Consider the following 72,089-nt stretch of genomic DNA (forward strand, 5'->3'; position numbering starts at 1 on the left):
TGAATTTAATTTAAAAGTAGTACTAGGGAAAGAAAGTTTAGAAGAACCAATATGACGAATTGGCAAACCTGTTCCATCCTCAACTTGGATGGTGTCAGTCCCTAGGAAAGGTTCTGCACCAAGATTCAGGTTTTGGAACTCATTGGTGAGATGATTTCTTGAACATGTGTCAGTGTACCAAGTGAGATCATTTGATGGCTGAGGTTGTGTATGAGCCATATAGGCCTGCATGGTTGGCTGCGTACGCCGATAAGAAAGGTCGAGCCTATGGTAATACTGCACTGCATTGTGGCCATTCTTGCCACATACTTGACAAACCATTCGTGATCCTCCATAATGATGTCCTTGGGAGCCCCTTCCACGAACATGATTGCCTCGGCCTCAATTGTTGGAAAATGAGCGTTGGGCATTTCTACCTCCACAACCACGAGTTTGAGTATGGCGAGTTGCCATATTGGCTGATCCAATAAAAATATCAAGAGCAATATTTTTCTACTCAAGTCGCAATTCAAAACTCATTAAATTAGCAAATGCATCTTCAAGAGAGACTTGATCAACCCGAGTTGAGAGAGAGGTGACTATGGAGTTGTATGTAGAATCTAGGCCTGCAAGTAGATACGTCAAAAATTCTGAGTCCCGAAGGGGCTCTCCCACTAAAGCCAATGTATCGGCAGACGATTTCACTTTCTGATAATACTCAGAAATGGACATATTACCTTTTTTGAGGGTTGATAGTTCAATGCGAATTCCAACCACGCGTGTTCGGAGATGGTTAGAGAACATTCGCTTAAGAGCATTCCACACATCCTTGGAAGTTTCAATTCCCACCATGTGGGTGATAACCGATTCAGAGAGAGAGGACATTAGAGCACCTAGTATGACTTGATCCTGATTGTACCAATGAGAGTACTCATGATTTGGAGCAGTTTGAATTTTTTCATCCTCTTTGGATGTGATATGAAGAATTCGAGGGGGACATGGGATTGTGCCATCCACATATCCAATCAATTGTTGGCCTTGAAGGTACGGTAGGATTTGGGCTCGCCAAAGGAGATAATTATCCTTTGTCAGATTTATAGTGATAAGATTTTGTAGGCTAAGTGTGCTTGAGAAGGAAACTGATTGGGAAGCAATGGTGGACTTTGAGTTTGAAGAAGAAACAGCAGGGTTATGGGAAGCCATTGAAAAAAAAAAAGAAAGAAAGAATCTTTAGACGTTTGTCTTTTCATTAGCTCTTGATACCATAAACAGTTATTGATAGAGGAGATAATTCTGTAAACTCACTCAACCGAGTCTCGTGTCATCTATTGCAATATATACATATAGAATTACATTTGTCTGGTAAAGGAATATACAGCTTTAGGAAACTAGGCTTACATGGAAAGAATACAATCCGAGAATGGTCTGTTGCGTGAATCGATCACGTGGCCTTGTCTTGTGCATATTCGGTTGTAGCATTGATTTCCTTATTAGGCTGATCATCTTGATAGGCCGATCGAGGCAACGTACGTACGCAGAAGATCATAAGATCGATCATGAGTTCTTCAATTTATTCTATAAATAATAAAATATTACAAAAAGCTGCATATATGAGTACCAATGCAAAGCCAAATTATTAAAATCACCGTTGCCTGCGGTTGATGGAAGGAAATTAACGGACCAATCAGAATAGAGTACTGCATGGATCAATGCTGGAATTCAACTTGAATAAGCTCTGCAATGCATGGGTCGCCAGCTCAGAAGAAGCTACTGAAGTACTTATGGAGGAATATAGGAACAAGGGTTCTATATGCTGCTTCCGTGGGATGATAACTATCCCAAAAAATATATTTAGATGCATCTGTACAGGTGGGAGACGCTGGGTTACATAGTATAGCTACTTCTATTTTCCCTGTACCACAGCATCCTTTATTCGCAAACTCAAAACCTGCATAATTATATATTGAAATGGAGTAATCAATATATAATTAAATAAAAATGAGAAAAAATATGACAAAGAGGGCAGCATCATGCATGCGTGGACGTGATTAAGGAAACAAGAGCTAGCTAGGTCATGCACGAAAAATAATCTTTGTTAATTACCATATTTTTTAGGGTTTTCAATGAGATCGAGTAGAGGGCTGTAAACATCAAGATAGATCATCTTGCTGTTGGGTAGGTTTCTGTTAAGGGAATCCAGACTTGCTGACAGTTTCATGTTGAACAGTTTTGCTGCTTGGTTGTACTTTTCCGAACACTGTCTCAGTATTCCTCCGGCCAGAGTTCTTTGTGACGGCACACATCCAATCGGCGGTGCACTCAGTACTCCAATCCTTCGTGCCCCTTGCCCATATATTTCCTTCAAAATATTGTATAGAATTTATCAATACTATTGATCTTAACCCATTTGATATCACATTAGAAAGAATATTTATTGCTCCTATTAATTACATGCATGCCATTCATAAAAATTAGTCTGCAGGACATGAAAGTTATAATATTTAGAGTAGTTTTATAAATACTTAATAGTTTTACTTACCAAGTTATAATATTTAGAGTAGAGAACAAAATTATCTTCATGCCACTGCAAATTAGCTCCTGCCATTAGGCCACACTTATTTTTACAACCATTCTCACATTATCTCAATTAATCATTACAATTTTTTAAAATTTTCACACAAAATAAAATAAATAATTAAATTTTTTCAAACCCAAAATAAAAAAAAATATTTTAACAATATTTTATTTAACTTTTAAGTTTTATCTCAACTCATCTCATCTGTGAAAATAAATAATATTTTCTGAAATTTTTATAGGAGGCCATTCACTCCAACTTATAATAAGAGGAATCTTTTCGTAATGTTGGATTGGTTGATCATATTCAACCGGCAAGTTTTTCTCCACTTAACATAAAACAAAATGAAATTTAATTATGCCAATCAATAAGAGAATGTTTGAAAAGATATATATGAAGCCACCTAGCTTGTAATTTAAGTGTGACAAATCTATAATTTAACCCATTAAAAATTAGACAAATAACATATATATATATACGTACACGTACAGATCTAGCTAGAAGTGAAATATAAATGATCATGGAATTATTGCTACCTTAAAGAATGTGGTAGCCTTGTCGAGCATAAGGTCCGTGTAGGAAGGGACATCGTACTCCAATTCCCGTATATGAGAAAGGAAATATGTATTGGCAATGTCATCGCTTCCCGCTACCACCAGATATAGACTTTTTGACAAGATGAAATTTGTCCTCTCTTCACCAACAATTCCTTTAAGCTTTGCTTTGTATTCTTTGAACATTTCTAATTGATCGGACATTGATAGTGCTGACTGTTTTTATTGCAATCAAAAGTTAGAAAAAAAAGAATGGTGGAAGTACGTACGTATGTACGAATCAAGCATGTGCATGCACGAATATAATGTTGTGTCTCTGGCCTATCCAAAATCATACAAGACGATATTTAATTGGTTCAGCAAATTACCTACGTCTATTGGAGCCTCTTTTACTGAGTTTGTACGAAATTACAACACTCAAAAAATTTCTCTCACGTCCACTCTTACTCTCTATTTTCCCCCACACCATTTACATATCAGAACTCTCCTATTTATAGGAGAAGTTCCCATAAACAAGTTGCTAATCAATCAGCCGTAATTGATGACTAACTACCAGCTGCAGCAGCTTTAGTTGAAAATCAACATATATGTGCAAGTTTCAACATTCGGTGCTAGGACGGTGCATGTGCAGCAGCTGTGTAATCTATGCATTCACACTTAGGGTGGTTTTCAACAATTACCCCCTCCACCCAAGTGTACAATACCAGGCTGCTTACAAACTGATTCATTCTTCAAATGAATGCACCTCACTCTTTGACATGAGAGACTTCCGCTATCGAATACGCTCCAATGCACCCGAGGGTGCTCAGCAGTGTACAATATTGATTAAGTCCAAACAGTGTTTGAACTTGATTCCTGTGACGAATTTCGTCAACATATCTGTTGGATTATCTTTAGTGCCAATCTTCTGAAGTTTGATGTCCTCTTCTTCTAATATTTCACGTACAAAGTGAAATCGGACATCTATGTGTTTTGTTTGAGAGTGATATACTTGATTCTTGGTCAAATGAATTGCACTTTGATTGTCACAGTAAATAGTAACAGATTTGGGCTTTAGTGGATGATAGTCCGGCTAACCTCTTGCTGTTTAAAGCCCAAATCTGTTACTAATCCCTGTAACCAAATGGCTTCTTTTACGGCTTCTGTTACAGCCATGTATTCAGTCTTAGTGGATGATAGTGCAATTGTCGACTGCAAAGTTGATCGCCAACTAACTGGTCCTCTAGCCATAGTGAACACATATCCAATTGTCGATCAGCGTTTGTCAAGATCACTTACATAGTCTGAGTCAACATATCTAGTTACGAGACTATCTTCACTCTTCTCGAACTTCAAACCAATATCTACGGTCCCTAAAATATATCATAGAATCCACTTAGCCGCATGCCAATAAGCCTTTCCAGGATTATGCATATAGCGACTAACTAAGCTAACAGTTTGGGAGATATCAGGTCGTGTACACACCATTACATACATTAAGCTTCCAACAATACTTGCATATGGGACATTCCTGATGTAGTGCTGCTCTTTATCATCTTTAGGAGATTGCAATGCACTGAGTTTAAAATATGGGGCCATAGGAGTACTCACCGGCTTTGTCTTCGAGTCGATGTTGAAGCGTTGCAGTATTCTCTTCAGATACTGCTTCTGAGTAAGGTGAACTGTACCTTTCACCCTATCTTTGCTGATCTCTATCTCCAATATTCTTCATGCTTATACCAGATCTTTCATTTCAAACTTATGATTTAACTGAGTTTTTAAGTAATTTATCTCTCCCTTACTTTTACATGCAATTAACATATCATCTACATATAAAAGAAAATAAATGAAAGATACATTTGCAAGTTTTCTGAAATACACACAGTGATCGAATGGCAACGAGTGTATTTCAGGTTCATCATAAAGCAGTCAAACCGCTTGTACCATTGCCGAGGTGACTGCTTCAAGCCATAGAGTGACTTCTTCAGACTGCATACCAAATTTTCTTTTCCAGCTTCTTTAAAACCTTCTGGTTGACACAGATAAATCTCCTCCTCCAGATCATCATGTAAGAAAGCTGTCTTTACATCAAGCTGTGCTAACTCAAGATCATATTGTGCAACCAAAGCTAGCAATATCCGAATGGATGAATCCTTCACAACAGGAGAGAATACTTCACTGTAGTCAATTCCCTCTATTTGAACGTAGCCCTTGGCTATCAACCTAGCTTTGTATCGCACTCCATTTTTAGCAGCTTGATCATCTTTCTGATTAAAGATACACTTACAGCCAATTGTCTTCTTTCCTTTTGGAAGCGGCACAAGCTCCCAAGTCTGGTTCTGGTGAAGAGATTGCATCTCTTCATTCATCGCCTTTGTCCATTCAACTTGTTCACTGGACTGTATGGCTTCTCTGTAAGTGGTTGGGATCTCACCCCCTTTAGCTGGTAATGCATATGCCACATAGTCTGCAAAACGTGTCAGCACACGTTTCTCTCGTCTCGGTCTGTTGGAGGTACTATGACTGGACTATCAACCTTATCTTGTCCATGCTTTCCCAAATTCTTTGAAGTAATAATCTTCACATTTTACGAATCATCTGATGTTTTGCCATCATTGCTGCCTTCATTGGTATCTTTATGCTTATGTGACTTAAGCATCTCAGATTCGTTGAATGTAACATCTCTACTGATGATTACCTTTTTAGACTCTATGCACCAGAGTCTATACCCTTTTACACCAGTACTAAAGTCTAAAAATTTTGCTTTCTTGTCTTTAGGATCAAGCTTACTTTCTTTAGCATGATAGTAAGCAGGACATCTGAAAATGTGTAAAGAGTCATAATTAGTAGCATGTGTACCTCTCCACATTTCAATGGGTGTCTTCCCGTCATTGGCAGCTGCAGGTAGTCGGTTGATGAGGTGGCAAGCATATGTCACAGCTTCAGCCCAAAATTGTTTACTGAATCCAGCATCTAGTAACATACTTCGCATTTTCTCTAGTAAAGTATGATTCATTCATTCTGCCACACTGTTCTGCTGTAGTGTACCTCGTACCATGAAGTGTCTGACAATTTTCTCTCTCCGGCATACTTCCATGAAGGGGTCTGAAGTGTACTCACCTCTATTATCAGATTTGAGTCGCTTGATCTTTCTGTCAGTCTGAGTCTTAATCATTTTCTTCCAATCAAGGAAGATTTTCAGCACTTTATCTTTATTCTTCATCGTATACACCCACACACGACGAGAATAATCATCCACAAAAGTTACAAACCAATGCTTACCTCCCAAAAATGCATTTTTGGTAGGTCCTCAAACATCGGAGTGTACATAGTCAAGTATCCCCTGTGTATTCTGTAGAGCGGTTCCAACCTTGATCCGCCTCTGCTTTCCCAATACACAGTACTCACAGAAAGACAGTTTACCAGTCTTGGCACCTTTGAGTAGGCCTTACTTCACCAGTGTTTGCAAAACTTTTTCTCCTGCATATCCCATAAGCATATGCCAAAGATTAGTAGTGTCGGCATCAGTCTCATCTAGCTTCTCACAGCATGTGGAAGCTCTTCCATCAACAATATTTCCTTACAAGAAGTACAAGTTTCCTCGCCTCAAACCCTTCATTGCCACCTGAATTCCCATTAGTACTTTGAGAGTTCCGTCTTCAATGGTGATTCTAAATCCCTTTGAATCTAGAGATCCCAGTGAGATGAGATTCTTCTGTAAGTCTGGAACGTGCCGAACTTCTGTCATAGTCTTGACGCTGCCATCGTGTAGCTTTAACCGAATGATACTTGTTCCCTGAGTCTTACAGGCACTGTCATTGCCCATAAGTACTGCTCCACCTTCAATCTTTGTGAAGTCAGTAAACCAGTCCCGATTGAGACACATGTGATAGGTACATCCGAAATCCATAATCCATTCATCGGAATGACAAATGGATGATGAACTTGTCAAGGCAAAATCTAAATCACCATCTATGTCCACGACATTGGCTGTGGTGGGTTGATTCTGCTGTTCTCCCTTCAGTTTGGGACAATCCTTCTTCCAAGTGTCCTTTGTTGCGAAAAAAGGAACACTCGTCTCTGGCGAGTTTTCTTCCTACTGATGAATCACGTGATGTGGCCTGGGCTTTCGATTAAAAACCTTTATTCTTTCCGGGATACCTTGACTATGGTCTCCCTCTTGCTGTTAATGCTTTACTTGATGTATCTAATTGCACCTGCTTATCTTTTTTGCGGTACTCATTGCTAATTAAAGAACTAGATACATTGTTAAAACTAATCTTTTCTTTCCTATATAGTAAAGTAGTAATGAAATGCTCATATGTATCAGACAAGAAATTTAACAAAAGTAAAGCTTTATCTTCATCTTGGACTTAAACATTCAAGTTTAACAAATCAGCAAGAATTTAATTATAACTATTCAGATGTTCAGACATGAAAATACCTTCACGAAATTAGAATCGGAAGAGCTTCTTCTTCAAGTGCAAACGGCTCTCAATGCTCTTCTTCATGAACTTATCATCCAATTTCTGCCAATATTCCATAGCATTTGTCTCTCTCATGACAAAATACTTGTTCTTTGGTCAGGCATAACCGGATTGTACTACAAGCCTGGGTATTAAGCTTCCTCAAATCATTTTCAATCATATCATTTGGTCTTTTGTCCAACGCAATATCCAACTCTTATTGGATCAAAACATCCATGAATTCACACTACCACATGCCGAAATTGCTTGTTCCATCGAACTTCTCAACTTCAAACTTGGCATTTGACACTGTGGACTGACGCCTAGAGCTACTGCCATTTTTAGAGCTCCTATCTGTTCCAGATCTTTCCATTTGAATTTAGAAAATTTATACAAAAAATTTCAAAATTCTAACTGTACGGATGAGTCTGGAATGATTCAAATAGTTGGAGAGCACTATTTGATCGTTGAAATCGGATTCCAAATGGCTTAGATCAAGCCCAAAATGGATCTGAAAAACGAACGGTCCTGATCGCTGGCACGTGAGATACACGCGCTGCAGCAGTGTGACTGGGGCACGTGGACGACACGTGCAGATTCCTTCTAGGGCGCGTGGGGGCGCGTGTGGAGCATGGTGGCGCGTGGGAGTGTGTGGCTTAGTCGTCTTCAACCTCCAGCTACGAGTGAGGTGCGTGGACTCACTCTCTGGCTTCTTGGGGCGCGTGTGAGCTCCTCCGACCTCCGTTTTCAATTTCATTGAGGTAACAGATTCATTTTGATGCGAGGAACACCTTGAAGTTGTCAAAAGTTGATTTTGATCAACTTGATTTCTGGACAGCGCGAGCCAAAGCTCTGATACCAATTGTTGCGCCACTGGTCTGTCCAAAATCACACAAGAAGATATTTAAGTGGTTCAGCAAATTGCCTACGTCCACTGGAGCCTCTTTTACTGAGTGTGTACGAAATTACAACACTCAAAAATTTCTCTCACGTCCACTCTTACTCTCTGTTTTTCCCCACACCATTTACATATCAGAACTCTCCTATTTATAGGAGAAGTTCCCCTAAACAAGTTGCTAATCAATCAGCCGTGGTTGATGGCTAACTACCAGCTGTAGCAGCTTTAGTTGAAAATCAACATATATGTGCAAGTTTCAACATTCGGTGCTAGGAAGGTGCATGTGCAGCAGCTATGTAATCTATGCATTCACACTTAGGGTGGTTTTCAACATATAAATGAAATTATACGGACCCAGAAAGAAAAAGGAAGTACCGCTAGTTTGGCTGTCAAGGGATCATATCCTGAGCCACCTGAAGCGAAACATACTCCTGTGATCAAGTCTTGAGGTCGAAGATGTGGATCCAGGTATGCTGGCACAAGCTCTTTTATTCTCAATTCCTCCGCTGAAATTAAAGGTGAAACAATAATTAATTTGTGAACTTTATTCAAATTTATACTAGTTGTTCGTCTGATTAAAATTTATACTTCTATTGATTGAAAACTAAATCGGTATTTTCCTTTTTTGTGTTAAATTTCAACGTCATTCTGTTGGGAGTACAATAAATTTATAAATGGGCAGAACCACCCATGATAGGTAATACGGGATGTTAATTGGTTTGTGGGGTCATGGCAACAAGGAGTATGACTCAGTTGACATGCACGTCAATTCATTTAAAATTATATGTTACCTCAAAATATATAACTAGCTAGAGAGATGATTGAAAATAATATTAATACTATAATTAATGAGTTTATTAGATCATCATATATATCATAGCTAGGTTAATTTCGTTCTGCTATGTATTTTGTTCGTTGGCCAATAATACATTTCCTTGGTGCATGGTGCATGTATTCCTGTAATCATAGATAAGTTTGAAATTGGTTTTTGCAAGGACTGGTACGTTAGCTAGACTCTAGCATTACATGATGGTACTTATAAAGGCTTACGCGGTATTAAGTAAGATCCATTTGGATATTAACCTGAGTTGAGATAGATTGAGTTCTTTATGAATAGTATTAATGAGTTGAGATGGTAGAGTAAGTTATATGAGGCTCAATTAAGATGAGTTTATATGTATTTAGATGTTAAGATAAGTTTATATATATATTTATGGAAAGTTTTCAAAAGTTGTGGTTTCACATGATAAGGAAGTGTTGAGTTAAAAAAAGTTGAGAGTCTCATATATAAAGAGGTTTTGAGTTGAATGGTATTCAGGCCCAGTTTGGATACACGGTACATATGAGATGTTTTCATCTGTACCATATATTAATTTTTCCTATTCAAATATGTTATATTTCATCTCTAAATTTTAAAAGCATCCACTTAAATAAACAGTAATAAATATTGAAAACTGACAGTGAACAGTATGTAAACATTGGACAATTCGGCTACCTTATTAAATAGTGAGACGCATACCTTTTTTAAATCACAAAAATTAAAAACTATCTCATCATCTCACTATCCAAACACATATTTTTTTACAAATTATTTTATCTCATCTCATCTGAATTGTGTATCCAAATAAGACCTTAGTGATTTGTGAATTGTATATTTAAATATTAGAATGAGTCTAAAATAGAATCCAATAGGCTCATTTAAAAATCCAAATGAAACCTAGGTCTCTTCGAACTCTTGAAATAATAATAATAATAAATAAATGTCTCTTCAAACTTTAAAAAGTGTATCAACGTTGACGCCTTTAAAGGAAGATCATGACCCGGCGCAAAACTATAGAGGAAGGTTTATTATGTAAAAGCGACAAAGCTAGAAAGTGCCCTTGGAATTAATCTCCTTGCATAAGCATCAATTCTTCTAATCATCTAAAAAAAAAGAGGACTGAGTTGCATCTAACGACTGCCATGATCGGAGGAGGAATATGTTGAGGATACTTTGCCTAAATCTAAGGCTTGACATATGTGACTTAATTCAGACCTTAATTCTAGGAGATTACTTTGTATATACTTTCCATTTACTTACCTTTCATATTAATTGTATTTGATATGTACTTATTTTATACGATATGTAAATTGCTATAAATTGAAAATTACTCACCACTTCAAGAGGTGTGGTGGTTTCATCAAACCTTCTCATGGTATCAAGAGCCCTTCAGGATTAGCATCCCTTGATCCTTCCCTTCTCCTCCCTTATGGCTGCCAAGTCTACCCTTCTCCCTTTCAACACTATGATTCACATGGTAACCATCAAGCTTTCCTCTACCAACTATCTCTTATGGAAAAGCCAACTTCTTCCCCTTCTTGAAAGCCAAGAATTACTAGGCTATGTCGATGGAACTCTTGCATTTCCTCCACGGTTTAACCCAGCCACTTCACAAATGCCTAATCCCAAATACTTGGCTTGGAAAGCCACTGACAAGAGACTACTCAGTCTTCTCCTCTCCTCCCTCACTGAAGAAGCAATGGCTGAGGTCGTCGGTCTCTCCACCTCTTGAGAGATCTAGCCTTGGAAAACACCTTCAGCCACCACTCCAAAGCTTGAGAAATTCACCTCAAAGATGATCTTCAGTTGATGAAGCGTGGTACTCAGTCTCTCACAGCGTATGCCCATGCCTTCTTTGCACTCTGCGACCAACTTCATGCGATTGGCTGCCCCGTCAATGGCACCGATAAGTACATTGGTTTCTCCGCGGTCTTGGCTCTGAGAGCTTTGAACTCTTTAATTCAAAAATCTCTTGACTCTTCGGGTCCACCCACAACAGCGTTCATAGCCACAAACCGAAGCCATGATCATGCAAACCAGAGAGGAAATTCCTCACGCATGCAACGTGGATGCAGCACCGGCCATGGTCACTCTCCTTCAAATAATCGTGGCCATGGACGCACCTCCTCTGGTCATGGGAGTCACCCCCCCCCCCCTCGTGCTGCCAAATTTGCTGAACTGAAGGACACTACATCGATTGCTGCAACCAGCAGTACGCACGCCATGAGTCTTCTGCTCACCTTGCCGAGGCCTTCAACCATTCTTGCTCTGTTTCTGAAAATGAAACTCCAGATTGGTACTTGGATACTGGGGCTTCGGCCCACATGAGTATCGACCCATCTATTTTGGCTCACTCAAATACTTACAAGGGTAAAGATTGTGTAATTATAGGGAATGATGCTTCTCTACCCATAACTCATACGGGTACCCTTTCTCCAAATCCAAATCTTCATTTACTTGATATTTTGGTTGTTCCTCGTCTCACTAAAAATCTCTCGTCAATTAGTAAATTAACATCAGATTTTCCATTATCTGTTACCTTTACTAATAATCTTTTCACCATCTAGAATTGCCAAACAGGAAGGGTGGTGGCAACCGGTAAAAGAGATGGTTGCTTATATGTGCTGGAGCACGGCTATTCAGCTTTTATTTTTGTTCTTAAAAATAAATCTCTTCATACTTCATATGATTTATGGCATGCTCATCTTAGACATGTGAATCATTCAGTTATTTCATGTTTGAATAAAAATGGTTATCTTTTTCTTACTTCTTTGTTGCCTTCTCCAACCTTGTGTGGTATATGCCAACTTGCGAAAGATCATCGATTGCCTTATTCACATTGTTATAAAAGTAACCCTCTTTTGGTTTAAAAAGGTTTAATGTTATTATGATATAGTAGTCTATAGTTTTATTTTATATAGCTATTCTGCTTTTACCGAATATAAACCTTCTGTTATATATCCAAACAGAAACATGATATTCATAATAACCACAGTTTGATGATAATCAAAACCCTAGAAACAACAGTATACCAATAGATGTCCAGATTACCAATATATATGCCACGATATTGGACAGTATTATACAGATCAACAGAATGATGAATATCTTCCAATATTATCGCAAGAAAGCATCAAGAATCAAATATGAACAATAAGAACAATAAAGAAACTAAAAGCAAGGAAAGAACACACCAATATACGTGGTTCGACCCTAATGATCTACGTCCACGGCAGGAATGGGCCTCAGAGCTTTTATTGATGAACAATACTTCACAGAGAAGCCTCAGTACACATAGAGTCACAGATCCCTCACAGAAATCCCAAGAAATCACTCTGATTTCTTCTCTCTACAAAGAAAACTCACCGAAACCCTAATCCCCCTCTCTGTTCTCTCTGTTCTCTCTCTCTCTGAAACGGCCAATATGTACAGAATGAATCAACTAGGGTTTACACCGTATAACACACACACACACACACACATATATATATATATATGTTACAAGAGATACCGACACGTGTAAGTAATCCAGCGGCTCAACTCTTAAACGTTCTGAAGGAAGCACGAGCCTCTCACGTGATTTCATCAGCTCAGTTTTAAACACATCAATGATCCAGATTTGGCCATTTGTACATCATCCTTTAATCAAATGCTTCAAGAGAGCACATTAGAAGATTAAATAAAACATAACAGATAAATGTATTGACATACATATTACACACATAATGAACATCGATCGTCTAATGTGGATTTAATTCATGTGACATATGGGGCCCTTCCCCCGTCAAATCCACCTTAGGTTTTGCCTACTATGTTCTCTTTATTGATGATTTTTCCCGCTTCACTTGGTTATATCCCTTGAATTTAAAATTTGACTTTTATGATATTTTTCGCCAATTTCAAACATTTGTGGAAAATCAACATTCTGCTTGTATAAAAATTTTTCAAAGCGATGGTGGCGCCGAATTCACTAGTCATTGTTTCAAAGATCACCTTCTCACTTCTGATATCCATCATCAACTCTCTTGCCCATACACACTTGCTTAAAATGGTCGCACTGAAAGGAAACATCATCACGTTACCGAGACAAGTTTGGCCTTTCTTTTTTACTCTCACCTTTCTCCTCGCTTCTGGGTTGATGCCTTCAGCATTGCAGCTTACATCATCAACCGGTTGCCCACACCACTTCTTGGAGTTAAGTCACCCTTTGAGCTTCTCTATGGTTCGTCTCGTAATTATGAAAATTTTCATTCCTTTGGTTGTCGTGTTTATCCATGTTTGCGTGATTATATGTCTAACAAATTTTCCCCGCGTAACATTCCCTGCATTTTTCTGGGTTATAGTCCCTCATATAAAGGTTTTCGTTGTCTTGATCCCACCACCTCTAGGCTATATATCACCCGCCATGCACAGTTTGATGAAAATCATTTTCCCTTTCTCGACAAATCTTAGGCTCAGCCGATATCCTCTCTCCACTTTTCCAATTTTCTGGAACCCAATATGCTCCATGTCGAAACCCCTCCCCCTTCTCCCGAGCACCATTCCCCACCCATTACTCCATCCGGATATAGCCCATGTGCTATTTGTATTGATCCAGTGGATAAGTCTTTGCAAGCTACTGACTCTCTTGCAGGTCCTTCTTTGCCACACTCAGCCCCGAGTCCACCTCCTGTTGAGTCTGACACTGACCCTCACATTATGGATTTCACTCCCACTCCAGCTTTCCCGTTGGGGTCTCATCCTATGCTCACTCGAGCTAAAGCTGGTATTTTTAAAACTTGTCCTCTAGCTAATATTGGTGTTTTGGGATCGTCTGGTCTTCTTTATGCTTTGCTTGTATCTATTGAACCTAAAGGATTCAAATTTACTGCTAAAAATCCTGCTTGGCTTGCAGCCATGGATGATGAAGTTCGTGCCTTGCAAAATAACCACACCTAGATTTTGGTCCTGCGACCCACTAACACTAACATTGTGGGTTCCAAATAGGTGTTCTGGACCAAATATCTGTCTGATGGATCCGTTGAGCGTCTCAAAGCTTGCCTTGTTGCCAAAGACTACACACAGGTACCTGGTTTTGACTATACTGACACTTTTAGCCTTGTTATCAATGCTACCACTGTTTGTGTTGTGCTTTCTCTTGCTGTCACCAACAGATGGCATCTTCACCAACTTGATGTCAATAATGCTTTTCTCAATGGTACTCTCACTGAAAATGTTTATATGGAGCAACCTCCGGGATACATTGATCCTCGCTTTCCTAATCATGTCTGTCAGTTGAAGAAAGGCCTCTATGGTCTCAAGCAAGCACCCCGTGCCTGGTTTTAGCGCTTTAGCTCATTTCTTGTTCAACTTGGATTTTCCTGCAGTCGTGCTGTCACTTCTCTCTTTATTTTCCATAAGCACTCTGATATAATCTATTTGCTTCTTTGTGTTGATGATATTGTTATTACCGGCAACAACTCATATCTTCCCAACAACTTCATTTGCAAGCTCAATTCTGAGTTTGCCACCAAAGATTTGGGCCCTCTCAGTTACTTTATTGGTCTTGAAGTTTCAACAACTACAGATGGTCCTTTCATCAGCCAACTTAAGTATGCACGGGATATTCTTACTCGAGCTCAGGTACTTGACAGCAAACCAGTCCCCACCCCATGGTTGTTGCATAGCACCTGTCTGTTGATGGTACACCTTTTTCAAATCCCACTCTCTACCGGTCTCTCGTCGATGCCCTCCAATATTTGACCATTACCCGGCCCGACATTGCTCATGTTGTCAATTTTGTTAGCCAGTTTCTACACTGGACAATCGAGGATCATTTTTTTGTTGTTAGGCGTATTCTTCGCTATGTTAAGGGCACCCTTCATTTTGGTCTTCATTTTCACTCCTCTGCTACTCCTGGTGTTTTAGTTGCTTACTCTGATGCAGATTGGGCAGGCTGCCCTGACACTCGTCGTTCTACCTTCGGCTACTCTATTTATCTTGGTGATAACTTGGTTTCTTGGAGTGCTAAGAAGTAGCCCACTGTATCTCGCTCCAGCTGTGAATCTGAGTATAGTGCTCTTGTGCACACTGTTGTTGAACTCCTTTGGCTTACGCATCTCCTTCATGATCTACAGGTTTCCATTCCACAGCAGCCTCTTCATTTATGCAACAACAAAAGTGCCATTTTTTTGAGTTCCAACCCCGTTTATCATAAGCAGGCCAAGCATGTTGAGTTAGACTACCATTTCCTTTGAGAACTTATTGTTCCTAGCAAACTTTGCACTTAGTATGTTCCCTCTCACTTACAGGTTGCCGACATCTTCACCAAAAGTATTCCTCGACCTCTTTTTGACTTTTTCATATACTACAAGCTTAACGTTTGTTCCAATCCGACATTCAGCTTGTGGGGGGGTGTTGAGGATACTTTGCCTTAATCTAAGGCTTGACATATGTGACTTAATTCAGACCTTAATTCTAGGAGATTACTTTGTATATACTTTCCATTTACTTACATTTCATATTAATTGTATTTGATATGTAATTATCTTATACGATATGTAAATTGCTATAAATGGAAAATTACTCACCACTTCAAGAGGTGTGGTGGTTTCATCAAACCTTCCCAGAATGCACCGCAAAAAAGGCCAATGCAATTCCCATAGGTTGAGAAGGAGAGACAAAGTATTGACCTATCTCCCATGCATGCACTCACATGCAAAAAAGTGATTCTCGTTCCTTTGTTGGTTATGGATAACTAACAAAGTTCCAATCAGTGTAATTTTCTCTTGATCTATCTGACATTTATATACCCCTCAGATATGGCAATGCAAACAATTATAACAGGCTACAGATACAAAACAGAGCAAAAGAGGAACTAGATCGAGTACCAGAAGCGGAGAGAGAGAGAGAGAGAGAGAGAGAGAGAGAGAGAGAGAGAGAGAGAGAGAGAGAGAGAGAGAGAGAGAGAGAGAGAGAGACCTACGTACGTACCTATCAAGTCTGAGGGAACCTTTCCATTGCCGAATCTGCCTGTTGGAACTTTTCCTTTAAAATCCTGCCCATATGGAGGGAAATTGCACTTAGCAATAGTTCTCAGGTAATTGTTGTTGCCCGGATCCACGATTGAATCACCAAACGCTATAACTGCTGGAATGGTTTCATTCGGTGGCAGCTGTATGGCAGCCTTGGAATTGCAGAAAAGAACAGAAAAAATTATCAAAGTAAACAATACAGAAGAAGAAGAAGAAGAAGAAGACATTTTAAAGAAGAGAAAGTCCAGTGTCTTCTTTGCTTGCTTGCTCTCTCAACTTGTGTTAGTTGACTTACTTCCCAGTCATGCCCAGGGAGTTCCCATAACGCATATATTTATATCTGCTGCTGGCATTCTTTTTTAGTGATTTATTGACACAAATAAGCTTGATCCAGCACTAAAATATAAAAAAAAAAAAAATGATCTGTACAAATTTTAAATAGATAATTTTTATATAATTAAGTTCTTGTAAAAAGTGAACCTCATTTTAAAAAAGTGTAAAAAAGATTATTTTTTATTAATAAGATTCATTTTTTACAAAAAAATACTTATATAAAATTTATTTATTTGGAGCTCCTATTTAACGTTACTCAAAATATAAAAACGTACGCACACACTCTCTCTCTCTCAGTCTCTTTAAACTTCGACCTACCTAATTTTCGGGTTCACAGCTTAAACAGTTTTTTTTGACGCTAACAATCACGAGCGTCATCAAAAAGTCCTAATGCGGACATGAAAAATGAAGACCGGTTTGGTAATTAATTAGTCAACACGGCATAGATGTTTTGTCTATCTAAACGGATTATTTTATTTTTTAATTTTGAAAACATTCACTTAAATAAATAGTATAAAATAATAAAAATTAACAGTAAACAATAAATAAAAAGTACAAAACTGATATGAAAAGTCTAAAGTATCAAGGATTCGGGTACTTTATAAATACATGCAGTGGAATCTACACATTTTTAAAATTTTAAAAAGTAAAAATTATCTCATCTTATCTACTATCTAGTATTTAAACACATATTTTTTTACAAACTATTTTATTTCATATTAACTCAAAAATTTTATTACTATTCAAAATATTTCATCTCATCTCATCTAAATTACGTAATCAACCAATGCATAAATCTATAATTAATTTACCACCATTTTACAACTCTGACTAAGATGAAGGGTAGTTATGTAAATTTGAAATTATTATCCATCTATATGTATCTATATTTATATTTATAGGTATGTATATACATATTGTTTGTACATGTTATAGCATTTAATTTTGTTATCAAGTCTGACACTGCAATTCATTTATTTATTTCTTTTGAAATCTAAAATAATATAAATTTTGAGTAGAGTAAATCTAAGAGTAAAGTGAGTAAATAGGTGATACAGTGGGTCGTGTTTTAGGAGTGAATGCGGAGGATGATGGTATTAGCTAGGGGAAGTCTTTGAGAGTGAAGGTGGAGGTTCCTTTACAAAAAGCTATTGCTAGAGGGAGATTTCTTAATGTGCATGGAAAGAAGTTATGGGTGTATTTCAAATAAAAACTGCTTCCAAAATTTTGTTTCATCTGTGGGTGGTTAGCTCATGGTGAGAGTGGTTGTGCAAAAGAGTAGGAATCGAAGGACAATGTTTCAATCCAACACAAGTACTTCAGTCCCTGGCTACGGGCTGATAATGATTACAGATGAAGAATTTATGTTGCTCCCATTACAGAGGAGAAAGAAGATGCTGGCTTTAATAAATGGGTTGAGGATAAGGAGTCGGCGGGAAGCACTGATTATGGTGGGACGGCGAAGGAGGTTGACCAGTGGCAGCGGAGAAACATGGAAGAAGAGTTAGGGAAAGACAAGTGTGGGATGCCAGGCAGAAATTCCAGGGCTATTAGGTTCGACAACGAACCAACGAATTTTGAGAAGGGGATAAGGGATTTTACAAATGGAGAGATTGAAGGGATTTCAGATGTGCTAGCTCAACCCCCAACTTCAAATATTCAAAATCTCTCATTTTTAAATAAGGAGATAATGGTGAGTGGCACGAGACTTGATTCTATTGGTTTGGGCCAAAATGGGTCGTGTAGAGATGAGGCCCTTTAAAGATTGAGAGGCTGGGGAGAGGCCTAGTGAGGATTTTATTCTGCCAATGGACACTTTCAAGGAGGGCCTCTTAGAAGGTTTAAAACTTATTGGAACCTTACGTGAAGTGGAAAGTTCAAAGAATAAGACTCATTTGAAGAGGAATGGCAGATAAAAGAGATGTGCTCGCAATCAAGGTACGTCAACTTCTTTGCATGGAAGTGTTCTGGGTGGTAAAAGACTTTTAGCGAATAAGGGAGAGTGTATGTCTCTTCTTGCTAGTGTGAAGAGAGGGCATGTAGCTAGTCATGAGGATGGTGAAGCAGTTTCAAGGGGATTGACAGAGACTGTTTGTCAATAACTGAAACATTGAGAAGAGCAATTATTGTAAATTTTTCTTAAGTACAATTAGTATTTTTCTTATCATTTCCATGAATAACCAACGCCAAAGTGTCTATTTTGAACTACTCTAATGTTTCAATTAGATTTTGAGTAGAGTAAACCTAAGAGTAGAGTGAGTAAAACACATGTCAGATAATACTTTATTGGGCTTACATGACTATTTATAGTAGGGGATTATTGACTATTTGAGGTGCCCTCGAGGAGATTGGTATTAATGTCTAAATGCTTATGTGATGATTTCGCCCATCTAGGTGGGTGTTAGTAGTTCAGTCTTGTCTCACTAAATGCTTATACTCGACAATCTAATTGTTAAAAATCATTTTACCATATTACATTATCGCATTAAATACACTCAGTTTTGCTTACCGTCATTGTACATGTACATTTCATCCCTCATCTCAGAAGGAATGGGATTGGCAACCCCCTAATGATTATTTGGGTAGATTTGGATAATGAGATGAGAAATTTTAATTTTAGATGAAAGCAGTAATTGATCGTCGAAATTGGACTTTAAATGGCTCAAATCAAGACCAAAATAAATCTAGAAGTTTGAAATGATTTTCAAAAATCTTAACCTTATCGATGTGTCCGGAATGATTCAAATAGTTTGAAAGTACCATTTGATCGCCAAAATTGGACTTCGAATGGCTTAGATCAAGTTAAAAAATGATTTGGAGTTTGGAATTAACTGTCCAAATCAAATGGGTGCAGTGCATAGACGTGTGCGTTCCATGAGCTGGATCTAAGGCAAGTGGGGGCACATGTATTTCACATGTCATCTACCTCAAGGGCGAGTGGAGCGCGTGGTTCAGATATTCTATGGCCCGTGCACACACGTGTCATTCATCCTTTAGGCGCGTGGGAGCGTGGCTTGCATGCTTTGGATAATGCTAGGGTGAGTGGGGGCACATCACGCCCTGGATATTCTAGGGCGTGTGGTTGCTCGTGGGAAGTGTGTGGTGCACACTCTCAATATGTCTGTGGCGAGTGAAGGGCACGTGAGATCGTGTTGTTCACGCGCTTGATATTTTATAGGCATGTGGGTGTGAGTGCATTTTACACATCCATCTAGCGTGGGGTGCACATGCTGGATATGGCTAGGGCGAATGGGGTCGCATGAGAGCGTTTCTTACACGCGCTCAATATGTCTCGGGTGAGTGACGGGAGCATGAGAGCGTGTAGTTCATGCGCTTGGTGTCCTAGTGCACGTTGAGAGCGCGTGTTATTCACGCGCCAAAGACCTTTTGGGTGAGTGTGGTACATGAATGCTTATTATCACGCACCAGATGTTGCTAGGGCGTGTGGTCTCATGCTCCGTCCTTCTAGAGGTGTGTGCTGTCTCCTCCGGCATCATTTTTCGGTGCCGTTTATTGCCACATGTTCGTCTTGATGAGAGGAACCTTCTGGTGTGGTCAAAGTTGATTTTAACAAACTTGTTTATGGGCAACATGGACCAACAAAACTCTTATACCAATATGTTGTGCCATAATGCTAAAAAAACACATAGTACACACAGAGATTGAGATAGTATTTAAATGGTTCGCCAATTTGCTTACTTCTGGAGTGAAAACAAATGATTTTACTATGTTTGTATAATAAAATTACAAACATTTAAATGTTCATTCAAAGCTTTGCTCTCACCTTACATTTTGCCCGGACCGCCCATGCCTGGTCGGGTCACCTTATGTGTGTGGATGGTTTTACACCATTACAAATGGCCACCATAGGAAAAGTAAAAGACAAACAACCATAATATTTGATAAAGGGAGGGGATACAGTAATTGCTAATCTTGACGGAGGAGTAGCTGCTGCAGCCATCTTGGACCAGCAGATTCTTTAGGACGGTAGGAGGCTGCAATTCTCCAGGAGCCTTGGATCTAGACAGCAAAATGGGTTCACACTTAGGGGGACTTTTCAACAGAGTAGGTACCCCAGCTGTTATGCACGTTTAAAATATTATGCGGATAAGATAATTCCTGAATATATGCATGAGTTGTATTAGGTTCAGTTATTTTCAACTAATTAACGAGTAATTATATATATAATTATATTCATTATGATCTTCCTCACCTCTCTCGCAAATAAAAATATCAAATACGATTATGTTGTATCCGTTAAGGAGAAAATGGAATACTGTTGATCACACATGATCACAGTATTATATATATATATATTATATATGATGACAAAAGTTAATATCAAATTACGTGAACCAATAAATAATTCATTTATCTCGCTTACTCTAAATAACATTAATGGTGGGTCAATTGAATGCAACCGTAACATCTAGATCAATATTTATAGTCACCTGAGTGAATTTCTCACGCAACTCTAAATTCTCAATAAAAAATGTTTATATGATTACGCATGCACTTGATGTGCCTATATTTCTCTCATTCTAGATTCTATAGTTCAAGTTGAAACTATTGTATATCCAATTAACTCGAATTTATAAATTATAATATAATATTTATACTAATTACAAAGCCGGCATGCAGGGAAATCTCATTTATTGCACAATATTGATTCTACCACTTGCAAGTCGATCGTGTTACTACTTATATTACTTATAGTTGTAAAAAGTACAAATATGGTTACTTTTTTATACTTTTATTGCGCATGAGCTAAAATGGCTATATAGAACAATCTTGACCAAATTATCAACACTAGAATTAATTAGTCAGCATGGTCCTTTCACTACAATTAATGGTGACTAACGTCAACTACATAAACTTAATGCAAGCTGCAAACTACCATCGACCGACCTTTTAATTAAGAGAAGTGATGGAACACCGCACCAACTGGTCATGATGAACCATGCACTCGCCAGCTTCCCCCATCTAGAAAAAGCAAAAGCAATAAATGCGACCGATATTAATATTGATATTAAATGTGACCGATTCGGACTAATTATTAATGGTTGATATCAATTAATTAATTAATGGACAGTCATTATTTGAATATAATTATTGGAAGATGATATCTCTTTTTCGTAGTTAAATCCAAACTATTTTAGATTTTAACATTAAATTAATAATAGTCAGACAATTATTTTACTAGTTATAAACAATGCGATATTTACTTCATTAAATTAATAAAGGTATTAGTGAAATTTCTTTAAAAAAACAATTTAAAATTTACATAATTAACAATCCTTCGTTAAAAATAAAATATTATTGTTAATTAAAATCCCGATTGTGGATAATTACTCGATCGTAATGCCATGTATTAAGCCTTCATGCATCTTAAATCTTTGCAGACACCTTCCATTATATACTTAATTTGAGAACAAACAATTCTTTTGGTCGAAATTACCACTTCAAACTTTGGATACAATATACAGGAAATTATTCTTTCTGATCAATTGGCTGATCATCTAGATAGGCCGATCGAGGCAACGTACCCAGAAGATCATAAGATCATGAGTTCTTCAATTTATTCTATAAATAATAAAATATTACAAAAAGCTGCATATATGAGTACCAATGCAAACCCAAATTATTAAAATCACCGTTGCCTGCAGTTGATGGAAGGAAATTAGTCAGAATAGAGTACTGCATGGATCAGTGGTGGAATTCAACTTGAATAAGCTCTGCAATGCATGGGTCGCCAGCTCAGAAGAAGCTACTGAAGTTCTTTTGGAGGATTATAGGAATAAGGGTTCTATATGCTGCTTCCGTGGGATGATAACTATCCCAAAAAATATATTTAGATGCATCTGTACAGGTGGGAGACGCTGGGTTACATAGTATAGATGCTTCTATATTCCCTGTACCACAGCATCCTTTATTCGCAAACTCAAAACCTGCATAATTATATATTGAAATGGAGTAATCAATAGATAATTAAATAAAAATGAGAAAAAAATTCATGCGTGGACGTGATTAAGGAAACGAGAGCTAGCTAGCTCTAGCTAGGTCATGCACAAAAAATAATCTTTGCTAATTACCATATTTTTTAGGGTTTTCAATGAGATCGAGTAGAGGGCTGTAAACATCAAGATAGACCATCTTGCTGTTGGGTAGGTTTCTGTTAAGGGAATCCAGACTTGCTGACAGTTTCTTGTTGAACAGTTTTGCTGCTTGGTTGTACTTTGCCGAACACTGTCTCATTATTCCTCCGGCCAGAGTTCTTTGTGACGGCACACATCCAATCGGCGGTGCACTCAGTACTCCAATCCTTCGTGCCCCTTGCTCATATATTTCCTTCAAAATATTGTATAGAATTTATCAATACTATTGAGCTTAACCCGTTTGATATCACATTAGAAAGAATATTTATTGCTGTTATTAATTACATGCATGCCATTCATAAAAATTAGTCTGCCGGACATGAAAGTTATAATATTTAGAGTAGTTTTATAAATACATACAGTTTTACTTGCCAAGTTATAATATTTAGAGTAGAGAACAAAATTATCTTCATGCCGCTGCAAATTAGCTCCTACCATTAGGCCACACTTATTTTTACAACTATTCTCATATCATCTCAATTAATTATTATAGTATTTTTAAATTATCACACAAAATAAAATAAACAATTAAACTTTTTCAAATGTTAAAATAAAAATAATATAAAAAATTATTTTAACAATATTTCATTCAACTTTTAGCTTTTATACGATACCATTCACACCAACTTATAATAAGAGGAATCTTTTAGTAATATTGGATTGGTCGATCATGTTCAACCCGCAAGTTTTTCTCCACTTAACATAAAACAAAATGAAATTTAATTATGCCAATGAATAAATGATCAGGAAAATAGACAATGTTTGAAAATATATATATATAAAGCCACCTAGCTTGTAATTTAAGTGTGAGAAATCTTTAGTTTAACCCATTAAAAATTAGACAGATAACACATATATATACGTACGTACAGATCTAGAAGTGAAATATAAATGATCATGGAATTATTGCTACCTTAAAGAATGTGGTAGCCTTGTCGAGCATAAGGTCCGTGTAGGAAGGGACATCGTACTCCAATTCCCGTGCATGAGAGAGGAAATATGTATTGGCAATGTCATCGCTTCCAGCTACCACCAGATATAGACTTTTTGACAAGATGAAGTTTGTCCTCTCTTCGACAACAATTCCTTCAAGCTTCGCTTTGTATTCTTTGAACATTTCTAATTGATCGGACATTGATAGTACTGACTGTTTTTATTGCAATCAAAAGTTAGAAAAAAAAGAATGGTGGAGGCACGAATCAAGGATATGCATGCATGAAAATAGATGAAATTATATGGACCCAAAAAGAAAAAGGAAGTACCGCTAGTTTGGCTGTCAAGGGATCATATCCTGAGGCACCTGAAGCGAAACATACTCCTGTGATCAAGTCTTGAGGTTGAAGATGTGGATCCAAGTATGCTGGCACAAGCTCTTTTATTCCCAATTCCTCCGCTGAAATTAAAGGTGAAACAATAATTAGTTTGAGAACTTTATTTTTTTTTTATTTTTTATTTTTTTTGAAATAGTCTTCAATTCAATTCATGAATGAAGGAAACTTTATTCAAATTTATAATAGTTATTCATCTGATTAAAATTTATAATTCTATTGATTGAAAACTAAATGACTAAGGATAAAAATAAAATAAAAAAAATAAAAAAGATGAAAAGGGCATGACGAAATCGGTATTTTCTTTTTGAGTAATGCTACATATAATTATGAAGTATGTCAACGATATATAATCATTTTAAAAAATAGTAAAATTTATGATTAAAAATATTAATTTTTTATTTTTTATTTATATCTCATATTAATTTTTTTTTAAATTATACGATATTTACATAATTACGTCTATAAATATCTTTTTTTTTGAGTATTAAATTTCAACGCCATTCGGTTGGGAGTACACTAAATTTATAATAAATGGGCAGAACCACCCATGATAAGTACTTCGGGGTGTTAATTGGTTTGTGGGGTCATGGCAACAGAGAGTTTGACTTTGGTTTCCTGGAGGTGACGCTGGCCGGACACGTAATTTATACGACTCAGTTGACACGTGAAATCATTTGTGTTACATCAAAATATATAACTAGCTAGAGAGATGATCGAAAATAATATTAATACTATAATTAATGAGTTTTGTAGATCAGCAGATACATCCTAGCTAGGTTAATTTTGTTCTGCTATGTATTTTGTTCGCTGGCCAATAATACATTTCCTTGGTGCATGGTGCATGTATTCCTGTATTCATAGATAAGTTTGAAACTGCTTTTTGCAGGGACTGGTGCCGTAGCTAGACTCTAGCATTACATGATACTTATAAAGGCTTACGCGGTATTAAATATAGCTCCGTTCGATGTTGAGTTGAATTGAAATGAATTGAATTCTTTATAAATAATATTAATGAATTGAAATAGAGTAAGTTTTCTTGAGCCCAACTAAAATAAATTTATATGTATTTAAATATTAAGATGAATTTAAATTTATTTATTAGAAGTTTTTAAAAGTAATGGATCCCACATAATAAAGAAGTGTTAAGTTAAAAAAAAAAGTTACGGATCTTACATGTAATGAGATTTTGAGTTGAGTGATGTTTAGGTCCAGTTTGGATAAACGGTACAGATGATATGTTTTTATATATATCGTATAATAATTTTCTCTATCCAAACACACTATATTTCATTTTTAAATTTTAAAAATATCTATTTAAACAAACAATAATAAATAGTGAAAACTGATAATGAACAATACATAAACAGTTGACAATTCGGCTATCCTATTAAATAGTGGAACGCACACATTTTTTAAATCTTAAAAATTAAAAACTATCTCACCATCTCACTATCCAAATTAATACATATTTTTTTTTATAAATTATTTTATCTCATCTAAACTATATATTCAAATGAGACATTAGTAATTTGTTGGTTATGGGTAACTAATAAAGTTCCCATCAGTGTAATTTTCTCTTGATCCATCTCGACATTTATATACCCTCAGATATGGCAATTCAAACAATTATAACATGCTACAACTACAAAACAGGGCAAAAGGGGAACTAGAATACCAGAAACGGAGAGAGAGAGAGAGAGAGAGAGAGAGAGAGAGAGAGAGAGAGAGAGAGAGAGAGAGCTATGTCCATACCTATCAAGTCTGAGGGAACCTTTCCATTGCCGAATCTGCCTGTTGGAACTTTTCCTCTAAAATCCTTTCCATAGGGAGGGAAATTGCACTTAGCAATAGTTCTCAGGTAATTGTTGTTGCCCGGATCCACGATTGAATCACCAAATGCTATAACTGCTGGAATGGTTTCATTCGGTGGCACCTGTATGGCAGCCTTGGAATTGCAGAAAAGAACAGAAAAAATTATCAGAGTAAACAATACAGAAGAAGAAGAAGAAGACATTTTAAAGAAGAGAAACTGCAGTGTCTTCTTTGCTTGCTTGCTCTCTCAACTTGGGTTAGTTCACTCACTTCCCAGTCTTGGCCAGGGAGTTCCCATAGCGCATATATTTATATCTGCTGGAGCCTGCTGGCATTCTTTTTTAGTGATTTATTGGCACATAAATAAGCTTGACCCAGCACTAAAATATAAAAAAAATGATCTGTATAAATTTTAAATAGATAATTTTTATATAATTAAGTTTTTGTAAAAAGTGGATCTCATTTTAAGAAAACGGTAAAAAAAACTATTTTTTATTAGTAAGAGTCACTTTTTTATAATTAAGTTTTTGTAAAAAGTGGATCTCATTTAAAAGAAATGGTAAAAAAGATTATTTTTTATTAGTTATACTCACTTTTTTATAAAAATATTTGTATAAAATTTATCTATTTAAAACTTGTAATTAACATTACTCAAAATATAAACACGTACACTCTCTCTCTCTTTAAACTTACCTAATTTTCTGGTTCACAGCATACACAGTTTTTTTTGACTCCTAACAATCATGAGCGTAAGCAAAAAGTGCCTTATCCGAACAAGAAAAATGAAGACCGGTTTGGGACTACTACCCGCATCGGGACACAAGTCCCACCATCAGATAGAGAAGCTGTGATATAGTTGTTGATAGAACACAGGGATGTCTTCGCATGAAGCCATGAAGAGATGCCCGGTATAGACAATGAGGTCATTGAGCATTGCTTAGGCGTAGACCCAACGCATAAGGCAATGTGACAGAAGAGGAGATCATTCAGTGCGAAAAAGTACGCCGCCATTAATGAAGAGGTTGAAAGGTTGCTTGCGGCCGGCTTCATCAAGGAAGCCCACTACCCGGAGTGGCTATCTAACGTTGTCATGGTGAAAAAGGCGAATGAGAAGTGGAGAATGTGCATAGACTTAACATATTTAAACAAAACTTGCCCAAAAGATAGCTTCCCCTTACCGCCCATCGACGTCATTGTAGATGCTACAACGGAGCATCATATGTTGAGCTTCATGGACATGTATTCAGGTTACAACCAGATATGGATGAATGCAGCGGACGTAGAAAAAACATCTTTCATCACAGACCGCTGGCTATATTGCTACCAAGTCATGACCTTCGGACTGAAGAATGCAAGGGCGATCTACCAGAGGCTGGTGAATTGAATGTTCAAGGAATAGATTGGGAAATCTATAGAGGTATACGTGGATGACCTGCTGGTAAAGAGCAAAGAGCCCGCCCAGTACCTTGTGGATTTGCGAACAGCGTTTGGAGTCTTATGCTGTTACAAAATGAGGCTGAACCCATCGAAATGTGCTTTTGGGGTCCAGTCGGGGAAATTCTTGGGCTTCATCATGTCTGAAAGAGGAATTGAAACTTCTCCAAATAAGATAGAGGCCATAATCAATATGGAACCACCAAAGAATCTGAACGAGACTCAACGACTAGCGGGGAGAGTGGCCGCCCTGGGAAGGTTCATAGCCAGGTCAACCGATAAGTGCCTCCCCTTTTTCCAAGTTGAAAAAACAGTGGTTTTACACGACACTACACATAGAGGGGGGTGAATAGGTGTAATCCAATTTTTATGGCCTTTTGAAAATTTGTCAAACAAGCAGTTAGTAAATGAATCAAATAACACAAATAATCAACACATGATTTTGATCACGGAGTGGAAACTCATTTGAAGAACATCTTCAAAATCTAAAATCCCTCCGGGTGTAAGACACCACCTCAAATCCACTATAAAAATTTTAGTTCGTTACAACCAATTTAGAGACACTCACAAAACCTTTGTAGTAGCTAAACTTGGCTTGCAACACTACGAGTGACCCACTCGATCTCTACACGCATGTAGTGTCAGAACTCTGACCTTTCTATAGCTTCCCACGAGAATCTCTCGATCTCTGCATCAACAGCAGCTCCAGACTCTTCCGGCCAACAAATATGTCCACTTTAATGGACTCATGTAAGAGTTGATTTTGAGTGTGTTGTGATGGAGAAGTGTTTATCCAAGAGAGAATCAACCAAGTGGGGGAGAGGTTGCTTTAAAAAGTTCTTGGAGACCCTTAGGGTTTTTGTTCTGATTCTCCACACCTAGAACAGAAGTTAAGCTGTTCTATTTATAGTTCCAATCAAAGGAGGCGCTTCAAAACCCTAAATTGTAAGTGATCTGGAACATTGGCTCGAGCGAGGGTCAAGCGGCACAATCTGCCTGAGTTCGCTCGAGCTCAGTGTCGAGTGGCACACTTTGTCTGAGTTCGCTCGAGCTCAGTGTCAAGCGAGGGTCGAGCGGCACACTCTGCCTGAATTTGCTCGAGCGAGGGTCGAGCGGTGCAATTTTCCCGAGTTCGCTCGAGCGCCCTATTGAGCGAGGGTTGAGCGAATAGATCTGTTTTGACCAATAACGAGCACACTTCAAGCCTTTCCACAACAACACTTGTTACAACACTATTTTACACAGGTTTTAACAAGAATATGCCAATACACTCATTTTTCCCTCAACAATCTCCCCCTTTGGCATTTCTGTGACAAAACCTCTAACCTATACATATGACTTAATCCTAGCACACCCATCACTAGATCCATATTCTTGAACATATTGAAATATTTCTGCACACACTTAGCAAACAGTTAAACATACCCATACACATATGCACAAAAACGTGTTTGTAATTCACAAACCATAATTTATGAATAGTCATGTCAAGTACAGGTTTTAGAAAAGAAATATTTCATTAAGCAACAAATCAGAAATTGAGTTCAAGAATCAAACAACAACAGCTAACATGAGATATAAATCAAAAGACACAACCAAAAGCTATTGTTCCCCCCCCAAAAAAAAAGTGTTATTAACACTGTGTTACTAAACAACTAACATTCCACACTCCACACTCCCCCTGAGTTAGTACTGTACTACTCCTCATTTTTGTCACAACAGGTAAAGGGTCTCAATCATCACCATCTGCATCCTCATCCTCCTCATTAAGTTGTCCTTTGATGTCGTTAAAATGTTAGGTCACAAACTGCTGCAGGTTATTGATTTTAACATCGAGGTTGTGAACTGTAGCATCTATAGTATCGAACCGGGCATCAAGATGGGCTAGATACTCAAGAACCTGCTAAAGGCTGGGCTCAGTCAAACCGGGGGCTAAAGTGGATGGTGCCGAGGTAGACGGCTGAGAATTGGATGGCCGAGAGCTCGAAGGCTGAGAAGAGGGAGCGGGAGGGTGCTCAATAAGGAGAGGGTGTGGGGTGGTGTGAGCACGACTAAGCTGGACAGTCCTACGACCAATAGGAGCCTTAAGTGCAATTCTAGGCTACAGGGGAAGTAAAACGACTGACTGGGAGAGGGCCAATCAGGTGATTAGACAAGCTAAGGGCAAACCAGTCCTTGTTTTGGAGGACCAATACGCCTCAAGAATAACCCGACACAAAAGACTTCCTAGATCAATGGAAACACCATTGATCAAGGCATACAATAGAGTGGCAAGGTCAAGACCCACATCACTATTATGACCAGAGATCTAAATTAGTAAGAACAATCCTACTAAGAATGAGGTGATCAGGTGTAAAACGAGTAGTCGAAAGAGGGGTTGTCCTTTTCCAATTACTAGGCCGACCACAAAGACATCCATCAATGACTTGTGGACTGGGAGGAGATGTCCGTGTATAGGGATACACAGGATGGGACACATGAGGGGCATTTAGTGTAACGCCCGTCCTTGTGGTGGGTCCTTTTTCATATCGATTTTGATAAAAACCGACAGGAATTACGATTCATTTTCAATCTCTTTTCCATACATACCAGGATACAAAAGACTCCATGTTATAAATAAAATCTCATATTTTTCTTGATTAAAAATTTCAGCGGAAAACATTACATTACATAATTAAAGCTTTTAATGTGAAACATCTTGCCTAGGCCTTCGTGCTCTTCCCCTTGGGCTGTGCCTGTTCTGACCTGTCATGCTCATCTTATGCCTGGGAGGGTACACATAAAAACTAAAATGAGTCGATGACTCGTAAGCATTACTTCATACAGTCAAAATATAATAACATAGTTTTTCAGTCATGCAGTTATCATTCCATACATACATATCTTACGTAGCATGCATACGTCTTTCTTTTCGTTTGAAAACGTTTCGAGGTGGGGTTTTTATTTAAAACATGATTTCTTCTTTAAAACAGTTCCCTACGCATCGCTGCCTTCGTTACTTAAAGAATCTTTTCATGCATTTATATTTCTACGTACATTCATGCATACATATGTTCATTAAATCATCTTTTCTTACTTACGTACATTCATGCATTCGGTCCATTCATTCATACATACATACATGCATCCATTCTTAACATGCATTCGTTCATTCTTATCACTTTCATGTGGCCGTTGCACACTGTTACGCCTCGTGCGCTGGGGTTAGCGGTCTTTTGGACCTGATTCCGCCCTTGGCCGCGGGTTGGGAATCCATTCAGTCAGGGTGCAGCACTGGGTGCACTACCAGTTCTACTTACCCGGCATTGCAATCTGCCCATTGCTTTGATATCATTTCCAGTCCAGTCCATGTGGCCATTACGTATTTTCATACATCATACATTCAATCCGTTCATTTCTTTACAGTCCTTTCCTTTTCATTCGTATCATTTAAAGCATAATTTTCTTTACTTTTCATAAAGGTTGCTTTAAAAAGAAGTTTCTTTAAGAGGAAAATGATTTTCTTTCTTTTCCATTAAAGTTGTTTTAGAAAGAGTTATTTTATTTTAGAAAAGATAGTTTTCTTTCTTTATCAATCCTTACAGTCCTTAACAGTTATAACGTCTTTTAAAGCTTCATTTCATTTCCTTTCTTAAATATACACACAATACGTACTACTTATAGCATCCATTCACATGCATACACGTACATACATTGGGTGCATAAAAAGGGGCTACCAAGAAAGGCCGCTATGTACTTATACTTGAAAACTTACGTTTTATTTTCCTTTTTACAGAAAAGCTTTCGTTTTCTTCTTTTTCATTTTTATAGAGAAAACTCTAGAAGAGTATGAACGTAACACTTACCTGGACTTCATGCCATACTCAATCCATACAGTCCATTCATGTGCGTGTCAGATGGCAACCTACATGCATACACATAACTTTATGTCATTATCTATCTAATGCATAAGTAACTATTCTAGAAAATAGAACTATGCCTTGCTTGAAATATTCTCTATCCATCCCTGGGCTCTTACGTACTATTTACTATGTTAAAACCTTCGAGGTCTTATTCCTTAAAGTGAACCTCTGTGATTCACCTTAGGGTTAAGACACTAAGACCTCCGTCTCGTTCTTCTTTTTACACAATCCAACGCATGATTCTGACATACAGAGCCATGCATCCCAATCTTAAACTATATACTCATCACTTCTTTCATGTATCCTAGCCCACGCTACATCTTCATTCCATCCACTTAGGCTACATGAATTCAAGCCAACTCTGGGACTAAAATACCATGTAACCATGATCAGGACAGATTACTCATTACATATGATAAATCTGTCTAGTACACTTGTCTTGCCAGAGACACATGTATCCCATCCCCTTTTATCACCTAAGAGCAACTTATAATTCCAATAAACGCCTGCTTGTATAAACAAGCTCCAAACTCCAATACCAACTTGTTAAGACCCGGTTGATAGGACTCTTCCTACTTCCCGGCTCTTTATAAGTTCATCCCAACACTTGATAAGAGAGGATTACATCCATAAATGCACCTCTGTCACGTCACGCAGCTCAAGACTAATCTCGAGTTACGTCACGATACTATCATGCTTCCGCTGCACACTCTGATACTTCTCCATCACTTCCTTATACTCTTAGTCACAAGTCAGTCTCAAGGCAATACCCGTTACCTTGGACTACAGGACACATCACTACTGCTTCGAGACACTGTTACACAGTTCCCGTCACTTGACAAGAGAACTGCATCCACAAATGCGCCTCAGTCACATTATGCAGCTCAGGGCACATTCCCAATTAATAGAACTATGCCCATCATGCTTCCGCTGCACTCTCTGATACTTTTCCACCGCTTCACATATACCTTCAGCCATACTTCAGCCTCAAGGCAATACCCATTACCTTAGACTACAGCCACATCACCATTGCTTCGGGACACTGTTACATAGTTTCCCGACGCTGCACCATACACTCCACACTTCTGTGCTACGTCATCCAACCCTTTGTGACACGCCATCCAGTGTATCACGGCCTCGTATAGAGTGCACTCACGTGAACTCTCTTCCATCCACACTATGACAACATCACTGCGATACACGTCTCACGGTGCATCGCTACGCGACACGGAGTACGCACCACGCATACTCCTTTCGTCACAACACTCATCATCACGATGCACATCACACGGTGCATCGCCATACAACACGGAGTACACTCCACGTGTACTCCCTTCCTTCTACGCCACACATCACTACAGCACACGTCACACGACGCGTCGCTGCATTATATAGAGTATGCTTCACGCGTACTCTCTTTGCACTACATGCCGTATCACATCTACGGCATCCATCTCATGTCCACACTTCATAGTACAATCCACAATACTACAATTCAAGCCCAACACTTCACAACTACATTTCGCTTCACAACTACGCAGCGAACTCCACAATTACTAATTACGCAGTCTACAATCTAACCAATCAACTACTTTAAACATAAATAACTAGAGATAGAAAGTTATAACATCGACGGGCTAACCCGTGCGTCGCTCGCTGTGCGTCACGATTAAGCGTTGGAGGAGCGTACGTGGCGGTAACACCGCGTACGGTGGCTGTCCACCACGTAAAGTGGTAGTTTGGGCTTGATAAAAGCTAGGCGTGGCCTTGGAAGGCTCATGGTGGCCTCGTGGTGGTCGAAGGTGGCGGAGCACGGCGACATCATGCCGTGAACAGTAAATCCGAAAGCTAGGACTTTGCTTGAGGTGGATGAAAGCCATAGAACTTCATGGGAAGCTAGGGAAAGGTAGAGGAACATGTGGTGGAGCTGTGGTGGCGAGGTGGTGGCCATACGATGGCTCACGGCGGCGGATCGGCCCTTTGAAGCTAGTTTCGGCCTTGGAGAGTGAGGGAGAGTGAGAGCTCTACATAGCTCCGTTGGCCATGGAATTTCTTGGAAAAGTTCGTGGTGATGAGAAGAACAAGGTGATGGTGGTGAAACACCATGGGTGGCCGTGTACGGTGGTGCACGGCGGTGCAACCGAACGTGTGTGTGAAGACCCATCGGAGAAAGAGTGAGAGTTAGGGAGAAAGAAGGACATGGGGAGGAAACCCTTGACATGGTAGTTCCATTGGTGGTGCTTGGTGGCCGTTTCAACCGTGTATGGTGGTCCAAAGAGGTGAAAAAGGGTTGAAGACCCATTTCTTTGAAGGGAGATAGAGAGAGACTTGGTGGCCGGTAAAGCACACCACCGGTGCAGTGGAGGTCGCCGGTGAGGGAGGATCACGCCGGTGTGGGAGGTGAGGCACGGCGGCCGTAGGTGGCGCCGGCTGGGAGCTTGGACCGAACGGACATGGAGGAAGTCCATGCACAATGATCGGCTGGAAGCTTCACGAGGGAGAGAGAAGAGGGAGAAAGAAAGAAAAGAAAAAGAGAAAAGACTGAAGGGAAAGGGTAGGGGCCTGGGTATTTATCTTCAATCCTACGCTTCGGGATCCTCAAAAGGATCTAACGATGAATTAAAACACTAATTTGAAAACGCGTAAGTGTTTTATTTTAAATAAAACACTTTAATAAAACACTAAGAGAAATTAAGATAGAATATTATTTTATAAACTAAGGTTTATAAAATAATATTTTCTTCATCATTATATAAAATGATAAAGTATCATTAATTAATCAAAGTGCATAAAATCATTTAAACAAAACATTGAGAGGAATTAAGATAGAATATTATTTTATAAACTAAAGTTTATAAAATAATATTTCTTCATCATTATCTAAATTGATAATGTATCATTAATTACTCAAAGAGGATAAAACCATTTAATTTAAATAAGAGTTTTCAACGTAAAATTAAACCTCTTAATATTTTAAAACAACTAAAATATCTAATATAAGATATTATCCACAACTATAATATTTTCAGAGCTCATTAAAATATTATAATTATGCTACATTAAAACAAGCTTATCTAAAAATATCTTCTATAGATATTTTCTGAAAATATCTTCCATAGATATTTTCTATAGATATCTTCCATAGATATTTTCTATAGATATTTTCATAATATTAAAATATCCATAAACTTTAAAATATCTATCTTACTTTGAAATTCGCATAATAACTTTCAGAACACGCCATCGAGATACAACACGTAGGATAAGATTCAACATGTAGATCGAGGCTAGTCAGATAGACTGACTCTCGACACGTAGAGCAAGGCTCAGCACATACATCGAAGTTTGACACGTGGATCAAGGCTCGTACATAAAGAAGAAGAAAGAAGGAGCGGATATTACATTTAGCATATTCGCTATCATGCCCGGAGTTACCCGGAAGAAAATGTTCCGGAGACTGACCTCAAACAAGCCATCATTAGACACGCTATGAATGTTGGAGTAAAACTTCCTAACCAACTCCACAGAAGGAGTGGGATGACCAGTGGTCAAGGCTTGCCATTGGCGAGACTCAAAGATACGAGGAATGATGGTCTCGGTAAGCTCACCTAGAGAGACTTCACGCTCGACTATAGGAGTACGATGAGAGAAGTTATGAGAATATAACTCCTGGGCTCGTGCATTACGGAAATGGGTTTGAGCGGGTGCAGAGGGGTTGTGGCGAGGACGAACACGTCGAGATATGGTTTTGGCTGTAGACAGAGTTAATGACGTTAGACAAGGCTAAGGCAACGTGAATACTTGATGAATGCATGTCTAATATGTCAAATGCATGATGATGATTAAATCCAAAGCTTGACCTTCATACCAACCATGCTGACACAATAATGCCAACCGACAATGCAAGACTCGGTGCATGCCCATGTCTCACTCTTCATTTTTCAAACCAATGATACATGCCCAGTCCAAAATGACCCATATGCATGACCCATGCCTTCAAACACAATGCAATCTTAAGTCAAACAATGTCCTAACACTAGGATAGACATGAAATAGGTATGCAAACAATGCTATCCCAATGCATGATGCAAAAGAGAAAACAAAAATCATTGAGGCATTTTACCAAACACTTGGAGTGCATCCAAGTGAGAAACTCGGGCAAATACCCATGGGAGTTTCAATAGCCTCCTAAATACAACCAAAAAAGTAACCAACACTCCAAAGGAGTTTCAATAAACCAAATGAATGGAATATTTTCAAGAAAAACACTCAAAGACTGCAAACCGAAACCCATATTTAAAACAAAAGAAATTCATCCAAAAGAAATTCACCAATCCATGAAAAACAAAAGAGAAAGGGTTTTACCTTGATTTGGAGATGATTTCGGAAGAAAACACAAGTGGAAACCGAATGATTTAGAGAAAAGGAGATGAAATGCACGGGAGAGGAGAAAATTGTGCACTGCGCACTGCTCGAGCGGCACTGGGGCTTTTATAATAGGCCTTCACTCGAGCAAACTTAAAACCCTCGAGCGGCCTGTCGAGCGGTTGTCGCTTAAGCGGTGTCGAGCGAGACCTCCAGAAATGCATATTTTGCCTATTTTTGAAACACACAACACTCACATGACTTGGACAAATACTGGGAAAGTCAATTTTCACACCAAGAGTACATATCAAATGTAGAGGAGCATCATATTCTCATAAAACACGCAGGTAAAAATAAAGTATCATAAGTAATGTAGACGTGCGTATTTAAAGCGGTCCTTTCTCAATCAAGAAATTTCAACCGTAAAGCATGAGCTGAGTTGGGCTGAACATGAAACCATAAGTGCTTGGGAAGCTATTTCAAGACACAGAAAGTGAAACCCAATGCTGCTAGGACCTGAATCTTTCTGTTTAAAAACTTGTTTCAGTATGTTCAAGAAAATAGAAAACTTATTCTGTTTTTCATCCTTTTTTTTTTTTTTATAACAACATCACTTTTTCTTTTCCTTTTGAGATACCATATTTTTGTATAAGTGAATCATGATGAGGTCATCTAGCCCGTAGTCAATTCTGTATGTAGGTACAGCTTCCTACCACCTTTGATTGCCTCCCCAATAAACTCACACGTGGTGAAATGTCAATTGACCGAGTTTGGAGTGAAGTGTGTGATGCCAGTCACAGATTACAAGAGATACTCATGTTCCAAACCTTTGTAAAACATAGGTATATGATACAAATCTCAAAAGACACATGCACCTAGATTTTAGAATTAACAACCTCACTATTATATAGCGCAATCATGGAGTGCATGTATGAGCAGCAAACAACAACAAAGAAACTAGACAATTAACAAAAAAAAAATCAACAACAAAATAAAACAAAAATGCATGTAATGCATACCTGTCAGTGTACAGCACCAAAACCATGTGTGGCTTGCATCTTTTCCTTTTGGATGATCCACCTTGGTACCCCTTTTCTTGAGTAGGGCTTTTCAATTCTCTTGGTGCGCCTCCTAAGCTCAAAACAGTTTGGTCGGATGTGACCAATCTTACCACAATGATGACACACGGGTCTTGCTTTGTGAACTCTTTGTCTCAAGAAGGTTGAGACATTCTTAGGGCCATTCATGTAATTCTTACCCCTTTAGAAGGATAAGCAGTTGTGACGCCCCCAAATCCCCACGCACGGATACGGGAAAATCGAGACGTTCGGGTGGTGACATCACGGATCACCACCCTATCGACGAGTGCCAAGTGTGTGTATAAACAACAAATGTGCACGAAGAAACACGCAGCGGATAAGCAAAGTCATTAACTAAGTACCAGAATTTTTTCTTAATTTAATACAAAGCTGTTCAAAACATACATAATAAAATATTACAAAACACAAATATAGTTTTAAACCAAATAATAAAACTTAAACTTTAACTTCAGCAACCCGTCAGAGCCTCATCCTCTGGCTCAGCCTCCTCCTCCTCATCCTCGATCTCTGTACCAAAATCTACGGTACAAAAAATGGTGCCACAGGTAAGTAAAATCCAAATATCACTAAATAAAAACATATAAAAACTCAAACAATATGCATGAAAGGATGCCAATGCTCAAAACCCATAAAATCATATTTTTCCACATAAGCCAAAAAATCCCATTTGGCCCAAAAACATAACCTTTCTAAATATCACGCCAAAAGTCACATTTGGCCCTTATCAAACTCAAACCATTAACCAATTAGTCCGTATGCACCATGACCTCCCCTAGGGGTCATCTGCACACCTTGCCTCCTGTGCCACACCGCAGGTAACGACCACGCATGTGACACCTAAACGAGTGATGCTCGGTTCCGCGCCCGGCGCGTTCGTAGCCAAGCATCCTCTAGCCCTCGCTAGTGAAGGGCCACAGAGTCGGTGCGTAGAGCGATGCTCGGTTTCGCGCCCGGCGCGTTCGTAGCCAAGCATCCTCTAGCCCTCGCTCTCGTAGTTGCCCAGCGACAACCCAGGGGACGTCACTTAGTTTATTACGCTCCCGAATGACCAGAGAAGCTCCACCGGAATAATACCCCATCCCGGCTTGGGGTCATGATACACACGCACCCGAAAATCCACTTACGCCAATAAAACAGGATTTTCTCAAATTAAATAAAACACACGTGCATGCACCATGTAAATGCGATTTCAATGCACAAAACGATCAACCAACCATAAATCAATAAATCAAGCAACTTCGTCCTCCATCCATCCGACCTCCGAACTCCTCGGACTCAGTCCGGAATCAGCCAACCAACAACAAATAATTATTGAATGAGCAACATATATTTAAATCTAAAAGTAGGGTTTGGAAAATACTTACAGCGTTATATGGTATTTTTAGAAAGCTCGCGGCGTTGCAAATGGCGGAAGAAAAGCAACATAACAGTGAAATTTCACTGTGGCCGTGGGTTGTAAAATACCCACTTTTGAATGGGGACAAACCAAGGCTCGGGATTGATAGGGAAGGGTCTAAGGATGTTTATGAAGTTAAGGAAAGTGGAGTTTGGCTGTGGGTGGCGGCGAAAACGGCGGAGGAAGGGCTTAAATGCCCAAAACGGAAACTAGCTCGTGGGAGCTGTTCCGGCGACTGTTAGAGGCCAGAAATGGGTGGGTTAGGACGGCAAGGAGTCAGTGATGAAGTGGTGAAGAGGTGGTGGCCGGAGGTGGAGCGACGGCGGCAGATCGGAGCAAAAACCGTGTGGCTTGATGGGCTTTTTTCGGCTAAACGATGGCACGGTTGGGGATGAAACTTGGTGGGGTGGTTCACCGGAGGGAGGGGAAGAAAATGGTGGGGGTGGTGTGCCGCACGGTGGCTGGCGGCGGTGGGTCTGGGCAGCTGGCGTGATCGGTGTGAAGGAGAGGAGAGAGAGAGAGAGCGCGCGGGAGAGAGAACCGGGGAGGAGAGAAAAGAAAGAAAAAAAAAAGAAAAAGGAAAAAGAAGAAAAAAGAGAAAGAAGAAAAAAAAGAAAAGAGAAAAAGAAAAGATGAGGGGAAGGAAATGAGATCTAGTCCTCACTCCGGAAACCAAAACAGATCTGCCGAAAACGACATTAAAAACCATAAAACGACTAAATAAATAAAACACAACATCAAATAAATTAAAAACCAATTAAAATACATTAATTTAAAATAAAGAAACCAATATATTAATTAAATTAAAAACAACCATTCAGTGAAAATACACGTAAAAGCGGGTCATCACAGCAGTTCTACTCTTAACGAATGTAGGAGCATGCACAAAGTGACTCATTAATTTAAAACACTCTAGTCTAATATGGCCTATCTTTCCACAGTGATGTCATATGGGGCTCATCTTGCGAGCTCCTTGTCTTTTGGGAGTAGGAACTAACTTTTGCACTTGCAAAGGCTTCTTACCCTTTTCAGATGGATGAGGCTTCCTTTTCTCAGTCATTTCAGGAACAAATACTGTGTTTCTCACATTTTTATAGAAGGCTTTTGAGCTTGAAGGAGCATCAGGATTCTCTTCAAAGTAGCCTAAACCACTCTTATCACTAGAGGACTTTCCTAAACTTAGGAGTTTGTCAAGCTGGTTTTTCCCAATGGAGAATTTCTGCAACTTAGTATTTAACAAAGTTAGCTCACTTTCATGAGTTGTCACTTTATCTTCCAAAGTCACATTCCTCTTTTGTAACTCATATGTTAGACAATGGCTTCTCTTAGTTTGCCTTGGAGTCTTTCATTTTCTCTTTTGCATAAATCTATTTCCTCAATATGTGCTTTATTGAATTTTCTCAATTTCACACATTCCTTATACAACTTCTCATAGATTTCCTGCAAGTCATCTTCATTTCCGGATTCATTTTCAGAAACACTCTCAATTTCAACCACAGATTCACTGCTATGACTTTTCCCTACAACAGAGGAAGTGAAAGCCATGTAGTTGAGATTTTTCTTCATGGGAGAATTCTCTTGTGAGTCACTTGACTCAGACTCACTATCAGTCAAGGAAGCATCATTAGCTTTCTCTTTGGCCTTTTTGTAATTTGCACACTCAAATCGAATGTGACCAAAACCATGACATTCATGGCACTTAATATTGTCCTTGACAGCTCTAGTGTCTCACTTATAGCTCCTTTCTCGGTTTTCTGAACTTGAACCCCCATTGAAACCTTTGAACCTTCTCTTCTCTTGTCCTGGGTTTTTCTGGGCAAACATCTTCCTGAATTTTTTAGCATAAAAAGCTATCTCCTTGTCACTCATTGCAAGTTTATCAGAAGATTCACCAGACTCCTCTCTAATAGCATTGAGGGCTAAGGACTTGTTTTTCTTATCCACAGAAGAGTATGTTTATAGGTTTGTAAGGAACCCACCACCTCTTCAATCCTCATGTTGTCCAAGTCTTTGCTTTCTTCTATCGCAGTGACTTTGGGACGAAACCTCTCAGGAACAGATCTAAGGACTTTTCTCATAATTCTGTTCTTAGGAATTCTATCTCCTCAATTAAAACGAGAATTGACAATATCATTAAGTTTGCCATAGAAGCCATCAAAAGTTTCATCATCCTTCATCCTAAGTTCTTCAAAGTTGGTGGTCAGCATTTGAAGTTTAGAATTTTTTACAACCTTGGTACCTTCATGGGTAACCTCAAGAATGTCCCATGCCTCTTTGCAATTTTCACACATGGAGATTCTCTTGAACGCCTCCTGGGACACGGCCATGAACATCGCATTCAGGCCTTTACTATTCCAACCACACTTGTTGACTTCATCCCTAGAGTAATTTTCACACTCTTGGGGGTTTGGACTCCCTTAATGATTGCAACTAGTTGTTTCCATCCCTTTGTTACGGAAGTCCACACTCGTTCATCCACAGACTTAAGGAAAGCTCTCATTCGAACTTTCCAATACGCATAGTTGTTTCCATAAACAAAATGGTGGAGATGTGAGTGATTGAGACCTATCCATTTAGACCACTACAGTAGGATCACACTCAGGAACTAAATCCTAGCGGAGTGAACCCGCTCTAATACCAATTGAAAGCAGTGGTTCTACACGACACTACTCTTAGAGGGGGGTGAATAGGTGTAATCCAATTTTTATGGCCTTTTGAAAATTTGTCAAACAAGCAGTTAGTAAATGAATCAAATAACACAAATAATCAACACATGATTTTGATCACGGAGTGGAAACTCATTTGAAGAACATCTTTCTAATAAGTCCTTTAGATAATAAATCATTAATTTCCTTTTTACAAAATTCTAATAATTCCTTATTCATTTGAATGAGTATAGCTTTAGTAGGAATATTCTTTTTAGAGAATTCTTTTTCATAAGATAATTCAACTATATGTTATTTTCTACTCCAAAAGACATTAAGTAAATTGGAACATACTTTTTTTTAATTATATTTTTAAAATTATTAATTTTTTAAATTAAAAACGGATCTTTTAATTGTTCTTCAATTCTTTAGATTTTAATTCTTGTTTTAAGAAATTTATTTGTTTTTCTTTTCTTTTAATCTTAATTTTTGTTAAAAAATTAATTTATTTAGTTAATGAGGCTTCTTTTAAGGAATTAATTTCTCATGAGACTGGGGGAAATAAAATTTAAATTGAATTTCTTTTCTAAATACTTTAGTGGAAATTCTTTCCTCCATTACAAAGAAATGGTATTAAAGTAAGGTAAGAAATGAGTTTCCTAATATTACTATGGTGTTGATATTTTTTATTAGAATAAATGTTATTTTAAAGCAGATTCCGTTACTGCAAATATGTGCATTTGATAATTTATAATTTATGTTTAATTTTGCTTCATTAGCTTAGATAATGTCTCTTTTGTTTTTTCAAAATACTTAGAAGATATTATTTCTTTTTGTATGCAGTTTAGATCTGCACCTGTATCTAATAAAGTGATTACAGAAAAAGAGAATTCTTCATTAATAGAGATAGTTACTTCACTATACCATTTTTTAAAATTTATTTTATTAAGTATATTAATAAAATTATATGATTATTCTTTGGTAATTATTGCTGGACTTTCTCATTGTTCTTTTTTATGAGTATCATTATTTTTATCTATTTTTAATAGTATGATTTCTTGTAATAATTGTTCATTAGAAACTTTAAGTTTAATATTAAAAGCTTTCAAGTCTCTAATTTCTTTCTTTATTTCATTAATTTCTTGATGTAAGTCTTTTAAAGTAATATTTTGTTTTTATGTTTGAAATCTATTTACTATTTCTAGAAAGTTATATAACAAGGAGGTTGAAGTAGGTGTATAAGTGATAGGATTAGTAAAAGTAACCTTAATTTTTCCAAATATTCTTTCATTTCCTGTGAATTATTAATTTTATCTATTATTTCTAATATAATATTTTCATGTGATAATAATACATTAATGGTTTTGTTACAGATACAATTATTTTTATATAAACAATTACAAACATGTACCTTATCTTCTTCTGACTCACTACCAGAAGATTGTTCTGAGAAACTTGATTATTTTAATTAATAAATTTCATCTTTTTCTGAAGGGCTTTCATTTTCCTCATTTGATTGTATAAAAATATTTAGTAATTTTTCTTTTACTAATTTAGGTACATCTAATTCGTTAATTTCTTTTTTAACCTTACAATTTGATGCATAATGTCCAACTTTTTCATATTTATAACAAACAATTTGTTTTTTTTCTTTTTATTAAACTTTTTTATACCCTTTACTGGTTTATTATATACTTGTTTTTCTTTTGTATTTTTGTAAGGGTTTTTTATATTTTCTTTTCTTATTTGGATAATTCTTATAAATTCTTTTTTCATTTTTACGTCTTGTAAAATGAGCTAATAATGGAGAATAACCAAACTGTTCACAAAAGTACCCAATTATATTCTTTCTTAGCAAATTTCTTTTCTTTTTTCATTTGCTTTTTTAATATTAAATCATTACACATAATCAGAACAGTTCTACTAATAACATATATTATATCTCCATATGTGAGATTAATAAAATCAATAGTACCATCTGGTTTTAATAAAGATTCTCGTACCTTTTGGGCAAAGTAATATGGAAGTCCAGTTATGAATTTTTCCTTCCACTATGGTTGTTGGCAGTCATATTTGATCATAACTGTGACGCCCCCAAATCCCCACGCCCGAACACGGGGAAATCGAGACGTCCGGATGGTGACAACCCGGGTCTCCATCCTATCGACGGGTGCCGAGTGTGTGCAAAGGCAACAAATGTGCACGGAAGAACACGCAGCGGATAACGAAAGTCATAACTAAGTACCAGAATTTTCTTAACGTAATACAAGCTGTTTAAAACATACATAAATAAAATATTACAAAAACACGAATACAGTTTTAAACAAAGATAAAACATAGCATCAGCAACCCGGCGGAGCCGCATCCTCGGGCTCAGCCTCCTCCTCCTCCTCCTCGAACTCTGCACCAAAAGCTACAGAACCAAAAATGATACCGCAGGTAAGTAAAACTCAAACACTACCAGATAAAAACACATAGAACTCAAACAATATGCATGAAACATGCCCAATGCACAAAGCCCATAAAACATAGTTTTCCACATACGCCAAAAAATCCCATTTGGCATCTCAAACCATTATCCAATTTTAACCGCATGCACCATGACCTCCCCTAGGGGTCATCCGCACACCCTGGCTCCAGTGCCACACCGCAGAGTACCACTACGCATGTGACACCTAACGAGCGATGCCCAGTTCCGCGCCCCGCGCGTTCGTAGCCAAGCATCCTCTAGCCCTCGCCAGCGAAGGGCCACGGAGTCGGTGAGTAGGGCGATGCCCGGTTCCACTCCCCGGCGCGTTCGTAGCCAAGCATCCCCCAGTCCCGCTCCCGTCGTCTAGCGACAACTCAGGGGATATCACTCAGTTTATTCCGCTCCCGAGTGACCAGAGGAGCTCCATCGAGATAATAACCCATCCCGGCTTGGGCTCGTGATACACCCGCACCCGTAATACACTTACGCCAATACACAGGCTTTTCACACAATACCACAAACACACGTGCATGCACCATGCAATGCCATAACAATGCATAATAAAATAATCAAACAACATAAAACAATTAAACAGGCAACTCCGTCCTCCATCCATCCGACCCCCGAAACTCCTCGGACTCAGTCCAGAATCAACAACCAACAACAATTAAATAATTGAATGAGCAATATATATTTAAATCTAAAAATAGGGTTTGGAAAATACTTATAGCGCTATATGGCAATTTTAGAAAACAAGCGGCGTTGCAAACGGTGGCGAAAAAGCAACGTCACAGTGAAAATTCACTGTGGCCGTGGGTTTGAAAAACCCACTTTTGAACGGGGACAAACTAGGACACGAAATTGATAGGGAATGGTCTAGGGATGGTTGTGAAGCTATTGGAAGTGGTGGTTGGCCGTGGGTGGCGGCAGAAACGGCGGTGGGAGGCCGGATTACCCAAAACGGAAAGCAAGCTCGTAGGAGCTGTTCCGGTGGTCGTTGGAGGCCGGAAATGGGTGGGTTAGGACGGCAAGGGACCGGTGATGAAGTAGTGAAGAAATGGTGGCCGGAGGTGGAGCGACGGCGGCGGAACGGAGGAAAAACCGTGCGGCTTTGTTGGGCGTTTTCCGGCCAAACGGCCGGCCGGTTGGGGGTGGCCTTCGAAGGGGTGGTGCGCCGGAGGGAGACGAAGAGGATGGTGGGGGTGGTGTCGACCACGGCGGCAGGTCGAGGGTGGAACCGTTTCCGGCGTGGGTGAGGAGAGAGAAGAGAGAGAGAGACCGGGGGGGCTCGAGCGGGAAGAGAGAGAAGAGAAGAAAAAAAAAGAAAAGAAAGAAAAAAGAAAGAGGAAGGAAAAAAAGAAAGAAGGAAAAAGAAAAAGAAAAAGGAAAAAGAAGAGAAAAAGGAAAAGAGTTGTAGGGAAAGGATGAGGTCCAATCCTCACTCCGGGAAAACAAAACTAAACCGCCAAAAAGATTAAAAACCACAAAACAACTTAAAGAAATAAAACACAACATCAAATAAATTAAAAACCAATTTTAAAACGCAAATAAATTAAAATAAATAACTAATATATTAATTAAAATAAAAACAATTATTTCAGCGAAAATACGCTCAAAAGCGGGTCATCACAATAACTTTAGTTAGATAGACATCTTTATACCATAAAAAATTGGATAATTGAGGATATCTTAAATTGATTAATAAATCACCAGTTCTTTCTTTAAATTGAATAGGATCACCTACAAAATGCTTTGTTAATATAAATATTAAAGTATTAACAACATCTTCTATAGGTTGACCATCTTCTGTTTTAATCTCTTGCATATTCTCATCATGTTTATAAGTGCTTAATATTCTAATTCTTTGTTCTTATGAAAGATAATGATCTCACCAGCCTTTTAGTTGGCCAGTAAAACCTGTAACTAGAACATGTGCTACTTAATGATCTATCTTTCTACTGGCTTTATAAACATTAGTTACCATAATCATTTCTTGAAAATGATTTAATATCTCATTTTCAGATAATCCATCTATATTCCATTCATATAATGCATTTGGTGAAAAAACAGATCTTACTATATGTTCTCTTTCCTCAAATTGCATATTAGGAGAGGTAGGCTTTGGATACCAATTGTATGTCTTTTAGACTCCCTAGGATAATGTTCATAAGTATGATGTCCCTCAATATTATTTATTTGTAAATCTTTAAATTGATTTTCAATATTATTAATTTCAGAGTCAGATAAATCAGGTGAATCTGTTTTACTTAATACATTATTATGAGATTGTCTTGAAGTAGATGTAATATTATTAATACTTTTTCTAATTTGTTAGAGATTTGTTCTAGCAAATCGTCTTTGGCTTTAGAAAAATTAGATTTTAAGTGAGAAGGAATTTCATGGGAGATAAATAAAGGAATTTCTCTTACTTCTTTAATATGAGTTTAATAGGGTATATTAGGTTTTCAATCATTTCTAGTTGCTTACTTATGGTTTTTAAATATAAATTAGTATAATTATTTTGTTGAATTATATTATCATTGCTTTTAATTTCTGGTGAAGTTAACTTCTTTACTGGTGATGCTAATATTTATGTATTTCTTTGATTATACTTAATGGCTTCAAAAGGAGGGTATTCTTCATAAACAATTTGATTATTTTCTACTTTAACCCATTGATTACTAGTCCTATTTATGGTTGATAATTGATTTGATTTATATATTTCAAATCATGTAAAGAAAGGTATATTAATTTGTATACTTTCTAAATATTCATAATATTTTATTTGGATATAATCTCTTTCTAATTTTGTGAAAGTAGAGAAAAATATTAATCTTTTCTATTTATTTTCTTCTTTCATATAATCTTGTTTAAGATATTCTTTGTTAATTTTAAATTCTTTTTTACTGAAGGTGAATATTTGGGCATCATCTCCAACTACTTGTGAATATGTTGGAGAAAATGTTATTTAGTCTGATGGGGATTAGATGTGGATGCTAAATCAGGATGATTGACTCAATATACTGGTGTATCAATAATATTTCAAGGAATAACTCCCCAGATTTGAGCATCTATATTTTGAGATCTTGTATCAAAATTTTGTGATCTGTTTCTAGAGATTGAAGTGAGTGCAGATCTATTATCAAAATTTTTTTACCTATTCCTATTGAGTGTAGATCTGGGTGTATGGTAGCCGGAGGGTGCTAGAGAAGAATAATGAAAGAATAATTTCCTAAAAGGTTGAAAGGCAATTTGGACTGTTCCGTCCTGATTTTGATCTATGTAATATAAATCATCTTTTGAATTATTTTCTACTTTTAGTAATGAAATAATATTTTCTAATTGTCATTTATTAGGAAGAGTAATCTGATTCCAATGAATCTGTTTAGGAATTTGTATGCTAGAATTTAGTGTACTAGATTGTAATATTAATGTATAGCCTTTTGGGCTAGTAATAAGAGTTTGCGGCTCTAATGTTGTTTTCATTAATTTATAATGGATTCTATATACTAAAGTTGAAGTATGTGATCTTTTCATCATATGGTAACCATTTGTTTTAACAGCTCTGCTAGGGACAGTTGCGAGATGCAACCGAGGTGCAGTCGTCTAAGCCACGTCAGTCGAGTTATTATTATAAAAAAAATAGAAAGAGAAATGCAGAGGTTGTCTTCTTCATTGGTGGGTGTCTCCGGATCAACTCCACGTGCTTCCCCTCCTCTCAGCGTAGAAAACACCAAGAACAACAGTAGGGGTAAACAAAGATGATGAACATCGCCTAAACGAAGACAACAACTATGTGCAAATATTTTTTTATTTCTGTTTATTTTTTATTTATTGGATGTAAATCTGGGTGTTTAATTTGTGTTGTTGTTCCATTTGGTGAAAATGTTTGCAAAGCTAGGGCTTTTTTATTTCCTGGATTTAGATCTGCTTCTCGACTTGTGTTCGTTGGAATCTATTTTTTGCTGTTGGGTTTCTCATTTAGATATATTTATGCAATTTCTATTGTTGGAGTTGTTAATGAAGAAGATTGTAATCTCTTCAGTCCTCTGTTTTTGGAATATTTTTTTCTCATGCAAGGAAGATGACAATTGTGTGGGGGAACTTTTTTTTTTTTCCCAACCGTTTCTTCAATTTCATCTGTAATCTACTGGGTAAAAGGGGATGGGAACATCGAAGAAAGGGGCAAGGGGGAAGGAGGCTGAAGATGGAGAAGGAAGAAGATGGAAATTGAAATGATAAAATGGTGCATTTGTAAATTTGTATGAAACGAACCGTTTCATTTATAACACGTTGGCGCCGACTAAGCGGCGACTCCCCAAGCCGTTTAAACGCCCACATCATTTTTCTTGTTTTAATATTTAATGTTAAAACGTGTAAAATATTAAAATAAAATAATGAAAGTGAATAATTATGATGACAATTAAACTAAATTGGACCTTGGAATAGGTTAGATTGAACCATTCCAAGTAATGAATCATGGAAATTATAATGTCTTCTATCTCTTGAATAGAATAATACCGAAGCATTTAGTCCATTTTTTGGTAAGTGGTTTTATAGCCACTTGTACCAATCTAATATGTATAAAAGAATATTTCTACTCCTTATGATGTTTAATGGCCTATTTTGTTAATGATTCATAATCATTATTTAGACAAATAGTTTTCTTTACTGTTTTAATTGTATAATTAGTAAGAAATGATAATTTTGAGGAAAAAGTTGATTGTTTATATATATGATTTTTAGGTACATTAGGAATTGTCCAATCTTGTAAATTTCTTTCTATGTCTATTATGCTATAATCTTCTTGGTTTACATTTTCAGTTTCGATAAGTGTATTGATAGTAGATGTTTCAGGTTTGAATCAAGAATTCAATGAAACAGAATTTTTATACAAAGGTCTCCTATATAAAAGAGAAATAAGTAGATTAAGATCTTGAGAGAACATCACCGGGACCACTCTTAGAGTCTTCTTGGCATAAACGAGCTAACCAACGGATTTTCATAACTTACCAGTAAAAAATTCTCAATATACTCTATTTTTTTTTTTTTTGTTTATGTAGGTGATTTCTTACACTTTTAATTTCTGATATTAAGAAGTCACAATGATTTTCTAATTCTTTGATTGTAGCTTGTCTACATTGATATACATGATATCTTTCCATCATTGAGCAATAATCTAATCTCATTAATAATTGTTTTACTATAAGATACTTTATCCTTTCCATTAAATTATTTAATTCAAGTCTCAAATTATATTTTAAACAATTTAATTTATAATGATCACGAAAACTAATATTATGAGCGTAATAGTTCATCATGAAATTAAACATAAATATAATAAACCAACAATAAGATATATATATATATAATATCAATATAATAACCAATGGCTCTCATACTAACTATGTGTACCATGATATATAATCAATATATAATTAATATATAATAAAAATTATATGTATGAAGTGCAGAATTGTGATGCCCCCAAATTTCCGTTTGGGATTGGACGGACATTTGAAGCGTCGAGACATGCAACACAAGGTTACATGCTCTCGTTCATGACATATAAGATGCAATGTTCCTAACATGCATATAACATTATGCAATATTCGCAGCGGATAAATTTTTCTTTAACAATACTCTGCACCAAATTGAAAATATCCCAAATGCTTAAAACATACTTCATATATAAAGACCCATTGAACAACTAAGATCATAACACTAGTCCAAAATGCTTATCATCCAAAAAGTACTGGAGATGCAACTCCATCGTACAAGTAGTAATTTATGTTAACTACTATATTAACATTGACGTCGCATCGTCGCTCAGTCAACTGTGTCTAGTTGGTCATCTCCTGATTCTCCTTCAGGTCCTGTAACAAGATCTACCATTCGGGAGGAATGGTAGTTGGGACTACCACAGTGAGATTTGATTACAAATCTCAGTAAGTTAACAACAACTTCCACACAGGCTAATGATGCATGGATGATAGTAAGAGCATGAATGTATAATCAAATTCATAAGTAATTAAAGCATAACTTGACGTACAACATAGCATAATTGACATAACTTAAACTGAAACGTGAACTAAACTTGACTTGACATGAACTTGATCTGAAACTTGTCTTAACATGAACTTGTTCTGAAATTTGACTTAACATGAAAAATACATACTCCACAGTTGTTGTGTCCCCATGTACATAGCATAATTGACATAACTTAAATTAAAACGTAAACTGAACTTGACTTGACATGAACTTGATCTGAAACTTGACTTATCATGAACTTGTTCTGAAACTTGACTTAACATGAAAAATACATACTCCACAGTTGTTGTGGCCCCATGTATTCTACGTGTAAATACATACTCCACAGTTGTTGTGGCCCTATGTATTCTACGTGTAAATACATAATCCACAGTTGTTGTGGCCCCATGTATTCTACACGTCACAATACAGTTAAATACATACTCCACAGTTGTTGTGGCCCCATGTATTCTACGCGTCACAATGCAGTTAAATACATACTCCACAGTTGTTGTGGCCCCATGTATTCTACGTGTCACAATTGTTGTGTCTCACGTAGTGTATACGTCACAATTGCTGTGACCCCATACTTCGTGTGCCACAGCTGTTGTGGACCCCACGAAACTGAATGTAACTCAAGATGAAACGTGACTGAAATACGAAAGGACTGAAACCCTAACATAACATAACGTAACTTGAACATAACTTGAAATACATGACTAACTTGAGATAGAAACATTCCGTAACATGGCATAACATATAATAGACAACATATTTAACATGACATACTTGCAACAGTGAATATTATATGACTTGACATACATGTAATAGATCCCATACTTAGTATGATGTACTTGTAATGTACAGCAATACATGACAAAATATATTATGTAACAGATAAAAACTGATGACAGAATAAATTCTGTACAACAGACAATTACGTGATGACTTGGCATGGCATGACATATATGATAACACACATACATACACTGTAGTTCCTTTACTTAGCACACATACACAGTAAACTGCTAGTAAGTTAAAAGTTAACTTACCTCGATCTCTCCGTTTCTTATAAAACCTCAAGCGCGATCACGAGGAACTATAATTAGTGATTCTAAAAGTTAGCACTAAATCACTATTAATTTGAAATATGTAAAATACTAACTTAAAGAGTAAAATTTCCATTTTACTCTCTACATGTAGAAAAATGACCATTTTACCCATAACTTAAGGATTTTGCATACTAATTCCAAAAGTCACCAAAATTTATATGCTTCATGTAAATTTTATCCTCAACTCAAATATCAATTTAGAAAAATTTAAAACTAATCACAACTATTAAAACTCCATAGGGCCGAAATTCCCATATGCTATTTCCATTGATTTTTGTTTCTAACTTGTTTTGATTAACCTTTTGATCTATGACTTATAAAGATGTGATCTTCAAACCAAACCATCACATAGTTTAAAAAGATGTCCTAAAATATATATAAGTTTCTAATTCAAGATCACATGGTTGAACATTAACTAAAACATAAATTGAGCCAATAACATCCACACTTTGGCCTATCCGAATATCTCTTTGCATAAAATTTCATATATTTGAAACTAACATGAAATATTTTCAAAATAATAATATAACATGTATATAAGATGCTTAGGATCCTCCAATAAAATTATCAAAGTCATTGGAATAGGTTTAGACCACCAAAGAGTTAAACTTTCTCAAAACAGAAACTGTTTTTCTTCTTCCAGTTTCTAAGTTTCTAAATCTAAGAAAATATTTCATCAAAAACCTTTAATCATGCAAAAATCCTCAACCAATAATCATATACACATGTTAACAATACAGCAATATATAACAGACAATACTTGTAATGAATGCCTTGTGTGGTTTGTTTTTCTTATATTATAGAGGCTTAGAGAGAGTGGCATGATCTGGGTGATCTTTTAGGGAAGTAGAATAATTGAGTTCTTTAGATCCGTGGAGTTTATGAAATGGTCTATAGCGTAGTAGATTGTAAGTTCAACAAATTTTAAGGATAGATTTTATGAAATTTCATTAAAGTTTTAAAGTTTGGGGCCTTATAGATTTTAGGAAAATAAGTTTATGGTAATTAAGGTGTTAGGTTCGACAAGCTTTGGGGGGGAAATAATTAAGTTTTGAGTTTTAGATTTCGTGATTCGGATGAGTAATTTGGTGGCAATTAGGGCTTTAGATTTTACAAGCTTTTAAGGTGAATGTTTCGGATTAAAGCCACCAATCTTGAGAATTTCAGAAAATAATTTATTATCTATTAATGTTTTAGAATTTGAAAGATTTGGGAGTCGATTGTTCTATTAAGGGATGTAAGTTCTTTGATCTTAGAAGTTCCGAAAGATGATTCTTATTTGATTTAAGGTTTTAGAATTGCAGAGTTGAAGGACTGATTTATAATAAGAATTGAGTTCTTAGTTTTACAGACTTAGTGCTGTAGCTTGATCTACTCTAGTGAGTGATTAGTTTGTAACCATTAAAATGAGGTTGATTAGAGTTGAGTTATTGATATGAAAATTTTTCTAGAGTATATTTCTTTGAGAATTGGCGGTAATGATCTAGTTCGTATAATTGTTAGAGGATTGAAGATATCGAGCTAGTTTAGAAAATAATTATTGTCAACTTGAGGTTGTAGTAGCAGATTTTAGGAAATGATTATTATCGATTCGAAAGATATAAGTCCATCAGGGTGTTGGAAATAGTAGATTTTGTATTGGTATTGAATACGATTGAATTTGAGGCTATACGACCCGTAGACTTTTAGGAATGGATTCTTAGCAGGTCTAAGGTCATTCTCGGTACCAAACTTTAAGTAATGGCTAGTTGCTGATTTAAGGATCACTTGTACGTTTGAATGATTTGTGGTGTTGGCTAAGAGTACATGAGATCGATGAGTAGTAATGGTAAGTGCGTATGGATTTCGGGGAGTGCTGGTTCTAGTCTCATCTATTTTTGGCTTGGTAGGAGTTGAAGAGGAATCTGTGTGATAATATTAAATTCAAGAGTTTTGGCTCTGGGTCGTTTGGTAAGTTGAACGGAATGTACAGTTGAATCGGGTTACCCATTGGGATGATGGTTTGAAACGACTGTTGTATTCATCTTGAGAATTAATTGCGACTTGAAGTTATAGGAATTTAAATTGGTGAGGCTATACTTTTCTTTGGAGATCAAGTATCCAATTGGGAGAATTGGGGATATGGTTATTTAACTTGAAAGAGATCATTAGGTCACCATGTGTGGTGTATGAAGTAATAAAGCAGTAGGATCCATGAGTGTTGTTTAATAGTTTTTGATGGATTGAAGATTTAAACAGTATGGCCTGTCTTGCGATTTATTTGTGAAGTGCTATGAAGGGATTAGTTGTGCTAAAACTATAGTTTTTGAGAGTACAAGTAGGGGGGTGAGTTACCAAGAGCGTTTTGATTATGTCTAGGTGATGTCAATGGTAGTTTATAATGAGTTTGAAGTATGAGATATCGGATAGAAGTTATAAGCGCTCTCGTTGGTTGGCCGGGAAGGACTTGAGCCTTTTGGAGATGTTCCTTATCTTTAGAAGAGACAGGTGTATTTTGGGATGGTGTTATGTGTTTTCAAATTGGGGCCTAGAGGTGATTAGTGCTGGTTTCTGTCATTAATCAATGGATGTATTTTTGCGAAATGTCAATTTTCGTTTAGGGCAGCGATGACCAACTGAGGAATGAGTGGAGATTTGTGGTTTTTGGAAGTATATGATTTTCTATGGAAATGTGGTAAAGGTTTTCTTGTGGTTAGGTGTGGATTGAGCTTGTACTTCATGATATTAATTTTTGAGGATATAGCCTTTATGTATGTTGGTGAGTTATCAGAGTGCGCGCGAAAGCATGATTTTGGGAGACTTTTAGAAGTTCAAATTTTGTATCGATTTTGAGGAATTAGTAGTGATTTGGAGTTTTAATAGGAGATTAATCTTTTGGTCGTGTAAATTTTATTTATTGATGGTTAATTTCGAGAAGTGGCTATTAGGTTACCGAGGTTGGAATAGGATGAAAATTCGGAAGGTAAAGCAAAGACGTCGCCGATATTAGCAATTTATGGTGTGAAGTTTATAACCATTGGTTTTGTTGGGAGTTGTCGATGTTATGTATCTCTCAAATATGTTCGTAGTTGTACCTTGTATCTGTTTGGCGCTGATGGTTGATCTTGCAAATTTCGAGGACAAAATTTGTTTTTAAGGGGGGAGGATGTGATGACCTGTTTTTACGTGTATTTTCACTGAAGGCGCTTTTTAATTTATTTAATATAATAGTTCTTTTATTTTAAATTATTTTATTTTAAATTGGTTTTAATTTATTTGATGTTGTGTTTAATTTATTTAGTCGTTTTACGGTTTTTAATATCGTTTTTGGCAGATCTGTTTTTGGTTTCCGGAGTGAGGATTGGACCTCATTTCTTTTCTTTTCTCTTTTTCTTTTTCCCTTTTTCCTTTTCTTTTTCTTCTTTTCTTTTTTTTTCTTTCTTTTTCTTCTTCTTTATTCCCCATTTCCTCCCTCCCCCGCACTGCCCCTTCTTTTTCCCCTTACCGTCGCTGCCACTTCGGCCGCCCATTGTGCCGCCGTCTGGCGGCTGTGTTGTACACCACCCCCACCATTCTCTTCCTCTCCTACCAGAGTTTATCCCCACCAATTTTCAGATCCATCGAACCAGCCGTTAGCTGCCACGAGCCCCTGGAAGTCACTGCACCTGCTCTATTTTTTCCCTGTCGCCGGTTGCTTTCGCAGCCCAGAACCGCCGCTTGCCGGTGGCATGGCCTACACCACCCACCCAGTTTTCTTCCCCTCTCACCGGTGAACATTCCCACCAAGTTTCACCTCCATCCGAGCCACCGTTAGCCACCACGAGCTCCTCCAAGCCATACGGTTTTTCACAGCTTCCGGCACCGTCGTACTACCTCCGGCCACCATCTCTTCACAGCTTCTTCCCCTACCTCTTGTTGACCTAAACCACCCATTTCCAGTCTCGATCCGTTGCCGGAGCAACTCCCACGAGCTCAACTCTGTTCAGCCCCTTTTTGGCCTTCGACCGCCATTTCCACCACCACCCATGGCCAAAACTCATTTCCTTTAGCTTCATAAATATCTCAAGACCTTTCCCTATCAATTTTGTGCCTTGGTTTGTTCCCATTCGAAAGTGGGTAATTTATTAGCCACGGCAACAGTGTAAATTACACTGTTACGTTGCTTTTCCTCCGCCGTTTGCAACGCCGCGAGCTTTCTAAAAATACCATATAGCACTATAAGTATTTTCCAAACTCTACTTTTAGATTTAAATATATTTTGCTCATTCAATAAATATTTATCTGTTGGTTGGCTGATTCCAGACTGAGTCTGAGGAGTTCGGGGGTCGGATGGATGGAGGACAGAGCTGCTTGATTTATTGATTTATGGTTGGTTGATCATTTTGTGCATTGAAATCACATTTACATGGTGCATGCACGTGCGTTTTATTTAATTTGAGAAAATCCTGTTTTATTGGCGTAAGTGGATTTTCGGGTGTGTGTGTATCACGACCCCAAGCCGGGATAGGGTATTATCCCGGTGGAGCTCCTCTGGTCACTCGGAAGCGTAATAAACTGAGTGACGTCCCTTGAGTTGTCGCTGGGCGACGACGGGAGCGGGGGCTAGGGGATGCTTGGCTACGAACGCGTCGGGCGCAGAACCGAGCATCGCTCTACGCACCGACTTCGTGGCCCTTCACTGGCGAGGGCTAGAGGATGCTTGGCTACGAACGCGCGGGGCGCGGAACTAGGAATCGCTCGTTTAGGTGTCACATGCGTGGTCATTACCTGCGGTGTGACACTAGAGTCAGGGTGTGCGGATGACCCCTAGGGGAGGTCATGGTGCATACGGATTAATTGGTTAACGGATTGAGTTTGATATGGGCTAAATGTGACTTTTGGCGTGTGTGGAAAAATATGATTTTATGGGTTTTGTGCATTGGCATCCTTTCATGCATATTGTTTGAGTTTTATATGTTTTTATCTAGTAATGTTTGGATTTTACTTCCCTGCGGCACCATTTTTAGTACCGTAGATTTTGGTGCAGAGTTCGAGGAAGAGGAGGAGGCCGAGCCAGAGGATGCGGCTCCGCTGGGGTGCTGAAGTTAAAGTTTAAGCTTTGTTGTTTGGTTTAAAAACAATATTTGTGCTTTGTAATATTTTATCATATATGTTTTGAACAGCTTTGTATTAAATAAGAAACATTCTGGTACTTAGTTATGACTTTCTTTATCCGCTGCGTATTTCTTTTTGCACATTTGTTGCTTTTACACACACTTGACACTCGTCGATAGGGTGGTGACCCGTGTTGTCATCATCCGGACGTCTCGATTTCCCCGTGTCCGTGCGTGGTGATTTGGGGGCGTCACACACACTTTGGCCTATCCGAATATCTCTTTGCATAAAATTTCATATCTTTGAAACTAACATGAAATATCTTCAAAATAATAATATAACATGTATATAAGATGCTTAGGATCCTTCAATAAAATTATCAAAGTCATTGGAATAGGTTTAGACCACCAAAGAGTTAAACTTTCTCAAAACAGAAACTATTTTTCCTCTTCCAGTTTCTAAGTTTCTAATCTAAGAAAATATTTCATCAAAACCTTTAATCATGCAAAAATCCTCAACCAATAATCATATACACATGTTAAAAATACTCCGTGGTCCCTAGAGTGGCGGGGACTAGAGGATGGCCTGGCCAAGGACGTGCTGGGCGCGAGTATTGGGCATCATTCGTTTAGGTGTCACACGCGTAGACGTTACCTGCGGTGTGGCACAGAGCCAAAGTGTGCGGATAATCCATAGGGGAGATCATGGTGCATGCAATAATTGGATCGGTTTTATGGTTTTGGCTATGTGATCTATTTTCTGGGAAAATGGTGGTTTATTGATTTGGGCCATTATCTGGGATAATGGCGAGGTTTGGTTTTAAAGGTTTTGTTTTTGGTGTGCGTGGAAAAAATGTGGTTTTCATGGGACGTGTGTGTTTGCATTCTTTCATGCATATTGTTTGAATTAATATGTTTTTATCTAGTGGCGTTTGGATCTTACTTACCTGCGGCACCATTTTTGGTTCTGTAGATTTTGATGCAGAGATCGAGGAGGAGGAGGAGGCTGAGCCCAAGGATGTGGCTCCACCAGAGTTTTGAGCTGGAGTTATGCCTTATAGTTGGCTTTGAAACTATACTTGTATCTTGTAATATTTTATTATGTATGTTTTGAACGGCTTTGTATTAAACTAAGAAAAATTCTGGTACTTAGTTTATGGCTTTGCTATCCGCTACGTGTTTCTTCTTGCACATTTGTTGCTTTTACACACACTTGGCACTCGTCGATAGGGTGGTGACCCGTGTTGTCATCATCCGGACATCTTGATTTTCCCGTGTCTGTATGTGGGGATTTGGGGGCGTCACATGTATAATATGATTTGATTGGAGATTTTGATGAATTAGATTAGGGTATAAAACGAAGTTTTATTGTCCTCTCATGCGGAATGTTGAGGTTTGTGCTTAGTCTTGTGACTAAGCTGGTGTCTCTTAGGTGCAAGCCTTTAGAGTTTCTTCTTAAAAATGGAGGAGGACATCACCCAAAGGCGGTGCAACCTTAACCTTACTGAAGAAGAGCAACAAGAGTTCCACCTCCAAGAGGATGCTGTCATGGCTACTAAGCTCAGAGGCAATCACTGCCTCCTGGCTATGGTTTTCAATGATCGATATGCTAACAGTGAGGCATTCAAGTCCACCATGTCAAAAGTGTGGAACATAGAAGGCTGGTTATCCTTCAGGGACTTAGGGTCCAACAAGTTCCTACTCGAGTTCGAGCTTAATTCTGATAAAGAGACGGTCCTACAGGGAAGGCCTTGGTCCTTTGATCGACACCTGATTAGTCTTAAGGAGTTTGAAGGAGTTTTGACTCCAAATGAGGTGCAGTTCAACACAGAACTCTTCTGGGTACAGATACATAATTTACCTTTCGCAGGGATGAATGAGATGGTGGGGAGGAGGATAGGAGAAACCATAAGAAGGGTGCACTTAGTAGAGGTGGATGATTAGGGGTGGGGATGGGGTAGCTTCTTAAGAATAAGGGTAGAAGTCAATATCACTAAACCTCTGAAGAGAGGCAGAATGATCAACCTGGAGGGGAAACAATGCTGGGCTTATTTCAAGTATGAATGTCTTCCCACAATATGCTACAAGTGTGGATTACTGAAGCACCTTAACGGCAAGTGTCCTAACTTCAACATGGCCCCTCAGTCCCAAGAGCAGTATGGTCAATGGCTGAGGGCATCTACTGCCCGTCAGCACCAACTCTCGATGAAGAAGTATGGTGGGTCACCTTCTTCCCCTTTACAGGGATCTCCCATCCAAGAACAAAGCCAGGAGGAAGGTGCCCAGCAGGGTGGTAGAGGCAAGTCTCAACCACCACCAGAGGTGGAGGTCACATGGCAGGAACCACCAGGTATTGTCTAGTAGTCCACAGCTTTGTCCAATGAGGAAAACAGCTCCCCTTTTGTACAGACCAGCAGCCTGCCACATGGCTCTGAGCCAACTCAAAACATAGGGAATCAGAAAGTACACAATAGTGCATTTCTGTCTATTCATAGGACTGCAGGTCACAAGTCAGTACACAAGAGCCAAAAACTACCTTTTTCTATGAAAAGCTCCTGCAGGCTAGTCGAGCAAAGCCTAAAGGTCAAGGCCAAATCCCCAAAGCAGTCCACTCCAATGAAAGGTAGGGTGAAATCTCCTAGGGGACAGAGTAGCAAAAAGAGTCTAGTAGGTGGAAAAGGGTCCCCCACTAACAAGAGATGGAAACTGAGAGCACGAGTAGGCCCAACTAGCAACATGGACCAACCAAAGGATGGGAAGTTGGGCCTTGAGCAACTAAGCAAAGCCCAGAAAAGAAAGGCCCAAATTGAGATAGGAATTGGAGCCAAGAAGAAGCTAAGGCTTCTTGATGAGGAAGAGGTTGAGGGGTTCAATGCAGGGGCAGAGGCTGCTATGCAGCCCTGCCCACCCTCATGAAAATACTATGCTGGAACTGTCGAGGGCTTGGGAACCCTCGGACAGTTAGTGAGCTTCACTCATTGGTGAAACAAAAGTACCCCCTAGTAGTGTTCCTATCAGAAACTAAGTGCAGAAGAGAGAGGATGGAAAAGATTAGGAATAAGCTGGGATTTGATCAAAGTTTTGTGGTTGACAGTATAGGCAAGAGTGGTGGACTGGCACTACTTTGGAAAAATGAAGTAAAGGCTCAGCTGACCTCCTACTCTAGGAGTCACATTGCAGTAACCATAACACCTGAGTATGGTGGACAACCTTGGCTGTTGTCAGGTTTCTATGGGAATCCATCAGCTGAGAAAAGGAAAGGGAGTTGGCAGTTGTTGAGAATGTTAAAGCCAGAGAACCATACCCCATGGCTGTGCATGGGGGACTTCAATGAAATCCTCAGTATGGCTAAGAAGTCAAGGGCTGCTTATAGTCCTTTCTCTCAAATGGAAAGGTTTAGGGAAGCTTTAGATGCCTGTGAGCTTAGTGACCTGGGCTATATAGGCTCGAAGTTCACATGGAGCAACAAAAGAGATGGAGGCAGTTTCACTAAAGAAAGGTTGGATCGAGCTTTGGGAAATGCAACTTGTCCTTTACTCTACAGCAATTGGGAAGTTCATGTTCTACCTGTCATAAATTCTGATCACTCCCCTTTGTTTCTGGTATGTGACAATGGGGCAGGTATGCTGAGGAAGGAGCATAAGCTGTTTAGGTATGAAGCCAGCTGGTCCAAAAGGGAAGGGTGCAAGGATACAGTCGAAAGAGCCTGGATGACAGACTCCTATAGGGGCCATTCCCTAAGCTCCATCAAAACTGGCATGGCTAGATGCAGACATCAACTGAGAAGCTGGCAGAAGACAAGTGCAGGTAACCAGACCACTCAAATCAGGCTAAAAAGTGACATGATTAGACAACTGCAGGAGTCAAACTAAGGTGACCTTAATGACACCATAACAGAGCTGCAAAGAGAGGTGGATGAAATGCTAGCAGGGGAGGAAACCAAATAGAGGCAAAGATCCAAGCAGTTCTGGCTAAAGGAAGGGGATAAGAACTCCAAGTACTTCCACAAGTGTGCATCCCAAAGAAGACAAACCAACACCATAAAAGTGGTGAAGAATGATAGAGGGGAATGTGCTAGGGAACGTGGCAGTATATGCTCTCTTTTCCTTAGTTTCTATTAGGACCTCTTCAAATCTTCTCACCTGACAGGTATTGAAGAGGCACTACAAGGTATGGAGCCTATGGTGACACTAGAGATGAACAGAAATTTACTAGCTGAATGCACGTTTGAGGAAGTTAAAAATGCTGTGTTTGAGATGCAACCTCTGAGTTCCCCAGGCCCTGATGGATTTTGTGCCGGTTTTTATCAAGACAACTGGACTATAGTAGGAGACAAGGTGTTCTCAACAGTGAAGGACTTCTTCTCAACCAGGTCAGGAACAGGTGAGGTAAATGATACTTACATTGTTTCAATTCCCAAGAAGAAGTGTCCTGACTTAGTTACTGAGTATAGGCCTATAAGCCTCTGTAATGTCCTATATAAAATCGTTGCCAAGGTTTTAGCAAACAGGTTAAAAGCCTTTCTGCCATCCATCATTGCACCAGCACAAAGTGCTTTTGTAATAGGTCGTTTGATTTCAGATAATATCATAGTGGCATACGAGGCCATACACTCAATGCAGTATAGGATGAGGAGCAAAAAAGAAGGGTATATGGCCTTGAAATTGGACATGAGCAAGGCCTATGACAGAATAGAGTGGGCTTTCTTGCAAGCTGTCTTGAGAAAGATGGGATTTGCAGAAGCATGGACTAAGCTTATTATGGAGCGTGTGACTTCAGTGAGGTACTTCTCTTCTCATTAATGGAGAACCTCAAGAAACCTTCCTCCCAACCAGAGGACTGAGGCAAGGGGAACCCCTATCCCCTTACCTCTTTATCCTATGCTTTGAAGTTCTTGGTGGAATGCTTGACAAGGCTAAAGAGAAAGGACTAGTATCTAGGTTTCCATTTGCCAGGGGCTCTTTATTGGTTAACCACCTCTTTTTTGCAGATGATAGCTTGCTCTTCTGCAGAGCCAATGCGCTGGAATGGAATAGATTAATCAAGGTCTTGAACTCATATGAAAATGCATCTGGCCAGAGGTTAAACATGGACAAAACATCAATTTACTTCAGCAAGAACACCAGTCCTATCAATAAAGAAACCATTCTTGCTGCAGCTCAAGTGAAGGAAGCAAAGGCTTTTGAGAAGTACCTAGGCCTTCCCTCGTATGTGGGAAGACATCAACTAGCAGCATTCAGGCCCATACTGGACTCTATTAGAAACAAGATCTAGAATTAGAAGGTGAAGCTCATATCTCAGGCAGGGAAAGAAGTTCTCCTAAAGTCTATTGTCCAAGCCATCCCAACTTATTGCATGAGCATATTTAAGCTCCCAAAGGCCATTCTAAAGAATATCAACAAGTTAATGCAACACTTCTGGTGGGGGAGTAAAGATGACAAAATCAAAACCCAATGGATTCCTTGGAAGAAGCTTGGATAGACAAAAAGTGCAGGGGGCTGGGGTATAGGGACTTTAATCACTTCAATATAGCCCTCCTAGCAAAGCAGGGATAGAGAATCATACAACATCCCCACTCCCTTGCAGCCAGAGTTCTAAAAGCAAAGTACTTCTCAAGAACTGACTTCATGAGCAGTAAGCTGGGTAGTAATGCCTCGTACCTATGGAAGAGCTTTATGGAGGCTAAACCAGTCCTGGAAGAAGGCATTTTCTTGAGAATAGGAAATGGGGACTCAGTATATATAGGGAGAGATAAGTGGGTACCCCAACCCACTTCATATCGGGTTCAATCTCCCTTAAGGGATAGGCACTCAAGATGGCAAGTGAGTGAATTGATTGATAAGCAAGAGAAGACATGGAACAGGTCCATGTTGAGAGAGGTCTTCTCAGAGGAAGAAGCTATGGCAATTAGCAAGATTCCTATAAGCCTGAGCAGGAGCCCTGACCAACGAATTTGGAGACTCACAAAGAATGGACTATTTACAGTCAAAAGTGATTATCATCTTCTAGGAGAGATGGAGGTGTGCTCAAAGGGGCAAGCTTCTAATATTCTGAGGAACAGTGACTTCTGGCATAGGCTATGGAAGTTAAATGTACCAAATGCCACTAAATAGTGATTTGGAGAGCTTCTCATGAGTCCCTGCCCATAAACCAGAACCTAGACAGAAGAAGGATAAAGGAGTCTGCTCTGTGTCCTATCTGCACCAGAGAAATAGAATCAACTACACATGCTTTATGGACGTGTCCCTCAGCTCAAGATACATGGGGTGTCAGCTCGAGTAAACTACAAAAAGAGAGAGTGGTCGAGTCTCAATTCTCAAACATAGTATGCCACATGTTTTCAGTATTGGATGAAAGTGACATGTCTATCTTTGCTTCTATAGCTCACCAACTGTGGAAGAGAAGAAACCTATATGTCTTTGAAGGTAAGTTTGAAGCCCCTGAGACAGTGGTGAAAACTGCTACTTAGATAGCACTAGAGTACAAGGAAGCAAACAACATCCAGGGGAGTAAGGTCAAACCAGTAGCTTCCTCGGCTCAAAGCTGGTCAGCCCCTCCTTTGCATGTCTTTAAGGCCAATTGGGATGCCTCAGTAGACAAAGTACAGTGCAAAGTGGGCGTAGGAGTGGTGATTAGAGATTGGAATGGTCATGTGGTTGCTACCCTTAGATCCCAAAGGGATCTATTCCCTGATCCTTTGTTAGCTGAATCCATTGCTGCCCTGAAAGCAATCATCCTATGCAACCAACTGAACATGCAGGATATAATTCTGGAGGGAGACTCTCTCAATGTGGTTCAAATGATCAAGGGTGAAGAGACGAACAGGAGCTGCGCAGGAATGATCATTCAAGACACCAGAACACTGCTTAAGAAAACGAAAAACTGGTCTATGATGCATGTATCTAGGAATTTTAACAGTATTGCCCATTGTTTAGCTAAGGATACACTTAAACTCTCTAAGGAGAGCATCAGTTTGGAGGGAGTCCCTCCTTGTATCCAACATTTGCTAATCTAAATGAATTCCATTTAAAAAAAAAAAAAAAATTAGGGTATAATATTGTGAGTTGAGTATTGAATATTATTTATATAATAGTTATATATAATTAATTATATAATTATATATGGTATAAAAAAATATTAATAGTCTAATATAGACTATAGTTATACTTATACTAATATAGTTATACTAAATCACTATAACTAATACTTCAACAATATCTATAGTGACCTATACTAATAGTCTACTATTAATACTAATATACTATTATATAATTTATATAGTTATACTAATCACTATAATTAATACTATGTATAGCTATATAGTATATTTATCACTTTAATTAATATAATTTCACTATACTTATATTTAATTAATATATATAAATCATTATACTTAATACTTATATAGTTATACTAAAGCACTGATTTACCATAACTGATATTACTAATATATAGCTATATTAATGGTCTAATACTATTATAATTTATATAGTTATACTTATAATCATAATAAGTTAATAACTAAATCACTAGAAATGTAACTATATATATTTAGTATGAATGTATTATTATATTATATAATATATAACTATAATATATAATACTAGTATATATTAATATATTATAAGAGTTATAGTATAAATATAATATATAAATTATAATATATTAAATTACCATAACAGTATAACTAATACTAATATATAGTTATACTAATCACTATAATTAAAACTAATATATAACTATACAATATACTTATATAGTTGTACCAATACTATTAGTCTATTATATAGTCTAAGACTCAATTCTAATATAGGCTATATAGTTATAACTAATACTAATATTTATATTAATACTAATAATGTAGAATATAATTATACTAACTAACTGGTTCAACATAACTAATATTACTAATATAATATTATAGCCAAATTGAATTACTAATAGTCTAATACTAATACAATTATATAGTTATACTATTCATAAATTCATAATAACTAAATCATTATAAGTCTATAACTATATATATTTAGTATCAATGTATTACTATATTATTTAATGTATAACTATTAACTATAATATATAGTACTAGTATAGCCGATCAAAAAAAATATATATAGTACTAGTATATATTAATGTATTAACATATTATAAAAGTTATAGTATAAATTATAATATATCATATATTTGTAAATTTATAATAATATTAGTATAGTTAGCTTAATATGTAATATGTTAGTATTAAATCACTATAACTACACAAAGTATTAGTAATAAGAGTATTACTATTATTTAATATAGTATTACATATAGTATTACTATCATTACATATAGTTATTAGTTATAGCATTAGTACTAGTATAGTTATTAGTACTAATAGACTAATAGTATTAGCGTATTACTAATATATATAATAGAATACTATATGTATATATATTAAATATATCACAATATAATTACATAAGTATTAAACAAAATGTCATTGGATAAAAAAAAAAAAAAAAAAAAAAAAAGTCAACCGTGGACTGACCAGACTGGACCGGTCCTGAGGGAGTTCGGACCAGTTCTGAGAGAGTTCAGTCTAGTCCAGGGTGGGAAAACCCTAGACCGAATAGGTTCGGTCCGGTCCACAAAACCTCCTCGGGCCGGACCGAACTCACCCCTATATTTATTTGTGATATGGATTGTGTTATACCATGAATTAAAATGAAAAATTATTGTTGTGTGTACAATTATTCTTAAAATTAATATGTTTTATAAGTGTGTATTTTTTTGAAGCATGTTCTGTGATTTTTGTGTATGTCATTTTTTTTTTTTGAAACATATGTTGTGGTTGTTTGTGTATGTTTTATTTGTATATTTTATTATTATTTGTGAATTTATGTGTTTATTTGTGTAATATGTTGTGATTAAAGAATATATATAAATATATATATATATATATTTATATAGTGTGATTATTGGTTGTGCATAATAGATATTATATAATATAGTATCTATTACTAGTTGTATTAGAATATGATAATTATGCAAGTTATAATTAAATAACTTAATTGTATATAAAGTATAATATACATATAATAACTTATATTAATAATAAATTATTAATATTTTCTACAATTAAAGGGGGGGAAATCATTATATTATTAAATATATATATATATATATATATGTATATATAAAAATAAATCCTTAATTTGAAATAAGGATCAAATTAATATGTGCTTATTTACTTATTATATTGAAACAATAAAAATTATTACAAGTTATAATATAAATATTAAGAAATAAATAAGTATTAATTATAATAACAAATAAAATAATATAATAACTTATATAATAATAATTATATAATAACAATTAAATAAGTATCAACTATAATAAAAATTATATCATAACAATTAAAATTTAATTTTTATCAATAAATAAGTAACTAAATTATATAATAACAATTAATAATATTGTTATTTACAAATAATAACAATTAAAAATATTATTTACGAATAATAACAATTAAAATTATATAACAACTTATATAATAACAATTATATAATAACAATTAAATAAGTATCAATTATAATTAAAATTATATAATAAAAATTAAAATTTAATTGTTATCAATAAATAAGTAGCTAAATTATATAATAACAATTGTTATCAAGGATGCCGCCAAAACGATAAAGAAGAAATGTGTCTCCTCTGCCAAGTCCAAATCTTGAACCCATTGAGGACTCCTCACCTGAGAAATCCATTCTTAAAGATCAAGTTAACACTACAGAGAACAATGATATTAATTAATTAAGAATATTTAGAAGCTGCACGGCTCGAGAATGAGTATATGAGGTCCAGATAGCAAGAGTTGGAGTACCTCTTAGAGCAACAGTCTCATTTAGAGACGCGTTTGCAGGACCAACAAATTGACCAAGAGGAAAGAATACGCAGTGAGGTCCAAGAGTAAGTGCAGTGGGAGATAATGGTGCAAATAGAGTGTGTTATGTCATTGCAACAGAATCACGATTGACGAGGAAAGAAAAAGAAACAAATTTTATCAGTGTATTATATTTTTAATATCTAATTTGGAAACATTGTTAGTTGTAAAATATGTTATGTAATATCATACAATTGATATGTTTTTTAATTGGATGAGATTAGTAGTTATGATATGTACGTTCGAATGTAAATAAAATACGTTCGAATTGAACCAACATTCGAACGTAATTAAACAAAATTATAACATAACGTTTGAACATATAACTAAATGTTCGAACGTACTCATTGTCAAATGAACATAACGTTTGAATGTTTAAACGTTTAACATTCCAAACCTCCGAACCTATCACTTGCGTTTGAATGCTACTTCGTTAACATTTGAATTAACGTATGAGCGTTATACTCATTACGTTCGGACATTGGTCCATTAATGTTCAAACTAAAATTTGAAAGTATATTGCAGTTAATGTTCAGACGTATAAACATACGAACTATAATCAACGAACGTCACTTTGTCACTCAGATTTCAATTGGTCTGGTTTACATTCAAACGTTACATTTGACGTTCGAACGTGACTTTCTGTGACAGATTTTAACCGTCACAGAAAAATGTCACGTTCGAATGTTATATCAAACGGCACACTTTCAACCGTCACTAAAAATATTTTTAGTGATGATTGCATAATAAACTGTCACTAAATATATTTTGTAATGCACATTAGGTGACGGTCGTGAAATCGCCACCAAATGTATTTTGGAATGTTTTGATCATTTTTTGGTAACAGTTTTCTCTATCACTAAATTCCATTTTGTTGTAGTGTTTACCAACGCAAACTTTCTTGTCAATTATCAAAATAATTAATGGCGAGTAACGTAAACAATATAAACTTAATGCAAGCTCCAAACTACCATCGACCGACCTTTTAATTAAGAGAAGTGATAGAACACCGTACCAACTGATCATGATGATCTAAAACTGAGTGCATGCATAGCTGTATGGATCAAGTTCTAGATAAGTTAGCATTTTGTATATATTTTCTGTTTATTAATAATTAGCACATGATCAAGAAAATATTGCATGATGAACCATACACTGGCCAGCTTGCTCCATCTAGAAAAAGCAAAAGCAATAAATGTGACAGATATTGATATTGAAATTTGGACTAATTATTAATGGTTGATTTTCAATTAATTAATTAATTGATAGTCATTATTTGAATATAATTATTCGAAGATCATGATCATATCTATTTTTCGAAGTCAAATCCAAACTATTTTAGATTTTAACATTAAATTGATAATATTCAGACAATTATGTTACTAGTTATAAACAATGCGATATTTACTTCATTAAATTAATTAAGGTATATATTAGTGAAATTTCTTTAAAAAAATTTAAAATTAACATAATTAACAATCCCCAGTTAAAAATAAAATATTATTGTTAATTAAAATCCCGATTGTGGATAATTACTCGATCGATCGTAATATTCATGCATGCATCTTAAATATTTGCAGACACCTTCGGCCATTATATAGTTAATTTGAGAACAAACAATTCTTTTGGTCGAAATTACCACGTCAAACTTTGGATACAATATACAGGAAATTATTCTTTCTGATCAATTGGCTGATCATCTTGACAGGCCGATCGAGGCAACGTACGCAGAAGATCATAAGATCATGAGTTCTTCAATTTATTCTATAAATAATAAAATATTACAAAAAGCTGCATATATGACTACCAATGCAAACCCAAATTATTAAAATCACCGTTGCGGCCTGCAGTTGATGGAAGGAAATTAACGGACCAATCAGAATAGAGTACTGCATGGATCAGTGGTGGAATTCAACTTGAATAAGCTCTGCAATGCATGGGTCGCCAGCTCAGAAGAAGCTACTGAAGTACTTTTGGAGGATTATAGGAATAAGGGTTCTATATGCTGCTTCAGTGGGATGATAACTATCCCAAAAAATATTTAGATGCATCTGTACAGGTGGGAGACGCTGGGTTACATGGTATAGCTGTTAAATATTTTAACATGAACATTAATAAACGGATTTTCGATTTCATATGATCCACAATAATAAACAGTAATAAATAAATGCGCACCTTTCTCCATCAGTTTGATGAAGAATAAATCTGACTATGAGAGAAGGATCACCCTAGCAACTTTGCCTTACAAGTGTCTCACGATGGCAAAAGGTACTCTAATATTGTAGGTGAGAACCCTTTAATCTTTCAGTGCTATTTATAGATTTCTGACCATCAAGAAATCTAGGAGTTTGTATCTGACTATAACTAGAGATAGAGTTTTAATCTTATCTCTTAGGATTTCTCTTATCCCGTTATCACTCATCTTTAATCTGATAGACTTGAGCTATTTCAAATTCTATTAAGATGGGTGTGTGGGACATAGAGTTTAAATAAAACTCTTACATTCTCCCATTTGGCCCATACGCCCATAAAATAATATTTTCCGTTCATGGGTTTATTACAGGAATTAACCATACTGCGCAAATTCATTTCCTGAAACTTTCATAACTCAAATTACATTACATGAGTTCTGTAATATCAATGTTAAATCAACTACTGATGTGAGTCATGGCGGTCCTTTGTTATATAATCAACAAATTCCCTTCCATGTACCACAACACCAGCAACCAATTTTACATGATCTTTAATTGGGATAATTAAGGCTAATACCGTAATGCCTTGGGTTCCAATTCATGTCTGTTGCAGACATTATCTTGTCACCATTCTTCCAAACCATTCAATGTACAAAGAATTGGAAAGACAAGAAAACAGAAACAAAACAACCATAATAGATATCATTAAGTGTCCAAAACAAAATAAAAGATCTACGAGCTCAATAACATGTTTACATCATAAGACCCATTCTGTCAACATGTTCTTTAAACTATTTCGCTACTAGACCCTTTGTTAATGGGTCTGCTATCATAAGCGTAGTACTAATATGTTCTATGGACACTGTCTGTTTCTGTACTTCCTCCTTGACACTTAGGTATTTGAGCTCCATGTGTTTAGCACCTTTAGAATACCTATCATTTTTGGAGAAAAATACTGCAGAGGAATTATCACAATAAATTCTCAGCGGCCTTTCTATAGAGTCAACAACTCCAAGCCCTGAGATAAAGTTCCTCAGCCATAAACCATGCACTGTGGCCTCAAAGTATGCCACAAACTCAGCCTCCATTGTTGATGAAGCAGTGATAGTTTGCTTCATACTTTTCCATGAGATCGCTCCACTGGCTAGTAGGAAAACATATCCAGAAGTAGATTTCCTACTATCAGAACAACCGGCAAAATCAGAGTCTGAGTATCCAATTACCTCTAAGTTGTCAGTTCTCCTAAAGGTAAGCTGGTAATCCTTAGTTCCTTGCAGATATCGCAATACCCTCTTTGCTGCTTTCCAATGAGACATCCCTGGGTTACTCTGGTAACGCCCAAGCATGCCAACTGCAAAACTGATGTCTGGTCTCGTGCAAATTTGTGCATATATCAAGCTCTCCACAACCGAAGCATAGGGGATTTTTGCCATCTCTTTACGCTCCCACTCAGTTTTAGGACATTGTGATAGGCTAAACTTATCACCTTTTGATATCGGAGTGTCAAGTGATGAGCAACTTTTCATGCCAAATCTCTCAAGAACTCTTTCTATGTAATTTTTCTGAGACAATCCCAACAGTCCTTGTTTTCGATCCCGGAGGATTTCAATTCCGATCACAAAGGATGCCTCACCCATATCTTTCATTTCAAAGTTCTTAGATAGAAAACCCTTGGTTTCATAAAGTAAGCCAAGATCACTACTAGCCAACAAGATATCATCAACATACAGGATTAAAAATATAAACTTGCTCCCACTGACCTTTAGGTATATACATCGATCAACGATGTTTTCTTTAAATCCAAAGGCAGTAATGGTATCATTGAACTTTAAGTACCACTGTCGGGAAGCTTGTTTAAGCCCGTATATTGATTTCTTAAGCTTACATACTAGGTGATCTTTGCCCTTTTCTGAGTAGCCTTCTGGCTGCTCCATGTAGACCACTTCATCCAAACTTCCATTTAGAAAAGCTGTTTTCACATCCATCTGGTGTAACTCTAAATCAAAATGAGCCACCAATGCCATAATGATTCTGAATGAGTCCTTTTTAGATACTGGAGAAAAGGTCTCTTTGTAATCAATGCCTTCTTTCTGGGTGAAACCCTTAGCAACAAGTTTGGCCTTATGTCGTTCGACGTTGCCTTTAGAGTCGTGTTTGGTCTTAAAGACCCATTTACACCCGACTCTTTTACACCCTTTAGGCAACTCAACGAGATCCCAAACTTGATTTTGATCCATGGATTTCAACTCTTCTTTCATGGCATCGATCCATTTACTAGAATCACATCTCTCTATAGCTTGTGAAAACGTTAGTGGATCTTCACTTGTCCCAATGTCAAATTCAGATTCTTGGAGATATACCACATAGTCTGCTGAAATAGCAGGTCTCCGATCTCTCTGAGATCTGCATAAGACTATCTATTCTGGTAACTCCGAACTTGGTTCATCAGTGATATTATCATTCTGAGATGGGTGATCATTTTCTTGTTCCAATGTATCATTGTGATGATCAATTAGAGGAACCATTATCTTTTCTAAGGATGTAGGTATGGGGACATCTACTCGTACTTCCTCAATGATCACATCTCTAGGTTCTATTTTCCCACTGATTTCGCCAAGTTCAATGAATTTGGCATTCCCTGTTTCCACTATTCTCGGACTGTGATTAGGACAGTAAAACCTATACCCTTTGGATCTCTCTGGGTAGCCAATAAAGTACCCACTTACTGTTCTGGGATCCAATTTCTTTTCATGTGGGTTGTAAAGTCTCGCTTCTGCTGAGCAACCCCAAACGTGCATGTGTCTTAAACTTGGTGTCCTACCAGTCCATAGCTCGAAAGGAGTTTTTGGAACTGACTTACTAGGAACCCGGTTTAAGATATAAGTTGTCGTCTTAATGGCTTCACCCCACAATGATTTGGGTAAGGTAGAATTGCTTACCATACTTCTGACCATATCCAATAAAGTCCGATTACGCCTTTCAGCAACACCGTTCTGCTGTGGCGTCCCTGGCATCGTGTACTGTGCAACAATGCCACGTTGTTCTAGAAGTTTGGCGAATGGGCCAGGGTTACGACCCGATTCGTCATACTTTCCATAGTATTCTCCACCTCGATCCGACCTGATGATTTTCACATTTCTATCTAACTGTCTTTCCACCTCCATGAGAAATACCTCAAGTACTGAAACAGCTTGAGATTTCTCATGTAGCAGATAGATATATCCAAACCGTGAAAAATCATCTATAAAGGTGATAAAATACTTTTCTCCACCAAAACATTCAGTGGAGAATGGTCCACATATATCTGTGTGAATTATTTCAAGAAGCTCTTTACTTCTTGTGGCACCTTTCTTAGTATGTTTGGTTTGCTTTCCTTTAATGCAATCCACACATACTTCAAGATTAGTAAAATCTAAATGCGGAAGTATCCATTCTTTTACTAATCTCTCTAACCTTTCTTTGGAGATGTGCCCCAATCTCTTATGCCACAAGTCATAAGAATGTTCATTCATCATGTTTCTTGTAGTTCCAATACACATTTCATGGTTATGGGTATAGGTATTATGAATAAATGTATTATCGAGACAAAGTCGATAAAGACCATCGGAAAGAAACCCAGAACCAATAGATAAAGAGTCTCTGAACAAATTGAAACTACCATTGTGAAATGAAAAGGAATAACCATCAGAGTCCAATCTAGAAAGGGAAATTAAATTACACCTCACAGAAGGCACAAAAACTGTGTTATGAAGGTCTAAACAATGACCAGTACTCAAAACTAAACGAAAAGTCCCTATGGCCAAAACTTCAGCCTTATTCTCATTTCCCATAAAAATGAATCGCTCACTGGGGCTTGGTGTTTGGCTTGTAAGGTATCCCTGCATGGTTATAGAAACATGAACATTAGCACCTGAATCTAGCCACCAAGAATTAGTAGGAACATTTACAAGGTTTAATTCAAAACATACAGGGGCAAGAGGCTTACCCTTCTTTTCAAACCAAGCCTTACGTTTCTGACACTCAGATTTCATGTGTCTATTTTTCCCACACCAGTAGCATTTGGTACTACTATGTTGAACCTGATTAACATTTCCAGGCTCCTTTCCTCTTGGTGGTCCAATTCGTTTCTTTTTACTATAATGGTGCTTTTTCTTTCCAGCTTCTTTGGTCACAAAATTAGCAGAGTAATGCCCTTGTTGTTTCAGTCTTACTTGCTCCTGAACTACCATACTTGCCAGCTCATTCACATTCCATTTATCCTTAATAGAATTATAATGCATCTGGAATGGACCATACTGAGGTGGCAATGAGTTCAGAACAAACTGAACAATAAAGGACTCCTCTACCTTCATTCCCAGGGTTTGTAATCTAGCAGCAATATTTGTCATTTCAAGGATATGCTCTTGCATTCCTTTGGCTCCATCATATTTCATGGTGGTAAGTCTAGTCATCAGTGTTCCTGCTAAAGACTTATCTGCAGACTTAAATCTCTCCTCAGTATTTTTCAAAAAACTTTGGGCATCCTCAATAC

At 37.3% G+C, this 72,089-nt stretch overlaps 4 protein-coding genes across 4 annotated transcripts; 2 read left to right on the forward strand and 2 right to left on the reverse strand.

The window, feature by feature from the left end:
* Positions 1-1,389: 1,389 nt before the first annotated feature.
* LOC122274763 (GDSL esterase/lipase EXL3-like) lies at positions 1,390-16,545 on the reverse strand. The gene is made up of 5 exons (XM_043083786.1): positions 16,244-16,545; positions 8,827-8,957; positions 3,091-3,324; positions 2,083-2,338; positions 1,390-1,927 (listed from the first exon to the last, which is right to left on the reverse strand). Exons 1-5 carry the CDS (start codon positions 16,509-16,511, stop codon positions 1,737-1,739), a joined length of 1,080 nt encoding a protein of 359 aa, XP_042939720.1. The 5' UTR covers positions 16,512-16,545; the 3' UTR covers positions 1,390-1,736.
* A 5,454-nt stretch (positions 16,546-21,999) lies between these two features.
* Positions 22,000-26,215, reverse strand: LOC122274255 (GDSL esterase/lipase EXL3-like). Its single transcript, XM_043083276.1, has 5 exons — positions 25,856-26,215; positions 24,035-24,165; positions 23,686-23,919; positions 22,710-22,965; positions 22,000-22,565 (listed from the first exon to the last, which is right to left on the reverse strand). Exons 1-5 carry the CDS (start codon positions 26,115-26,117, stop codon positions 22,375-22,377), a joined length of 1,074 nt encoding a protein of 357 aa, XP_042939210.1. The 5' UTR covers positions 26,118-26,215; the 3' UTR covers positions 22,000-22,374.
* A 30,687-nt stretch (positions 26,216-56,902) lies between these two features.
* LOC122274350 lies at positions 56,903-57,385 on the forward strand. Its single transcript, XM_043083396.1, has one exon. The coding sequence runs from the start codon at positions 56,903-56,905 to the stop codon at positions 57,383-57,385; it is 483 nt and encodes a 160-aa protein (XP_042939330.1).
* Positions 57,386-58,482: 1,097 nt separating this feature from the next.
* LOC122274351 lies at positions 58,483-60,715 on the forward strand. Its single transcript, XM_043083398.1, has 3 exons — positions 58,483-59,248; positions 59,591-60,224; positions 60,277-60,715. Exons 1-3 carry the CDS (start codon positions 58,483-58,485, stop codon positions 60,713-60,715), a joined length of 1,839 nt encoding a protein of 612 aa, XP_042939332.1.
* Positions 60,716-72,089: the final 11,374 nt, after the last annotated feature.

The sequence above is a fragment of the Carya illinoinensis genome, chromosome 8 (assembly GCF_018687715.1).
Source record: "Carya illinoinensis cultivar Pawnee chromosome 8, C.illinoinensisPawnee_v1, whole genome shotgun sequence".
Lineage (NCBI taxonomy): Eukaryota > Viridiplantae > Streptophyta > Magnoliopsida > Fagales > Juglandaceae > Carya > Carya illinoinensis.

Coding starts and splice junctions, on each gene's coding strand:
- LOC122274351 (XM_043083398.1), top strand. CDS start 58,483: ATGGAAAAGATTAGGAATAAGCTGGGATTTGATCAAAGTTTTGTGGTT. Junction 59,249..59,590: donor CTGGCAGAAGACAAGTGCAG/GTAACCAGACCA, acceptor CTCACCTGACAG/GTATTGAAGAGGCACTACAA. Junction 60,225..60,276: donor GAGCGTGTGACTTCAGTGAG/GTACTTCTCTTC, acceptor CCTCCCAACCAG/AGGACTGAGGCAAGGGGAAC.
- LOC122274763 (XM_043083786.1), bottom strand. CDS start 16,511: ATGTCTTCTTCTTCTTCTTCTTCTTCTGTATTGTTTACTTTGATAATT. Junction 3,325..8,826: donor CCTTGACAGCCAAACTAGCG/GTACTTCCTTTT, acceptor CAATAAAAACAG/TCAGCACTATCAATGTCCGA. Junction 2,339..3,090: donor AGGCTACCACATTCTTTAAG/GTAGCAATAATT, acceptor AATATTTTGAAG/GAAATATATGGGCAAGGGGC.
- LOC122274350 (XM_043083396.1), top strand. CDS start 56,903: ATGGAGGAGGACATCACCCAAAGGCGGTGCAACCTTAACCTTACTGAA.
- LOC122274255 (XM_043083276.1), bottom strand. CDS start 26,117: ATGTCTTCTTCTTCTTCTTCTGTATTGTTTACTCTGATAATTTTTTCT. Junction 24,166..25,855: donor GGTTCCCTCAGACTTGATAG/GTATGGACATAG, acceptor CTTTAATTTCAG/CGGAGGAATTGGGAATAAAA. Junction 22,566..22,709: donor TGAAAACCCTAAAAAATATG/GTAATTAGCAAA, acceptor ATAATTATGCAG/GTTTTGAGTTTGCGAATAAA.